This window comes from Bidens hawaiensis, unplaced genomic scaffold, assembly GCF_021521415.1.
Source record: "Bidens hawaiensis isolate Kalapana, Puna unplaced genomic scaffold, B.hawaiensis_p1.1 tig00030765_1, whole genome shotgun sequence".
Classification (NCBI taxonomy): Eukaryota; Viridiplantae; Streptophyta; class Magnoliopsida; order Asterales; family Asteraceae; genus Bidens; species Bidens hawaiensis.
This window is the reverse complement of record NW_027495134.1, coordinates 72,631-144,719: the sequence shown is the minus strand read 5'-3', so window position 1 is coordinate 144,719 and position 72,089 is coordinate 72,631. Positions and strand designations below refer to the sequence as shown.

The window sequence follows — 72,089 nt, the reverse complement described above, 5'->3', positions numbered from 1 at the left end:
CGTCTAATAAACAATAATTAAAAAAGGGTCCAGGCGAAGTTAATGATAACTTCGCCTCACCACAACATCGCCTCAGGCGAAGTTAAACCTCAGGCGAAGTTGCGGATAACTTCGCCTAATCCTTAAGTTCGCCTGAATCTGAAACGGCGACAGTAAGATCGATTCAACTCCGGAGAATCTGGTGTTTCGGTCAATTTTGACGATTGAGGAGTCTAAAACACATGATATTAAAGCAATCTGGACGATCAGTTTGTTCATGACCACGTAAAGACGAGTTTTGAAAACCCGGTTTAAGGATCGAACGTCCGAGGTCACTAACCGGGTGTCGAAACAACCTAGGGTTAACAACAATGAACATCGATTATAAGATATAAGAACCCAAACACACCTTTAATTTGAAAAGAAATCGAAGAAAAGATGAACAGATTAATCTAGATAAGTTCGCTGTGAAATCGGAGAATAAGTTCGCTGATTTTGAAAAAATATGAACAGTTTGACTTTTGAAAATCCTTATATAGGGGCGGAGTTATACAGGCGAAGTTACGGTTAACTTCGCCTAGGCGAAGTTATTCACAAGTTCGCCTGTTTAACAACTTCGCCTATATTTACAAAATCAACCCTTATAATTTGAACATTTTGCAATTAACTTTTAATACTCTCTTTAAAGAATTAAATGACACGATCAAGTCCAAGTAACCAGTTATAAAATCATAAACTACCTAAGTACGAAAAACTTTTTTAAAAATTAAAGTACAAGGGATCAAATTTCAGTCTCGATAGGGACTACTACGTTTTAGAAAAGATCCGAACAGGAATCATACTAACTACGTGACTGTCACATAGATCCGTGTTTAGCTGTAGTATGACATAAAGAAACAGGTTGTAGGCAGGTAAATAACTTAAGATGGTTTTCATCGTTTCTGTGATACGAGTTAAGTTCAATTAAGCTCAAAAATTAAGTGGGCAACAACTCAGAGATTATGATGCCTCCTATCTATTCTCAAAGCGTATTTGGCTTTCCCCAAGTCACCCCGAATTGACTTCGACCCGTAGAGTCTGATTAAGTTTGTAAGTACTCTTCATTTGCTTCCCGTTCTCTTTCTTACTCCATGATTGAGAAGTCTTGACATTGTCAGCTCTAGAATGTTTCAATAACTCATATATATATATATATATATATATATATATATATATATTTAATAAACATTTGCATAGACTTCAGAGTAGTAAACAACTGCAAGTCCCGAATCTGGATCACTGCAGTTTCTTCACACACTATCTTTACGGGAATCAGAACACTTATGGGCTCGTGTATGACTGGGTAATCGCTTTTCTGCCTATCATTCGAAAAGATATATATGAAGACATGCAAAACTCTTAAGGAGTTTCCACGTAAAATCGAGTAGTTTTAGTTTGTATCACATCTACTTTTACGCACCATAAAAAGCTACCATGACATACAATGACTGTCCTAAAGCCTTTTAAGCCTAATAACTTCACTAGTTAAGCACACAGAATCAGTATATCTATCATTTTCCAAGGTTGGATCAATTTTCTGTTAAACATAGCAAACGAATTTCTTACGAAGTAGTAGACTTGAAAAATAATTTCATTTCCCATAAAGAAAAATTTTTGACTTCAATCGCCCCGATCAAGTCAAGTCTTCAGGTTAACGGCTATCCTGCGAATCCAATGGATTAGCTGGACCGACCACATACAAGTATGTGTCCTTCTAACTAAGTATGATCGACTAATTTTCAGCGAAAGAATGAAAACTCATCATAAACCGCCCCGGTCACTTTCAGTCATCTGGTTAATGGCTATCCTCATATTCTACAAGTAGAATTGAGGACCAAACATATCCTAAGACACGTCCTTCAAACTGAGGTAACCGACATAATTTTAAGCGATAGTGACGTTTTTTTTTTTTTTTTTAATATAACTTGAAAAGCATGGTTACTCGGGATTGATCATCCCATTCAGCTCAATAAGGTTTTGAAATCTCGTTTTGTCAAACGCTTTAGTATATAAATCAGCGAAATTATCAAGCGTATCCACCTTTTCAAGCACAATCAGTTTCTTCTCAGCACAATCCCGTATAAAATGATGACGTATGTCAATATGTTTAGTTTTACTGTGCTTCACTGGATTGTTAGTTACTGAGATAGCAGCTATGTTATCAATGCAAATAGGAGTAAGTAAGAAATTCAGACCATAGTCGCGCAACTGTTGTTGAATCCAAAGAACCTGGGAGCAGCAGTTGGATGCTGCCATGTATCTGCTTCACAGGTTGAAATTGCGACTGAAGTCTGCTTCTTGCATTGCCACGACACCAATCTACCACCAAGAAACTGACATCCACCTGTTGTTGATTTCCGACTCTGATTGCACCCTCCATAATCAGAATCTGTGTAAGCGACTAGCTCCAAGTCTCCTCCTCTCGGGTACCACAACCCCAGCTTCGGCTTGCCCTTGAGATACCGCAGTATCCTCTTCGCACCCTTCAAATGAGATTCTTTTGGGTTTGCCTGAAAGCGTGCACAAAGACAAACAGCAAACATTATATCAGGCCTAGAAGCAGTTAAGTACATTAAAGAACCTATAATAGCCCGATATTGAGTTGGGTCCACATCTGCATCGTTGTCTGAATCAGCACCCAATTTGTGATTGACGCAGACTGGAGTATCAAATGGAGAGCTGTCCTCCATCTTGAATCGTTTGAGAACATCATGGACATACTTCGTCTGATGAATGAACATCCCATCCTTCTTCTGATCAACCTGCAATCCTAAAAAGAAAGTTAGTTCACCCATAGCACTCATTTCAAACCTTTTCTTCATGACGGCCTCAAACTCCTGACACATGGAGACTTTTGATGCAGCAAAGATAATGTCATCCACGTAGACTTGCACCAGCAGGAAGTCGCTTCCTTCTCTCTTGAAGAACAACGTGCTATCTATCTTTCCTCTTTCAAACCCATTTTCAAGCAAGTAATCTGATAAAGTTGAGTACCAGGCACGAGGTGCCTGATGTAATCCATACAATGCCTTGCTTAACTTGTACACGTGGTCAGGAAAGTCTGGGTCAGGAAAACCCGGAGGCTGCTCAACATACACAACCTCATCAACTTTCCCATTCAGAAACGCACTCTTCACGTCCAACTGAAATACCTTCATCTTCTTATAAGCAGCGAACGCCAAAAACAATCTAATGGCTTCCAATCTTGCCACAGGAGCGAACACTTCATTATAATCAATTCCCTCTTGTTGATTAAAACCTTTAACGACTAGCCTCGCCTTGTTTCTTATAATAATCCCTTTCTCATCTCTCTTGCACTTAAACACCCATTTTGTGCCTATCGCATGCACATTCTTCGGTTTTTCAACCAAATCCCATACTTCCATTTTTTTGAACTGAGCCAACTCTTCTTGCATGGCTTCGACCCACGAGCTGTCCTTTAGAGCCATTTGATAGTTCTTCGGTTCAATCTGGCTTATAAAGCAGGTGTACAAGCATTCGTTGATTATGCCTGTCTCCTTGATGCTTGTGTAAACACAGGTGTGCTCATTCAAGCTGCGTCTTGTTTGTACACCGGAGGACACATCAACAATCACATTCTCCAAAAGGTGATCTTTATGAATTCTCGTGGTCGGAACAGAACCGACATGCAAATTGTCTTCCAAGTTAGAAGAGAGCTCGTCAATGGTTGTTTCATGCTGAGAGTGAAATGGATTGAAAAATTCTTCTTCAGTCGAGGCAGCAGGGGTATCGATAGCATTTGATGAGGAAGGTTGACATTTATCGATCAGCTGTCTTTGCAATAGATTTTCTTCCTCATCAAGGATCATCTTCGTAGCAACTCTCTCTTCTTCTTCAGCAATATCCAAATACGGTATGTTAAAAGACTTAAAAAGTTTAACATAGTCGAAAAACTCAGCAGGTCCGTTGCTTGGTTTTGGCGGTTGGTAACTTGTGATATCGGTGTTACACACCACCTCAACCTTGCTGGTCGATGTATTAAAGACACGTCTGTTGGGAGTCCCAACAACATAACCGACTAAGATTCCTTCATCGGCTACTTCACCAAATTTAGAATTTGTCTTTAAAATCGAACAAGGGGACCCGAATGGTTCAAGACCACACAAGTTGGGCTTCCTCCCATGCATAAGCTCATAACACGTTTTACCAAGTCTTTTAACAGTTAAGACTCTATTCAGAACATAGCAGGCTGTAGCAACAGCTTCAGCCCAAAACACCACAGGAAGCTTCGAATCAGCCAGCATTGTTCTGGCTCCTTCAATTAACGTTCTGTTCTTCCTTTCAGCCACTCCATTCTGTTGCGGTGTATATGGAGCGCTGTATTGGTGTTCAATCCCTTTCTGAAGGCAGAAGATCTCCATCTCAAAATTCTTGAACTCCGTTTCATTGTCACTCCTGATGAACTTAACCCTTTTATCTATAACGTTCTCAACTTTGGTAATCAACTTCTTCACCATCTGAGCCGTTTCATCTTTTGATTTCAGGAAATATACCCACGAATATCGTGAGTAGTCATCAGTGATCACCAAGCAATAAGAAGTACCTCCTAGACTTTTTGCATTCACGGGACCGAAGAGATCCATATGAAGCGATTCTAGGGTACTGGCAATTGAATTGACTTTCTTGGTGTGATGGGATTTCTTGTGCTGCTTTCCCTTCTTGCACGGTAGACATTTGTCTTCAAAATTGAAACTTTTCAAGGGAACGCCCAGCACAAGTCCATTCTTGACAATGTGGTTCATCTTCCGAAGATGAATGTGTCCCATTCTCCTATGCCACAATTCGGACTCCGATTCGCTTGCTTTTGTCATAATGCATGATTCTTCCGAGGCCATTTCAGTCGATCTCATATCCATAATGTACGTATTCCTCTCACGTGGAGCCTTCATCACAATCCACTCCTCTGGTATCTGAAAACCAGGATGTAACATAATTGCTTCATTCTTTGTGAAGTGTACGGTGTACTCCTTATCACAAATCTGCGACACACTCAGCAGATTGTGCTTCAATTCTTCTACAAAGTTAACTTTCTCCAATGTCATCTTTCCGTTCGACACCATTCCCATTCCTGTAATCTTGCCTCCACATTCACCGGCAAAGCTCACTCTCCCTCCTTGAACAGGTTTCAAATCGTGTAACAAGTATTTGTTACCCGTCATGTGCCGGGAACAGCCGCTATCCACAACCCAAAGATTGTTGGCAGCCCTGTTCAACTGTTCCTGCACGATAAAGCAAAAGATTAGAATCTAGGGACCCAAGACCAATTGGTCTTGGATCTATACATCCCGAACTTCGGCTTTTCAAAGTTAGTACCTTGATGATTCCTGTAAGTCCTACTAGGATACCTCCTTGTAGATTGATTGTGAGGCCTTCCAAACCTTAGTGAATTGAAAGAATTATAGCTTGTGGTTTGGTTATTAGCAGTGTAAAACTGAGATCTGTTTCTATGAAAACCTGAATTAATCACTTTTTTGAATTTTGAATGGTTTTCATTTTTACCATTATTATGATTACCATTAGGCTTATTCTCAGTTTTATTAGGCCTCACACTTCTGAATCGCTGCTTCAGAGGGCAATCTGCAACTAGGTGCCCTAATTGATTACACCTAAAACAACACCTATGCTCAACTTTTTTATCAACCGGTGTTTTAGATGTCGAGGCTTTATTACCGCCCGTTCGTCTCACAAATGGTGGGACAAACGGGTTTAGTGGAGTACTCTTTTTATTCGTCTTTTCTTTCTCTCCAGCATTGGGTAATACCACCTCCTCTTTTGCCTTACCAGACTCGGATGACTTATCCGAATCCGATAAGACTGGACTTGGATCAGAAATTTTAACACTTGAAACAGGCGAACTTGTTTCGCCTCCACTAACATTTGGTTCTTTACAAGTTGCTTTAACTGGTACTGTCTGAGCAACCTCAAAGTCAACAGATTTCTGAACACTAGGGTTAAAAGTGTAATTGTGATTATAAGGTGGTGGAACCTCATGATAACCAATTCCTCCTCTCTTAACAGAGGAACCTTGATCACTAACAAGGTGATCAAGAATAGCAGAGGAATTTCTTAACTGCTCTAGTTTTCTGTTCAGTTCCACCACTTTTACCTGGTGATCAGCAATCTGTTTTTCTCTATCAGCAATTAGTTTGGTTTTTTCTTCCAAAACTTCATAGCTTAAATCAATCACTTCAATTTTTTCAGCAAGTTTTGTTTTTAGACTTTTAACATCTTTTTCATAAGCTTTTATTTTGACTTTATAGCTATTTTCTCTTGCTTTTGTAAAATGATGATCTTCTTTTAGGGTTTTAAATTCAGCATCCAACCTAACATACTGATCGGTTATAGTTGCCAATTGCTCAGACAAGTTTTCACATTTAGAACATGTAGGTTTAGAACATACCTCGGAGAGCTGGTCTTTAACATCTGCCATGAAAGCCTTTTCTTCTCCGGTAACCTTCTCACATTCTTCAGTTTCAACCTTCGCCAAATTTGCCTGCTCAAAAGTTTCTTTAGACTGCAGGTTCCAGTTGTATTCACCAGCTTCTCTGGACATCATGGCACTATAATCTTTAGAACCCCCATTTTGCTGTGTAGACCTGCCCTGACTTCGTTCTACACGCTCATTCCTGCATTCCTTTGCAAAGTGACCGTTTAGCTGACAATTGTAGCATCTTACCTTCGTCTTGTCGAACCCTGGCCTTCCACCGACAAACTTTCTTCCGGTCTTATTCATAAACCTTTTCACTCTTCTCACGATCATGGCCATCTGCCATTGTAGATCCATTTCTCCCATATCATCAGCATCAATCTGGTCATAGTCTTCATCCAACATAGCTGGATCAACAATCTTCCCCTGAATGTAGTTCTCATAGGAAGCAATGAAAGAAGCATAGAGACCAAACTGCTCTTCAGTAGATTTGACACTCATAGGCATCTTAGAGTAGTTGTTGCTGGGAACACTTGGAGAGCAACTACTCTTGCTTACCTGGGGTTGAGAACCACTCGATCCACCTGCTACATAGCAAACATCACCATTTGTGTTGACTGACACATGCCCCTCATGTGATGAGTTTGCTCCCGACTCTCCCTTCGAGTAGTAGGCAGCAGATTCAGTCTTCGATCCTGAGCTAGTGTTGACTTTAGCTCCATATATACCTGGATCTTGAACCTGATCCGTAGGTGTCTCCTTTCTAACCATGTTAAGCTCAAAGGTTCTGAGCTTGTTGACTGCCGTTTCTAGATCATATGTGGGAAAGTCTTTGTCTTCCCTCATCAGCACAGTGTACATCTCCCATTTTGGTGGGAGAGCATCTAGAAGCTTCTCAACTATTTCTTCTTCTCGGTAGGAAATTGAATAGTTGCTCAATTCAGTCATCAGATGGTAATATCGAGTGATAATATCATCTAAAGATTCATTCTTCAAATACTTGAAGACTGAGAACTGGGTTTTGAGCAATTTTATCTTTGAAGCACGGATTCCTACATTCCCTTCAAATCTGTTCTCAAGAGCTTCCCAAAGCTCTCTTGCTGACGTATACTTTCTAAACGTATGAAGGATCTCTTGTGGAAGAGCCATAGTAATAGCAGCATGAGCCTTGCTCTCGGCCTCATACATCTTTTTCTCTTCTTCTTCCATTTTGCTATACTTTTTGATTTGATCACGACCTTCATACTCCATAACTGGTGGAATATAACCATCCTGGATGCATACCCACATCTTCGCATCCTGGTATTTGACGTATTGTATGAACCGATCCTTCCATGCAATGAAATCGGTTCCCTTCAGCAATCTTGGGGCCTTAGTAGCTGACCCTGCTTCAACTTCCATCTTCACTAACTCAGAGATGTTAATCGACGACATCTTTCCCGAAAAGTAAGAAACCCGAAAAATTAAATTTTTTTTTTTTTTTGAAGCACTGTAGGCGAAGTTACGGATAACTTCGCTTTAGTCTTAACTTCGCAAAAGAACTTCGCTGATGATTAACTTCGCTTAAGGTAAGCGAACTTAGGAGGTAGGCGGAGTTGTGGAGAACTTCGCTGAGTTAGGCGAACTTGAGAAGGTAGGCGAAGTTGTGGATAACTTCGCTTAACCTTATATCTTCGCCGAAACCCTACGTATCCTGACGGCAACTTCGCCTGATGAACACGAACGTTTTTCCAGATCTGAAATCTAGATTTTACGAGGTTTTTGACGGTGCAAAGACTTGAATACGATGGTAGGAGGTAAGATTGACTCAAAAACACAGAAAACACGTCCCGCGAATAGTCGAAACGGGACGATTTCTACACCCGCGTGAATATCCCGAACCACACAATCGAGCAAATGCTCTGATACCAATTGTAGGTTCCCTGGACGGATCGCACGAGATATCTCGATCAACTCAGGTGCGGAATCCCTGCGTAGATCGTTACGAGCGTAGAACACGAATCACACGAACACACGATACGATAAACGAACACGTTATATTATAACTCAAACACGTGATACGATATCACTATTACAGACACACGTTACAGCTCTCGTAAAAACTCGAACAAACTAACACCAAAACTGATTCAAACTATTAACCAACTAAGCCGTAACCTCGTACTATTTATACACGACAACTTCGCCTGATATGTTCAGGCGAAGTTGTCCATAACTTCGCTTGTCTAACAAGTTCGCCTAGGCGAACTTGTTAACAACTTCGCTTAAGACATATATAAAACATAATTAACATTACAGACTCGATTACAGACACTAGACTATGAACTACTGACATTATGCACCAACAAGCTCAGCTTGAAGTTGTTCGAATTTTTTAGAAATGGCTTCAAGCTGTGCTGTGACAAGAGTATTGGAATCGACGTGATGTATTCCTTTATGGGTAGGTGTAGATCTTGGTGGGTTGTAAGCGAAACTCTTCTTTCCAGCTTTCTCCAGGACTTAAAATGCTTCGTTAGGAGATTTGGATCCCTGGTCTCCACCGGCGATTTGGTCGATAGCCTGTTTTTTTTACTGGATTGTGCATCAAAGAAAGTTTGTACTTGTAACCATACGCTCAGTCCATGGTGTGGGCATCTTCTCAGAAGACTTTTGTATCTCTTCCATGCTGCGTGTAACGATTCATCATCATCGGTCCTGAATCCGATAATGTTGGCTCGGTATTTTGGCAGTTTTATCAGGCAGAAAATATTTGAGGAGAAACTGTTCAACCATCTAGTCCCAAGTGGTGATGGAACCAGAGGAAATAGATTCTTTTCATTCTAGGGCTTGACCCCTTAGAGAGAAAGGAAAGAGTTTGAGTTTGATTTGATCGTCTGAACAATTTTGTATTTTAAAGGTTCCGCAGATTCGTAGGAATCGAGATATATGAGAAAGAGGGTCTTCATCATGGAGACCATGAAATTGAACTGAATTTTCCACCATATGAATTGTTCTTGATTTGATTTCGAAATTTTTGGTGATTTCGGGTGGAGCCACTCCATTGCCGTAGCCGTCAAGAGTTGGCATGGCATACTGGCTCATGTTCGGCTCATTGTTCAGGGCCGCCGTCATTTCTTCGGTTTGATTTTCTCCTGATGTGGTGTCGTCTACTGATTCTTCTTTGATTGCTTCGGCGGTTTCTGCTGTCCGTTTATGTGCTCGTCGACGAAAGAGTCATTCCGGTTCAGAAATTGGAGAAACAAGCTCAGGCTCAAAAGTAGAGGACATACATGGGACTTAAATCAAAGTTAAAACTAAAGTAAAAGTTAGGTAAAGTTAGGCTAAAGATTAGCTGAAGTAAAAGTTAGTTAGAAGTTAGTTCTGTATCTGCAAATTCAATAGATGGTAAATTAAAAAGACTTAAACAATTTATCATAATCAAAAGCCTCCTTTGGTCCCATGCTAGGCTTTGGTGACTTATAACTGGTAATTTCAGTGTTACAGACCACCTTAACCTTATTGTTCGATAAATTAAAGACTCTTATATTGGGAGACCCAACTACGTAGCCAACAAGAATACCTTCAACGGCTTTCTTACCAAATTTTGAATTAGTCTTTAAGATCGAACATGGGGACCCAAAAGGTTCGAGACCTTTCAGATTAGGCTTTCGACCATGCATTAATTCATTACAAGTTTTGTTTAATCTTTTAATAGTCAAAACACAATTAAGGATATAGCAGGCTGTGGCGACAGCCTCAGCCCATAACACCACGGGAAGTTTTGCATCTGCCAGCATAGTCCTGTCGCCCTCGATTAGTGTTCTATTCTTCCTTTCAGCTACTCCATTCTGTTGCAGAGTATATGGTGCGCTAAACTGATGCTCTATCCCTTTCTGCAGACAAAACATCGCCATTTGATAGTTCTTGAACTCTGTGCCGTTATCGCTTTGATGAACTTGACCTTTCCATCAACAATGTTTTCCACTTTGGTAATCAAATTAATTACCAACTGCACTGTTTCATCCTTATCTTTCAGAAAATACACCCACGAGTATCGTGAGTAGTCATTAGTCACAACTAAGCAATAAGACGTTCCACCCAAACTTTTAACGTTTATGGGACCAAATAGGTCCATGTGCAGCAAATCTAGGTGTCACACCCCAACCTACAGCGGAAATGTCGGGGCGTGGACTGATTGTCACAGCTCGCTAGGTTACTATTATGAAAATATTTAAAATTCAAATATCTATTTATTAAATTCAAATAAAACCATTATTCATTACAAAATCCAAAGTAAACAAAACATCATATATATCAAAATCATGAAAATTCATAGTCTCAATATAAATTCTTCTAGCATAAGTCCTTAAACATATCTTCTAAGTCTACACACTTCACATCAAACGGTAACCTGCATATGCATTGAAAATAATATAGTTTGTCAACGCGAGGTTGAGTGAGCAACACACCTTTTCAGTTACACATATATAATAAAATACGTAGCTGCAACGAGTCATATGAGATTTAACTAATCAACCAATGAGCAAATAAAATGAGATGTCGATAAGCACAACGCTAAATCGACTAGCGTATGGTCATACTATTTTCTAAGATTATGCTTGACCTCTCCGAATGCAGTTCACAATGAGCACATAAACATATAACAAGTATGGCATGAGATTAGTTAACACATAAGACAACAATTGCAGTTTTGTGTATAGACAAAGTACAAAAATATACTAAGTTACGCATATGTCCCCAAAAGTGATCAAACGAGTAAAATGGAGGGGAATGTGGTACTCACCTCAAGGATGAACGAGGATGATTAAGATAGTGAGAATGAGAAGGGAATTACACGCGAACGTTAAAGCCTATGAGAAACTAGAGTAACCGGACATGTTAATTATGAGATTTATTATAACAACTAGTTAACGAAAATGATATAATATTATATTTACATGAGGATTTATTAAATATACTATTATTTTAATTTATGGAAATATACTTAATAAAATATTATTTGTAATTTATATATATATATATATATATAAAAGTTAGTTTACTTGATTTAAAACATTAGTATTTAATTTATAATACACTTTATAAATACATATATATATATATATATATATATATATATATATATATAATTAGACCTTTGAGTTAACACATATACGAATGAAGACGGAAACTGGACGAGTATAAACAAATGTCGGTTTTTAGTGAACTAATTATTATTTAGATATTATCATTAATCTAATTAATTTCATAAAAATAATGATTTAATACACACCCAACCCAACCATCTGATCTGCGAGTCCAGATTGTTAATGACCCAAACTGAAAACGATATAACCAGCAACAATAAACGCAGAAAGAACTCTAGATTCACAATCGCGATATAGGGTCCATGTGTGATCGATTTAGGTTAGGGCTTTTATTCCCCACTAAAAACCGATCTAAATGATATATTTTAATTACCTTGAAGCTTTCGATTCGTTGATGAACGAAACTCAGAAGTTAGCGGCCTAACTTTGAATCAGAAGACTGATGGGTTGATTACGAAATTGAAATTGATAAGATTTTGGAGAATTGATCAATTGGCTGTTAATTCCTAATTGAAATCGTCAGTGGCTAGCATAATACCCAAATATTCCATTTCCATAACCAATTCTTGTTAGAGATTGATGTGTGTGCGAGTGTGCTTTAAAATATGATGGATGGGATGATTTGAGATTTTGCACAAGATCGTGTTTTAAATTTATAAAATTGATTTCTACAAAGACTAAACACACACAAAATAGGCAAGTGTACCTATCGTGTACGTAAAATAGTATTGGTAAGAACCAAGTATCGATCCGTGGACACAAATGCTTCTAATAATAAATCGTTGTTTTACTTTAATCGGATGTTTTAATCATTTTGGGGTTAATTTTTTAACTTTTTATAAAATATAAGTATTTATATATAATATATAGGTGACCAAGACGAGAAATTCTAAACAGGTAGTTCAATTATATGAAGGTTATCATCTAATATCTAGAATCCACTCCATTGTTCGTTGATGATTATTAGTTAAACATGTGGTAGACTTATCCTAATAATATATGATAGACTATGAACCTCATTTTTGAGTGAACACATTCTATGACATGCATATTTTCAAGTCCATCCTATGCTTAATAGCTTGCTACCCCGAGAATGTCAATTTAAGTAGACAAGCAGTTGGTAAAGCAAAATGATTAGAATTGACTTCGATTTCTCAAATACCAATCCTAACAACTTCGAGTGGTTGTCGTTAACTCACACAACCTCCCCTTGGTTGATTAGATTAGGCTATAATTACACATTCCATTAACATATGATTTCTTTAACTAGCATGATAACCTAAGCAGTCATGTTAACAATGTTATTTTAGAATTATCAAAACTAGAGAAATAGATCATAATCTATATCTCATCATTTCTAAGTACAACATAGAGACCCATGTTTTATCTTAAATAAATTACCAAAGTATTCATTTTACTATTTCTAGTTTCCAAGAACATGAATAAACATGAATGACTTTTTAGTCATCAACTTTAGTGTATTGGATAAAGTGATAAAACATTTCTTCATCAATGGATAATTGCAAAATAATCATGTACTTTACCAAACTAAACCACATGTTTTACATAATCATCAAGTAAAACAAAGCTTCTTCATAGGTTTTAGATGGTAAATGGAGTTTAGCTCATAATGAGCATAGTTACGAACATTAGGATGGATGATAATAACAAACACATGATTAAACTAGAACAATCAAACCAAATGTGGATGAATCTTCCTTCTTAATGATGATGATGATAATGGATGATGATGATGGTTGATGATGATGACCTCCAAGCCTTCAAACTCTTCACTAGATCTTCAATGTGAGTGATAGTGGGTGTTTTTATAAGTGAAAACCGGATGGAATTCTTTTCAAGGCACACCAAATGAGTGTAACATGGGCCACTATTTATAGGCAATCTGGAGTGAGAAGCACGGCCCCGTGCTTACGTAGGCACGCCCCCATGCTTTTTAGTGACATGTGCTAATTCTTTTTGTTGTTTCTGAAATGTAAGCACGGTCTCGTGCTTCCTGAAGCACGGCCCCGTGATTTTTAATGACATGTGCTAATTCTTTTTTCGTTTCTGAAAGGTAAGATCGGCCTTCGTGTTTCCAAAAGAACGGCCCTGTGCTTTCAGAAGCACAGCCTCATGCTTTCTGAAGCACAGCCCCATGTTTTTTTGTTTTCTTGGGTTTTCTTTGGTTTTTCATTAGTTTCTTCGTTTGAAGCTTGGATTCACCTGAAAATACATTTTAACATGATATGTAGTTATTTTAACTATATTATACGATAGAAGTTGCAGTTTTTAGAGATTATTTGATGCTAAAAAGATGTATATTTTTATATACGTCAGAGATGTTTCTAGAATCTCGAATTGGAAACGGGTCTTGATTTGGTGCGTTCGGGTCGGGTTTAGAGGGTTGGTTAAACAATTTTTGGATAATATAATTAATAACAATAATCAAATTAAACTAGATAAATGAGGATATTATTAAAGAACGAGCTCGAAACCGTAAATGGGTCAGGTAACGGTTACAAAGTAAATGTGGAAAACTGGAAAGGTTACAGTATCCCCTACTTTTGGGAATTTCATTCCGAAATTAGAGAATCCGTAACAACGAAAAGATGAGGATATTTGAGTTTCATCTGGTCTTCACGCTCCCACATAAACTCGGCGCCTTGCTTGGAATTCCAACAAACTTTAACCAAAGGAATGCAGCTTCGCTTAGTAATTTATCCATATGATCCATAATCTCAACGGGTTTCTCAACGAAATGCATAGTCTCATTGATACTAACTTCATCGAGAGGGATGTGGAGATTACCCTCGGCAAGACACTTCTTGTGGTGAGAAACATGAAACACTGGGTGAATATTAGAAAGCTCAACAGGAAGTTTGAGTCGATACGCAACAGGTTCAACTCTATCAATAATCTCAAAAGGACCAACGAAACGAGGAGCTAGTTTTCCCTTCTTTCCAAAACGAACCACTCCCTTCCAAGGGGAAGCTTTGAGTAAAACAAAATCACCAACACTGAACTCTAGGGGTTTACGTCTCTTATCAGCATAACTATTCTGACGACTACAAGCAGCAAGGAGATTTTGACGGATTTGAGCAATATGATCAGTCGCTTCGTGGACTAATTTAGGACCAGTGATTTGAGATTCACCAACTTCTTTCCAATAGATCGGAGATCGACATTTACGACCATAGAGCGCTTGAAAAAGTGCCATACCAATACTAGAGTGAAAGCTATTATTATAAGAGAACTCGATAAGCGGTAGATGAATACCCCAATTTCCTTTAAAATCGAGGACACAAGAACGGAGCATATCCTCTAAATTTTGGATTGTTCGCTCGGATTGGCCGTAAGATTGCGGGTGATAAGCATACTAAGATCTAATCGAGTACCCAACGCGGATTGAAGTGACTTCCAAAAACAAGAAGTAAAACGACCATCACGATTGGAGATAATAGATAACGGAGTTCCATGATGACAAACAATTTTCTCAACATAAATACGTGCCAATTGATTAACAGAATACGTCTCTTTGATGGAATGAAATGAGCAGACTTGGTCAGACTATCAACGATTACACGAATACTATCATGTTGCTTGCTGGTAGAAGGAAGCTTAGTGATAAAATCCATAGCAATACCTTCCCATTTCCAATCGGGGACGGGAGGTTTCCCGAGTAAACCAAAAGGTCGTTGATGCTCGGCTTTCACTTTGGAACAAGTGAGGCATTTAGAAACAAACAAAAGGATATCTTTCTTCATACAAGGCCACCAATAGACAGAACGAAGGTCAGCGTAAATCTTATCCGCACCAGGATGTATGGAATATCGTGACTTGTGAGTTTCGTCCATAATAAATGTGCGAAGATCATCACAATTGGGGATCCATAAGTGGCTCAGAAAGTAAAGCAAACCATTGGGTTTAGTTTCAAGTTGGGTTCCGGCACCACACGACATCTCGTCATACATATTGCCTTCGGTGACGGATTCATGTTGAGCATCGAGAACACGCTTTTCGAGATCATTTTGAAAAAGAAACAAGTAAAAAGTATATATTTGAATGGCTTCTTACGACTGAGAGCGTCGGCCACGACATTCGCCTTTCCAGGATGATAGAGAACTTCGCATTCGTAGTCTCTAAGCAACTTGGCCCATCGACGTTGTCTCATATTGAGTTCTTTTTGGTAAAAAATGTGTTTGGAGACTCTTTTGATCGGTAAACACCACACACTTCGTACTATAGAGATAATGTCTCCAAATTTTCAAGGCAAATACGACAGCACCAAGTTCGAGATCATGCGTCGTATAACTTTTCTCGTGAACCTTGAGTGGTCTCGAAGCGTAGGCGATAACCTTGCCTAGTTGCATGAGAACGCAACCAAGACCTTGGTTAGAAGTGTCGTAGAAAACGATAAAATCCTTATTTCATTCCGGAAGAGCAAGGATAGGAGCATTGCAAAGCATGTCCTTAAGAGTTTCAAAGGTTTCTTCTTGCTTTGACCCCCATACAAAGGCTTTACCTTTGTGTGTTAAGGCGGTAAGGGGCAATGAAATCTTGGAAAAGTTCTGAATGAAAAGACAGTAATCACCCGCCAAACCGAGAAAAGAACTGTAACATCCCAAAAATTTCGAATAATAATAATATTGTATATTGACTCGTTACGACGTAAACGTTTACTTGAGTTAATAAGTAAATAGTAAAATGGTAAAAGAGAAATATAAGTAGGCTAATTAAAGGGAATTAATCATGGACCAAAAAGGAAAGATGGGATTTAGGTCCATGGGCTTAAGGGAGTATAAATACCCCTTAAACTCTAAATCTTTCCATTTCCATCCATCTTATCCATCTTATTCTCTCTACACCATAAAAACACACACATACATTTCCATAATCGGCCGCAAGAGAGAAAGAGAGATCCAAGATCCTTGATTCTTCCTCGATATTCAAGTTAGTTACATGAACCAAGCGCATAACCAAGCTAACCGCGACCACACCGAACACATAAAGGTATGCCTTTTACCTTTAAAGTTTACGTTTTTCTAAACGGTTTGTTATGAAACTTAACCCTATAGTAGATAGGGTCTAGATGTTTCATAAAGTTGCAAACTTGATGATAAAAGTGGACTTAATCTATTCATTAGCTAAGGATCTAGCTAAAATGGGTTTAAAACCGATAAAGCTTTAAGCTTTAGACCTAAAACGAGTTTTGAAAGTATAAAGGTTTAAGCTTTATGCTAGACACGGGTTAAATCTTGGAAGTGGAATGATATTGGATGATTAAACGGTTATGGAGAGTAGAAATGATGGTTAAAATCATATTATGGATGTTAAAAGCTACCTAAGCCTAGAAAAAGGAAATAAGATAGAAAAATATGAGCTAGCAGCACTAAACCTGAGTTCTCGGCCAACTTGAGATCTCGGTATCGAAGTGTTCTCTGTTCCCACGGGTTCTCGGTGACGGGTGGGTTTTCGGTCAAGCATGGGATCTCAGTCAAACTTGAGATCTCGGTCAAACCTGAGTTCTCGGTCAAAACGCGAGTCTCGGTCAACATGAGGGTGCTCTGCTTGGAGTTCTCGGCCACCCCATTCTGCTGGGTATGGGCCTGAGTCCAGTTGGGCCCAGATAAAGGACAGTAGGCCTGAATTACCTAAGTCCACATGAAGCTAAGCCCTTATCCAATTTAAGATAAACTAGCCCATTGTCACGAACTAAACAAACAAGCCTAACTTAGGAAGCCCGTTGGTAAATATAAAGTATGAAAGTAATAAGGTATGTACGTATGTATGACAGTATGAAATGAAAGTAAATTAGCAAAATAATTATTATGTATCTTCGGATGCATGATTGAAGGTAAGTGTATGTATTGTATGATGTATGATTAATTAGAACTCACTCAGCGTAGCTGACTTTTAGTATGCACGCAGGTGAGTAGGATGCGACAGCTGGCGTGAGCGGGACACATGACAGAAGAATAAAAGCTTGGCATTTGAAGACTTGTTATGTTTTATAATTAATGCTTTAATTTTGAAAGACAAGATGAATGTTTTAAGACATGTTATGAATTATTACGGTAATGTTATGAAAGTTTTTATATTCTGCGTATGTTTTAATTAACTCTGATGATTAGAACTATGTTGATGAGTAAATCCAACGTCCAAATGTGAGGCGCCGGTAACGGGGCCTTACAAGAACGAACTTCGATAGGAGACGTAGGCGGCTTCCAATTCTTAACAGCTTCGATCTTTGCAGTGTGACATTTGTCAATTTTTATTCGTATTCGTATTTGTATTTGTATTCGTTAAACCGACCCGTTATATCGTTTCAATAAATTAGTGTTTGTTGTTTATCATTTAATATTAATTACGATGATTTATAGTTATTATTCGTTCATTTTCTATCCGTTTAGTTCAAATAACGAATCTCCGAGCCTTAAACGTTAATTGAAACAATCAAGTTCAAACTATTTGAGTGTAGAGCGTAAACAATCCAAAGATAATAAAATATATCAAGTTTGATTAAGTTATATATGTTTGTAAAGTTCAAGGGTTAAGCAGTAAATAAACTTTAAAATTAGTTTTTATGTATTTAAGAAGTTAGAGGGCTTAAAGTGTAAATTAGTATTTAAAATTATAACATAACTAGTATTTTCACCCCGCGTTGCCGGGGCGATTGAATTGAGTAGCGGGAGGTAGGCAATGATTGTTAAAGGCACCAACTCTTCGGTTCCAAATCGGTAGGAAACAACGTTCATTGTTATAGGCTCAGAATCATTATCATCATAGCCTTACAAAAGAAACCAAGTAACAGTTATTTCAAAAACAAAGATAACAACAAATGTGGATTATAGTTGACCAACAACTACAACAATATATTCAAAACAGCAATCATAAAATGGTTTTTCTACAACACGTGTTGTGTGACTCACCATCCCACATGTGCCCCCCTACCAAGGGGTCGGCTCAGAAGTTGCCAATAGTAACCGTTAATAATCGTAGGCTCAGACACAAAATCATCATCGCCGTTAGCAAGCATACCGACACCAAGTCGGGTGCAAAGCCGATGGCTAAACACCGACCCAACCGCTACCATGAGTACAAAGTTAGAACCCAGCAGCGATATACAATCATAAAAGCAACCGCAAGTGAGTCGACCTCCGCAAAGGTTTGAAATCAAAACCCGACAGAGGCAATGATGATGTATTAAGTGTAATATCATCATCGTTAATATCATCACCATCATAAACAATTATATAAACATGAAAGAGACCGCCTCCAGCGGCGGAGTAACATACCACAAAGACGAAACCCACCCACGGTGACACACCTACTCTGCCGCCACCAAGGGTTCTGGCTCAGAACCCGGCAACAACAGACGGAGGCCGCTTGAGGGTTCCGACTGACCACCGTTGATGGCTTGCTACAACTACCCCATCACCGCCAAGTTTTCTAGATCGGAACCCGATAACGACTGCGGTCCTCTCTGACCATCAAACCACTGCCTAGGGTTCCGACATATGGAACACGACAATGGTAAAGGTGGTCACCAAATAACCGGTCAGAGGGAGATAAACAGCCTGTAGACAGAGATATATAATAAACATAAACGGAGAATGAATGAATGAGCAGGAGAAGAGAGTATATGAGTGATACAATTAAATGTGTGGCTGAGAATTGTTAGTTTCATGAACAGTATATTTAGTGAGAGGGGCAAAAGATGGTTTTTGATATATACATACATATATATATATATATATATATATATATATATATATATATAATATTATCATTAAACACCCTAGCCGCCCCCACCCCTTCCCTTCCACGTTTTTCCGGCAACGCACGCTCCGGCAGGCGACGAGAAATTCCGGCGACCTTTAAAACCACATTAAAATGCCATTTTAATCAACTTTTAATGTTATAAACTCGTTTCTCCACCATATTAATGCATAATCAAGAACCATTATGCGTAATGACACCCTACAACGTTCGGATTCAACCCTAAAACCGTCGGCTAATAATTAAAATTTTAGGGTTTGATCCATCTAACAAAACCCCCAACCCAAATCAATCAAACCTAGAACGATTATGGAGAATTGAATCTAGGGTTTTATGTGAAGAAGATGATGAATATGAGCTTCTGTTTATATCTAATTGTTTCCATCAGTTTTCAACAAGAATGGTTTGGTCCAGTGGTTGGTCAGGTTTGGTGTGGACGTGGAGACCCGGGTTCGAACCCGAGTCACAGCAGATCCAGTTTATTCTTTTTAAAAACTATTTTATTTGTTATATTAAATCAAATACATATTTATAATTCATACAAAAATAAATAAAATTATTTTTATAGATAAACAAAAGATGTTTTAACTTCCGTTAGCAATTTCGATCTAGAATCAACTTCTACAAACCCTGCAACACTCGTTAAAACTCGTAGAACAATTAAATAAATAATATATATAATAAATCCTAAACCGACAAACGCTTATACTAATAAAACAATACCGGCAACGCTAAATTTCCGTAAATATTATTATAATCAGTATTCACCTTATAAATAATATTATAACTTATTAAAATCCGTTACAATTAATTATTAAAAATACTTTAAAATGGGTAAAAGTATATATAAATAATAATTCATGTACCTTAAAACAAACCCTTTATTTTCCATAAAATTAGTTAGTAATTCTTGTATTTTTATTATGTCTAGCTCGTGAGATTCGATCGTTTGGTTTCATATAACGCGCTTTCGTTTCATTTTCAAGTTTGTCATCCCAATTTAAAGGTGATTTTCTCACACCCCCTTTTAACCATTTTTTTTACTATTTTGGGGGTATATATATCCTATTAAAGATCCAATTTCGATTATTTATTATTTACAAACTACAATTCGCATCATGTACTTGTCTGCTTATTTGCTACTTGCTCAAATATTACGTGCATGGATTTCTTCGATAAGTATGATCATACGTCCCCCTTTGCACTCAGGACCATTGTTTCTAGTGGAAAAGGGACTCCAATCTGCGTACGTTGTCGCACAATCCCAAGTGGAAAAGACCTTCATTTATTCTTTACACTCATGGACCATTATTTCTAGTGTAAAGAACTCTTATGTGTTTTTCACAAGTTTTCATGGAATTGTATGGTTTTTATGTAATATTTAAACTGTGTGAACTCACCAACTATTAATTTAGTTGGCATTATTTTATATATGTGCTACAGGTACTTTCATTAGAGGATGAAACGGGTGAAGTCACTAGAAGATAGGTTATTTTAATAATAAATAAATAAATAAGACATGGGTTTTATTGTTCTCCTTTGTATTTGTTTTTATTGAACAACTTGTGTACTTGGGTTTCGATTGAATTAATGATATTATTGCCACTTAATAGTGTCACATGTGTCTTGGGAAATCTGTACCTCACACCCTGGCGTTTTCCGCTTTAGCCGGGGTGTTACAGATTGGTATCAAAGACGTGACTATAAGATAGGACATTAGACGTAGTGTTATAGTTAGTTATAGTTTATTTGCTTAATTGTTTAGGTTGCATGATTAGAAAATTATGTGGGCCTTATGTGATTGTTCAATGCACTTGCTTAATATTTTATTGTCAATTCATTCACGCCTCATATACACAAAGCACATACAAGTCCAAGGCTTATGCCTAAAAGCAAAGATTTTTCAAACATTTTCATTAATCGATTTTTATTGTGGTGTTCCGATATTTCTTCTTCTTAAAGATGGTTCGTTATGACGGGTATGTAGTAACTGGAAGGGGGCGTGCTTGTTTTCCGAAACTCTTGACACCAAGGTTATTGAAACCTAAGGGCAAGCAATGCGAATAAATCCCAATCAGACGCGGGACCCAGTTGCTTACCTGGAGAGTTAGGAAAGGGCATGAATCCTATTAGGCCAAAGCATACCACTTTCAACGCCATATGAATCACAACTTTAAGTTTTCACCGCGATCATGTTCTCTTTGTGAAAAGAATATGGTTGCACTCCTCTATGTTTTACAATGTGTTTTAACTGGAAGTCTATACATGAATACCCAGCTTTCGGTTCGATTTGATTTCGAGTTTCGTTGATGTTTGGAAAATAAGAGTCCATGGTGGTTCATGAAAACTCGAAAGTTCCACACAAGATTTATTACCATTTTTATGATTTTCATTTATTTATTTATTTTAAAACAAACTTTAACAAGGAATTTCTTTTATACGACACCCTAATCCGAGTCTCACGAATTTCGTTACTATTGTTGGCAGAATGTCTATCCATTTCAACAAGCGTCGTTCTTCCAAAACCTCTAGCCGTAAGTTGACTGCACAATTCACCAAACAACTAGCTGCGGTCATTCCAGATATGATGACCCAAATTCACCATAACCTTTCTGCAAGTATCGCCTCTGCTTCATGCGAGCCTAAACCATCTCACTATTCGTATAAGACTTTCACCAGCACCAAAACCCCGGAGTTTGATGGAACTGAATGTGCCACTGCCCTACTTCAGTGGTACGAATAAATGGAAAGCAAATTCCTCCACATTGAGTGTCTCGGTGATAAGCGAACCCGCTTTGCTACAAGTATCTTTGGAAAAGGGGCACGTACATGGTGGGTGAAGGAAAAGAAAACCCGTGGTGCCGAAGCTGCCATGGCTATGCCATGGGATGAATTGAAAGAACTGATGACCAAACAGTTCTGCCCTCCAAGTGAGCTTATGAACTTGCTGAGTTTTGGAACCTCAAACAAGAGAGTGGTGAGCACGCAGCTTACACTTCTCGTTTCAATAAACTCAGTGTGCTGGTACCTCTCCTTGTTACCCCAACCTCGCGTGCTATCGATAAGTACATTCGGGGAATACCGAGAAAAATTCAAGATAGTGATTTGAGTAGTTCTCCCAAAGAACTTGGTGACGCAATCAACCTTGCTGCAACCTTAACTGATAATCATGTTAAAGACGGGACTTTGACATCGAAGAAATCGTAGAAACCTGCTGATAAACCCTCTACCGAAACCAAAGAGTCGAAGCTCGAGCCATCCAAGCCTTCCAATTCATCAAGCCATAGGAAGCGCAAGAATTACGCGCTAACCCAAAAAACTGCAACCCAACTTTGGCCCACTAATCAGGAAAACCCTATAACGGACCTCGCCCATTGTGTAACAGTTGCCAACGATATAATTCAGCTAGTATGCCGTGCCATAAATGCAGTCGTTGCAACCATTTTGGACACCCTAGTGCCACTTGTCGGGAGGTCACTATTGCACCAATTACTCCTCCTAGGTTTGCTCAACCCAACCCTCGTCCTGCACCGTATACTCAACCCATTAACCAAATGCGAGCTTGCTATAATTGTGGTGACCCTAACCACTTTCGCAACGCGTGTCCATGACTCGCACATGTGAATGCACTTCAGCTTTCTCCAGCTCCGTTGTACCAGGTTCAAACGTATCAAACCCAGCAAGCTTATTAGCCACAGGTTCCACCATTGTTGGCTAACCAAGATCAAGTTCAGCCGCATCCCGCCGTTTTAGCTTCTGCACCACAAGGTGGTCAAAACGTTCAAGCTGCTCAAGCTCCTCAAGAAAATCGTGGACGTGCTTTTATGATTAACGCCAATCAAGCTCAGCAAAATGGCGATGTGGTGAACGATACGTTTCTCGTGAATGACCACTTTGTGTGCCAATTCAAAGATGAGTTTCTCACACCCCCTTTTTACCATTTTTTTTACTATTTTGGGGGTACATATATATCCTATTAAAGATCCAATTTCAATTATTTATTATTTACAAATTACAATTCGCATCATGGACTTGTGTGCTTATTTTCTACTTGCTCAAATATTACGTGCATGGATTTCTTCGATAAGTATGATCATACGCCCCCCTTTGCACTCAGGACCATTGTTTCTAGTGGAAAAGGGACTCCGATCTGAGTACGTTGGTGCACAATCCCAACTGGAAAAGACCTACATTTATTCTTTACACTCATGGACCATTGTTTCTAGTGTAAAGAACTCTTATGTGTTTTTCACAAGTTTTCATGGAACTGTATGGTTTTTATGTAGTATTTAAACTGTGTGAACTCACTAACTATTAATTTAGTTGACATTATTTTATATATATGCTACAGGTACTTTCATTAGAGGATGAAACGGATGAAGTCACTAGAAGATAGGTTATTTTAATAATAAATAAATAAGACATGGGTTTTATTATTCTCCTTTGCATTTGTTTTTATTGAACAACTTGTGTACTTGGGTTTCGAATGAATTAGTGATATTATTGCCACTTAATAGTGTCACTTGTGTTTTGGGCAATTTGTACGTCACACCTAGGTGTTTTCCGCTTTAGCCGGGGTGTTACATGCAGGATCAACATGAATACCCTTGTCGTTAACAATGTGACCAAAAAACTGAATTTCTTTCAACCAAAACTCGCACTTAGAAAACTTGGCATACAATTGCTCCTTTCGAAGCAGATCAAGAATGGCATGGAGATGATTCTTGTGGTCGCTCTCGGATTTAGAATAGATCAAGATGTCATCGATGAAAACAATAACGAACTTGTCCAAATATGTTTTACAAACACGGTTCATGAGGTCCATAAAAATCGCGGGTGCGTTTGTCAACCCAAAAGGCATAACACAAAACTCGTAATGACCATAACGAGTTCGAAAGGTGATCTTGGGGATGTCTTCTTCACTAACTCGGAGTTGATGATAACCCAAACGGAGATCCATCTTCGAGAAGCATGCGGCTCCTTGAAGTTGATCAAAAAGATCGATGCGAGGGAGCGGAAACGATTATTAACGGTAAGCTTGTTGAGTTCACGGTAGTCAATGCACATGTGGAATGAACCGTCTTTCTTCTTAACAAATAGCACATGTGCACCCCATGGAGAAGAACTCGGGCGAATGAAACCCTTGTCCGAAAGTTCTTGGAGTTGGCTCGAAAGTTCTTGCATTTCGGAAGGTAAAAGACGGTAAGGGGCATTAGCTACGGGGTTAGCTCCGGGTATAAGATCAATTTGGAATTCGACTTGATGAACTGGAGGAAGACCGGTGACATCATCGGGAAAAACATCAGGAAAATCGTGAACAACTGGGATATCGGATAATTTCTTCTCTTTCTGCCATTTCTCCACCATGAGAGCTAGGAAGGTGACACATTTCTTGCGCAAATAACGTTGAGCTTGAAAGCACGACATGAGATTAATCTTAAACGTTGGAGTATCATCGAAAACCTTAAGAACACGACCGTTTGCGAGAGGTATATGAATGAACTTTTCGAAACAAACAACTTCCGCACGATTAAAATTAACCAGTCCATCCCTACGATTACATCGAAACTACCCATATGCATCGGAATGAGGTAAATTAAAAACTCGACTTTGTTAAGAACTATGACGCATCCCTGACTACCGAGTCAATCATAATAGAATTTCCATCGGCTAATTCTACGGTAAAAGGTCTAGACAACCTATCCCGAGGCTTATTAATAATATACGTAAACTCTTATCCGCACCCGTATCAAATAAAACCGAAGCATGATGATTATAAATGAGAAACGTACCATTCACCACATCGCTAGAACTCTAAGCTTGATTCACATTCATCATAAACGCACGACCATTGACCCTTTCGGGGTTTGAGCAACTTGGTTCAAAGGAGGAGCTTGAATAGCAGGGGCTTGTGTTGATGCCGAAGGGGGAGCCATGAGTTGAGGCACATGAGGTGCATGGGTTTGAGGTGCATAGGCTTGAGGTTGGTAGGTTTGCAATTGGTAGGCTTGAGCAGTGTAGTACGGTGCATGGTATACTTTGGGCTTGTAGTGGATGGGTAACATAAGGAGGTTCATGCATGACATAGGCTTGGTTAGAATGGGTAAGTAATGGGTAGGCATTAGGGAAATGGTTAGGGTCTCCGCAATGGTAGCAAGCTCGGGTATTAGGAACACCGGGTTGAGCAGGGTTAGTAGCAGGTCTAGCAGTAGGAGGTGCAGACCGGGTTTGGACAACTTGAGAACCAGGCGGTGCATGGCAAGTATTAGCAAGGTGGTCGTAACATTTGCATTGAGTGCACAACCGGCAACGGGATTGGACCGGGTGATGGTGGTTACACTTGGCACAAAGGGGATGTGGACCAAAGTAAGCTTTCTTGTTCGGGGCATTAGGGTCATTTAGGGCTTGGTTGCTGGGTTGGTTGATGGAGTAGTTTTGGTGGTTGGGCTTACATTTTTTGTGGTTCTTGTTGAAGCGGTTGTTGTTGTTGTGGGAAGGTTTGGTCTCAGCTTTGGCATCGGTAGAGGAGTCGGTCTTAGTCTTGTCGGGAGTGGGCTTGGAATCCTTGAGAGACAAGGCTCCATCCCGAACGTGACTATAGGTGAGGGAGGCAGCTAGGTCCATTGCCTCACCGATGGTTGATGGGTTACGACTCATTACGACATCACGGAAAATGATCAGGAGACAGCGAATGTACTTCTGAATGCCGCGGGTCTCGGGGTTACCAGATGTGGCACAATACGGCTAAGCTCGCGAAATCGGTTAGAATAAGTGGATTTATCCCCACCAATCTGCTTGAGATCCCAAAACTCCGCTTCCAATCTTTGCAGTTCATGTTCCCGCCAAATTTCTTCTTCATTGCCTCCTTAAGTTCCTCCCAAGGCATAGCCACGACCAAATCAGACCATTGGTCATTCCTCAGGGCATTCCACCAGATAACAGCTAGATCCACAAAACAGCTAGAAGCAAACTTTATCCGCTTGGCATCCAGACATTCGCATATGTTTTCCATTTCTTCAAACCATTGGAGCAAGGCGGTGGCATTTTCCTCACCACGGAAAGTTGGAGGTTTGGTGCTCAAGAAGTTACGGAAATCATGGTTATTGGGTGCGGCCGAGGTGGCTGAACCGTTAGAGTTGAGACTCTGGATTTGGGTGACATTTTCGGGCATTGCAGCAGCAAACTCCCTTGTGATTCTAACAGCCAGGCGGCGGACGCGTGAGCCAGGTGAACGTTGGTGACGACGGTGATTTCTGAGTGACGACATTCTACGGAAAAATAAGAGTAAAGGTTTATGAGTAGGGGGTCATATATGTAAATATCTATGAGGAGACGAAGTTAGTTAAAAATATTAAGTTTATGTTAGGTTAGTTTCACACAAAAATCTAACGAAATGCATCTCGGGACGTTGGCCTCCCATGAGCTTTCCATGGCAGTTTGAAAGGCCCAACAACAATTAACGAATAAACAATTAAGTTGGACATTCCATGAGCGTTACATGGCAATTTGATTTTCCCAACTAATTAACGAATTATCAATGCAATATAGTTTGTCGGCCCGATGAGCGTCTTTAACCGACCAAACTAAATAACGAACTATCGAAATAAAATATGGGTAGTCGGAGTATCTTGTGAACCACCACGTTGATTACTCTGACAAAAATACAAAACAAGTTAAGAAATGGATAGTCGGGATTCCCGACTAACCACGTTAAATAACGTAAAAACCATAATCGGAAGGTTACCAAATTTAAGCCACGAACCACAATGAATTCGATTTAAAAATATATATGGGAATGCAACCACTAGTGTGGTTACGGTTGACAGCTTAGGGTGTCGGTCATATGGCATTTATGGGTCTCACTCGGGTCCATAGGGTTGAGTATTTTGGTTAGGTTATCACCCAGATAAGTAATAGTGTCTTACCTTTGGTTCTTGGAACCGTTTTTCCAGTGCCCAACTCACAATTTCTCTCCCATTTTTATTTATGATAGGGACATGCCACATAACCTAGCCCTAAGGTGAACGAGCGAAAAAAAATATGTGGGAATTCTTAAGGAATTTTCCACAATTAAAAGCAATCTAATTATTGATTTTAAATTTAAATAAAAATTTGAGTTTTGAGGCATGGCCTCGGAGCAGTGTGTGTGTGCATGACAATAATATAATAAGAAAATTATTAACTAAGGTAAAGCAGTAACAAACAAATAGAACACGTAAGGTAGACAAATAGGGATCCTAAACATGTGTCTAAGGCAATCTCTAACGACCTATCTTAAACCTTCGGCTCTGATACCAATCTGTCACACCTCAACCTACGGAGAAAATGCCAGTGCGTGGACTGATTGCATAGCTCGCAAGGTTACTATTATGCAAATATTTAAAATTCAAATATCTATTTATTAAATTCAAATAACACCATTATTCATTACAAAATCCAAAGTAAACAAAATATCAAATAAATCAAAATCCTGAAAATTACACACGAACGTTAAAGCCTATGAGAAACAAGAGTAACCGGACATGTTAAGTATGAGATTTATTATAACAACTAGTTAACGAAAATGATATAATATTATATTTACATGAGGATTTATTATATATACTATTATTTTAATTTATGGAAACGTACTTAATAAAATATTATTTGTAATTTATATATATATATACATATATATATATATATATATATATATATATAAAAGTTAGTTTACTTGATTTAAAACATTAGTATTTAATTTATAATACACTTTATAAATATATATATATATAGTTATACCTTTGAGTTAACACGTATACGAATGAAGTCGGAAATTGAACGAGTATAAACAAATGTCGGTTTTTAGTGAACTAATTATTATTTTGATATTATCATTAATCTAATTAATTTAATAAAATAATGATTAAATAACCAAAAAAAAACGGGTGCAGGGAGGGTCGAACCGCGACTCGGGTTTAATACACACCCAACCCATCCCAACCATCTGATCTGCGAGTCCAGATTGTTAATAACCCAAACTGAAAACGATATAACCATCAACAATAAACGCAGCAAGAACCCTAGATTCACAATAGCGATATAGGGTCCATGTGTGATCGATTTAGGTTAGGGCTTTTATTCCCCACTAAAAACCGATCTAAATGATATATTTTAATTACCTTGAAGCTTTCGGATCGTTGATGAACAAAACTTAGAAGTTAGCGGCCGAACTTTGAATCAGAAGACTGACGGGTTGATTATGAAAATGAAATTGATTAGAGGGTTTAGTAGGCGCTGGTTTAGTGATGTTGTGGACGAGTTGAATTGAAAAATAACAATCGTTTATATAGATAATAGAAATTAGGGTTTGATTTAGTTATTTTTTGGGAGAATTGATCAATTGGCTGTTAATTCCTAATTGAAATCGTCGGTGGCTAGCATAATACCCGAATATTCCATTTCCATAACCAATTCTTGTTATTCTAGAATTGCGGATTGGAACCGGGTCTTGATTTGGGCCATTCGGGTTGGGTTTAGAGGGTTGGTTGAACCATTTTGTTATAATATAAATAATAATAATAATAATAATCAAATTAAACTCGATAAATGTGGGTATTATTAAAGAACGAGCCCGAAACCGTAAATGGGCCGGGTAACGGTTACAAAGTAAATGTGGAAAACCGGAAAGGTTACACTAGGGGTGTGACAATTGAGTTAATCAGCTTGGAGTTATGTGGTTTCTTGTGCTGCTTTCCTTTCTTGCATGACAGACATTATCTTCAAAGTTGAAATTCTTCAATAGAACCCCTAGCACCCATATTAACAACTTCGCCATAGCGAAGTTACACTATAGTTAACATTTTGACAAAGCATAGATCAAGAATGAGTAACACGTGATTTTAAAAGAATAACTATTTCAAAAACAAAGGAAATTAAGGTTGGCGGGATCAAATTTCAGTCTTTGACAGCAACCAGCGTATTTATGAAAAGATTCGAACATGGAATCATATTGATTAAGGTGTTGTCACAAGGATTCATGTTCAGCGTTATTATGACATAGAGAAACAGGTTGAAGGCTGGTATATGAAACTTAGCAAGATTTTCATTGCTTCCGTGATACGAGGTAGGTTCAATTAGGCACAGAATTTAAATGGACATCACTTATGGACCTGTGATGCCTTCTATCTATTCTCAAGGCATATTTGGCTTTCCCCAGATCACCCCAATTTGACTTCAACCTGTAGTGCTTGATCAATAGATGTACATGAGATTCCGTTTTACATGCCTTTCATTATGTACGTACAAGACTCATTTAAGTGCCTTATCCTTGCAGTATTAGGCTTTTGAACTGCAAAGGCAACAACTTTGTTTTTTTTATAATAATAATAACAAACACATGCAAATCCCGAATCTGGATCACTACAGTAAGATAACACAATATTTTTGGTGATCAAGACACTAGCGGGCCCGTGTATCACTTGGTAATCACTTTTTTGCCTATCATACAGAGAGATATATGTGGAGACAAGCACATTTCTTCAAAATGACTCTCCACAGTAAATCTAGCAGATTTAGTTTGTATCACTTCAACTTTTACGCCCCATGGAAAGCTACCATGCCGAACAATGACTGTTCTAAAGTCTTTTAAGCTTAATAACTTCACCCGTTCGGCACACAAAATCAATATATCTATCATTTTCCAAAGGTTGAATCAATTTTCATTTAAAACCCAACTTTAAAGCTTCTTGAAAAGCTACAGGCAGAAAAATTATATCACTTCCCTAGAAAAAAAGCAGTAAAACATTTTAAATTCAATCGCCCCGGTCACTTCTTAGTTATTAGGTAAATGGCTATCCTGTAAGTCCAGTTGGTTAACAGGACCAAATACATATAAATATGTGTCCCTCAAACTTAGAGCTACCGACGTAGTTTTCAGCGAAGGAACAAAACCAATCACAATCACCCCAGACGCTTTCAGTTTGCAGGTGAATGGCTATCCTATTGAATCTATAAGTAAATCAGAGGACCAAACATATACAAGTATATGTCCTTTAAACTCGAGCAGCTGACATAATTCTCAGTGAGAGTGAAGTTTTTTTTAAACATAAATACAAGAAAATAGGACACTGTTACTCGGGATTGATCATCCCATTTAGCTCAAGAAGGTTTTGAATACGAGACCGGTGAAAAGCTTTTGTAAACAGATCGGCAAAATTATCAAGAGAATCAACCTTCTCAAGCACGATTAATTTCTTCTCAGCACAATCCCGTATAAAATGATGACGAATGTCAATATGTTTAGTTTTACTATGCTTTACGGGATTGTTACTTACTGAGATAGCAACAGTATTATCAATGCAAATAGGAGTATGAGTGAAATTCAGACCATATATCTCATTTGTTGTTGTATCCCCAAAACCTGGGAGCAGCAGTTTGAAGCTGCCATATACTCTGCTTCACATGTGGATATTGCCACTAAGGTCTGCTTTTTGCATTGACACGACACCAATCTCCCTCCAAGAAACTGACAAACCGGTAGTTGACTTCCTGTTCTGGTTACAACTTCCATAGTCAGAATTAGTGTATGCCACTAGATCCAGTTCTCCTCCCTTTGGATACCAGAGGCCCAGCTTGGGTTTTCCCTTGAGATACCGAAGTATCCTCTTTTCACCCTTCATGTGAGACTCCTTTGGATTTGCCTGAAAACGTGCATAAATACAAACTGCAAACATAATGTCAGGTCTAGAGGCAGTTAGATACATTAAAGAACCTATTATTGCACGATATTGAGTGAGATCCACATCTTCATCACTGTCAGAGTCAGCACCCAGTTTGTGGTTGACACAGATTGGAGTATCATATGGAGTACTTTCTTTCATCTTAAATCGTTTGAGCACATCATGAACGTATTTAGTTTGATGAATAAACATGCCATCCTTCTTCTGATCTACCTGTAGACCCAAAAATAAAGTTAGTTCACCCATGGTGCTCATCTCAAATATTTTCTTCATGACCGCTTCAAATTTCTGACACATAGAAATCCTTGAGGCCCCGAAGATGATAATCCATATAGACCTGAACAAGAAGAAAGTCCTTCCTGTTACATTTCACAAACAGTGTACTGTCAATCTTTCCTCTCACAAAGCCATTCTCCAGCAGGTAATCAAATAAAGTTGTGTACCAAGCTCGTGGAGCTTGATGTAGACCATATAATGCTTTACTGAGCTTGTACACATGATCAGGAAAATCTGAATCAAGAAAGCCTAGAGGTTGGTCGACATATACCACTCCGTCGACCTTTACATTTAGAAAAGCATTCTTAACATCTAGCTGAAACACCTTCATCACTTTGTGAGCCGCGAAGGCCAATAAAAATCGAATTGCCTCCAGTCTAGCCAGAGGAACAAACACCTCATTGTAGTCGATCCCTTCTTGTTGATTAAATCCCTTGACTACCAGTCTTGCCTTATTCTGGACGATTACTCCTTTCTTATCTCTTTTGCATTTGAATACCCACTTAGTACCGATTGCATGCACATCTCGTGGCTTCTCAACCAACTGCCATACCTCCATTTTGTTAAACTGAGCCAATTCTTCCTGCATGGCTTCGACCCAAGAGCTATCCTTCAACGCCAACTGATAACTTTTTGGTTCTATTTGACTGATAAAGTAGGCATACAAGCATTCATTCATAATACCAGAGTCTTTAATGCTCACATACACACATGTATTTTCTTCGAAGCTGCTTCTGGTTCGTACTTCGTCGGAAGGATTACCAATCATATTCTCCAAGGGATGATTCTTATGGATTATTGTGGTTTGGACATGAGCAACTTCCAAGTCTTCACCCAGATTAGGAGTAAGCTCATCTGAATTATGTTAGGTGTGAAACGGATTTATGAAGGCATCATCACTTGAGACAGCAGGTGTTTCTACAGTACTGGACGCGTCAAATTTTTTATCTTCAAACTTTGGACGATGCAAGATGGCCTCTTCTTCATCAATTAGCATTTGAGTGTCCATCCTTTCTTCTATATCTGCAAATTCAATAGATGGTAAATTAAAATACTTAAAACAATTTATCATAATCAAAAGCCTCCTTTGGTCTCATGCTAGGCTTTGGTGACGTGTAACTGGTAATGTCAGTGTTACAGACCACCTCAACCTTATTGTTCGATAAATTAAAGACTCTTCTATTGGAAGATCCAACTACGTAGCCAACAAGAGTACCTTCATCGGCTTTCTCACCAAATTTTGAATTAGTCTTTAAGATCGAACATGGGGACCCAAAAGGTTCGAGACCTTTCAGATTAGGCTTTCGACCATGCATTAATTCATAACAAATTTTGTTTAATCTTTTAATAGTCAAAACACGATTAAGGATATAGCAGGCTGTGGCGACAGCCTCAGCCCATAACACCACGGGAAGTTTAGCATATGTCAGCATAGTCCTGCCGCCCTCGATTAGTGTTCTATTCTTCCTTTCAGCTACTCCATTCTGTTGCGGAGTATATGGTGCGCTAAACTGATGCTCTATCCCTTTCTGCAGACAAAACATCACCATTTGATAGTTCTTGAACTCTATGCCGTTATCGTTTCTGATGAACTTGACCTTTCCATCAACAATGTTTTCCACTTTGGTAATCAAATTAATTACCAACTGCACTGTTTCATCCTTAGCTTTCAGAAAATACAACCACGAGTATCGTGAGTAGTCATCATTCACAACTAAGCAATAAGACGTTCCACCCAAACTTTTAACGTTTATGGGACCAAATGATTCCCTGTGCAGCAAATCTAGGTGTCACACCCCAACCTACGGCGGAAATCTCGGGGCGTGAACTGATTGTCACGGCTAGCAAGGTTACTATTATGAATATATTTAAAATTCAAATATTTATTTATTAAATTAAAATAACACCATTATTCATTACAAAATTCAAAGTAAACAAAACATCAAATAAATCAAAATCATGAAAATTCATAGTCTCAATATAAATTCTTCTAGTATAAGTCCTTAAACAAATCTTCTAAGTCCACACACTTCACATCAAACGTGACCTGTATATGCGTTGAAAATAATATAGTTTGTCAACGTGAGGTTGAGTGAGCAACACACCAGTTCAGTTACACATATATAATAAAATACGTAGCTACAACGAGTCATATGAGATTTAACCAATCAACCAATGAGCAAATAAAATGAGATGTCGATAAGCACAAGGCTAAATCGACTAGCGTATGATCATACTATTTTCTGAGATTATGCTGGACCTCTCCGAATGCGGTTCACATTGAACACATAAACATATAACAAGTATGGCATGATATTAGGTAACACATAAGACAACAATTGCAGTTTTGTGTATAGACAGAGTATGAAATATACTAAGTTACGCATTTGTCCCCAAAAGTGATAAAACGAGTAAAATGGAGGGGAATGTGGTACTCACCTCAAGGATGAACGAGGATGATTAAGGTAGTGAGAATGAGATGGGAATTACACGCGAACGTTAAAGCCTATGAGAAATGAGAGTAACCGGACATGTTAAGTATGAGATTTATTATAACAACTAGTTAACGAAAATGATATAATTTTATATTTACATGAGGATTTATTATATATACTATTATTTAATTTACGGAAACGTACTTAATAAAATATTATTTGTAATTTATATATATATATAAAAGTTAGTTTACTTGATTTAAAACATTAGTATTTAATTTATAATACACTTTATAAATATATATATATATATATATATAATTATACCTTTGAGTTAACACGTATACGAATGAAGACGGAAATTGAACGAGTATAAACAAATGTTGGTTTTTAGTGAACTAATTATTATTTAGATATTATCATTAATCTAATTAATTTCATAAAAATAATGATTAAATAACCAAAAAAAAAAGAAAACGGGTGCAGGGAGGGTCGAACCCCCGACCCGGGTTTAATACACACCCAGCCCAACCATCTGATCTGCGAGTCCAGATTGTTAATGACCCAAACTGAAAACGATATAACCAGCAACAATAAACGCAGCAAGAACCCTAGATTCACAATCGCGATATAGGGTCCATGTGTGATCGATCTAGGTTAGGGTATTTTATTCCCCACTAAAAACCGATCTAAATGATATATTTTAATTACCTTGAAGCTTTCGATTCGTTGATGAACAAAACTCAGAAGTTAGCGGCCTAACTTTGAATCAGAAGACTGACGGGTTGATTGCGAAAATGAAACTGATTCGAGGGGTTTAGTAGGCGCTGGTTTAGTGATGTTGTGGACGAGTTGAATTGAAAAATAACAATCGTTTATATAGATAATAGAAATTAGGGTTTGATTTAGTTATTTTTGGGAGAATTGATCAATTGGCTGTTAATTCCTAATTGAAATCGTCGGTGATTAGCATAATACCCGAATATTCCATTTCCATAACCAATTCTTGTTAGAGATGTTTCTAGAATCGCAAATTGGAACTGGGTCTTGATTTAGTGCTTTCGGGTCAGGTTTAGAGTGTTGGTTGAACCATTTTGGTATAATATAATTAATAATAATAATCAAATTAAACTCGATAAATGCGGATATTATTAAAGAACGAGCCAGAAACCGTAAATGGATCAGGTAACGGTTACAAAGTAAATGTGGAAAACCAGAAAAGTTACAATAGGGGTGTGACAATTGAGTTAATCAGCTTGGAGTGATGTGGTTTCTTGTGGCTTTCCTTTCTTGCATGACAGACATTGATCTTCAAAGTTGAAATTCTTCAATGGAACCCCTAGCACCCATATTAACAACTTCACCATAGCGAAGTTACACTATAGTTAACAATTTGACAAAGCATAGATCAAGAACGAGTAACATGTGATTTTAAAAGAAGAACAATTTCAAAAACAAAGGAAATTAAGGTTGGCAGGATCAAATTTCAGTCTTTGACAGCACCCAGCGTATTTATGAAAAGATTTGAACATGGAATCATATTGATTAAGGTGCTGTCACAAGGATTCATCCTTTGTAAAGTGCACTGTGTATTCTCTGTCACAGATCTGAGAAACACTCAGAAGATTGTGTTTCAATTCTTCCACAAAATTAACTTTATCCAACTTTATCCTTCCGTTAGTAACGGTACCGATGCCTGAGATTTTTCCTTCACTTTCCCCCTGCAAAACTAACTCTTCCTCCTTGTACAGCTTTCCAATAACGTAACAATTTCTTGTTACCCGTCATGTGTTGGGAACAGCCACTGTCGACAACCCACATGTTGTTCACAGTCCTTTCCGACTGTTCCCGCACAGTTAAAGAAATGAATTAAAAGCGGGGGAACCAAGACCTCCTGGTCTTGGGCTGTTCAAACCCGTTATCCGGCATCCAACTCGTTGGTTGCCTAAAATTCCTTTGAGGAAATTTGCGATTGGCTCTTACAAGACGATTTCTAAAGAAACGATTATGAGACCAGCCAAACATCCTTGAGTTTCTAGCATTAAAAGTTTCAGATGACTCAATGTTACACATTCTATGATTTACCGAGAAAAAACGAGGTTGATTTCTTTGGAATCTTGGATTTGCCCAATGTTTGCTGTTAGTAGATTTGAGACCAGCCAAACACTGGTTTAGGTTTCGTTTTATTCTTAGTTTTGGTTGGCCTCATACCCTTAGATTTCTTTCTTTTCATGGGACAAGTACTGACAACATGTCCTTTGTTATGACATCGAAAGCAACTTTTTTACGAATTATTTGTGTTCATCTAAGCATTCTTTTAAGAAGTAGTCATAGAAGATGAGGTTCGTTTACTGATGTTTTGTTTCACATAGGGAGGGGGGACAAATGGATTTAAAGAAGATTTATTTTCACAAAATGTATCATTCTCCCCCCCCCCCTTAGTAACACAACTTCATCATCCACTCTACTAGAGTCAACAGACTCCCTAGAGTTTGAATCTTGATTTGTGACTGGAGAAATTGCCTGAACCAATTCATTAATATCCTTATCAACCTTCTCATGATTGGTAATATTAACGTCGGTATTGCTTTCTTGGACCTTAACGGGTAAAGTGTTGAATTTTATGTTGCCCGTTACAGTCTGATCAGTCTCAACACATACAGATGGCTGGTTACAAGGATTATAAGTATAATTATTATTAAAAGGTGGTGGAAATTCTGTAAATCCAATTCCCCCTTTGTTGATAGGAGAAACGTTGAACACTTAGGACATGATTAAGCATCATGGAGGAGTTCCTAAATTGTTCAAGTTTTCTATTTAGTTCCACCACTTTTACTTGATTATCAGCTATCTGTTTATCCTTTTCAGCTATAAGTTTGGTCTTTTCTTCCACTACTTCATAACTTAGATCAATGACTTATATTTTCTCTGCAAGAGTGGCCTTAAGGCATCTTATGTCTTTTTCACCAGCTTTTATTTTACCGAATAACTATTTTCATTTTGTTTAGAATAGTGATGTTCCTCATTTAACATTTTAATTTCTTTTCCAAACTTACATACTGATCAGTTAAAGTATTCAATTGTTCAGACAGTTTCTCACATTGTTCACACTAAGGTTCAGAACATACCTCTAAGAGCTAATCATTCACTTCTGCCATGTACGCTTGATCCTCCACTGGTTCCTTTTCACATCTTCCAGTCATGATATTCACCATATTAGCTTGTTCAATCACCTCCTCCACTTTGATGTTCCAATTATACCCACCATCCTGTTGAGACACCATGGCTTTTGTCTCAGCAGCATTTCCATTCCATTATGATGATTTGGACTATACTGACTCCTTTCAACTCTTTCATTAGTACACTCTCTTGCAAAGTGCCCATTTTGATTACAGTTGTAACAACGAACTTTGGACTTGTAAAATCCCGGTCTCTCTCCCACGAACTTTCTTCTTGTCTTCTTCATAAACCTTTTCACCATTCTTACTATCATAGCCATTTGCCAATGCAGATTCATCTCTTCCATGTCATCAGCATCTATCTGATCATAATTCTCATCCAAGGTTGCAGGGTTAACTATGATTCCTTTGATGTAGTTCTCATAAGAAGTAATGAAAGAGGCATAAAGTGCAAATTGTTATTCAGCAGATTTTACACTCATAGGCATCTTTGAGTAAGTTACATTTGAAGAACTTGCGGAAGAGTTACTAACTAAAGATTGAGGTTTTGAGGAAGTACTTCTACTAGCAATAAAGCATATATCACCATCCATGTTCATCACCACATGACCATCTTGAGTAGAATTTGGTTCGCCGCCTATGTAATAAGCGGTCGATTCTGTTCTAGAGCATGAGTTTGGAGAGCCTTTTGCACCATACATTCCCGGATCCTGATCAGCAGGCGTCTCTTTCCTTATCATATTGAGCTCATAGTTACGTAACTTGTTGACCACCTTTTCCATATCAAAGCTTTCAAACTCTTTATCTTCTCGCATTAAAACTGTATACATCTCCCATTTTGGTGGAAGTACATCCAGAAGTTTTTCTACAATTTCACTCTCAGTATACTTTATGGAGTACATTTTCAACTCGGTCATCAAATGATAGTATCTTGTGATGATGTCATCAACTGACTCATTTTTAAAGTACTTGAACACCGAGAATTGAGTTTTCAACAATTTTGTCTTTGAGTTTCGAATTCTGACATTTCCTTCATAACGGTTTTCCAATGCTTCCCACAATTCTCTAGCAGACTTGTACTTCTTGAACGTATGAAGAATCTCTTGAGGTAGTGCCATGGTTATTGCTGCTAATTCTTTACTTTCTGCTTCATACATTTTCTTCTCATCATCCTCCATCTCATTATACTTCTTTAGTTGCTCACGACCTTCAAACTCAGTTGTTAGAGGAATATAGCCATCCTGAATACATACCCACATCTTTGCATCTTGGTATTTCACGTACTGCTCAAACATGTCTTTCCAAACAACAAAATCAGTGCCTTTAAGTAACTTTGGAGCTTTAGTCGCTGACCAGCTTCTACCTCCATCTTTACTAATTCAGTGATGTTTATTGAAGTCATATTAAACCGAAACGAGAGCTGAAACTTTACCAACTTTATTCCGTGAACAGTATATAGGCGAAGTTAAATTAACTTCGCCAACACAATAAATTCGCTTAGGGCGAAGTTAGATTGTATTAACTAAGTTCGCTGTGTGTTAACTTCACCAATAACTTCGTTGTCTCTTAACTTCGCCAGATTATATATCTTTGCCAAAACCCTAGTTACTATTTACGACAACTTCGCTGGTCAATCTGCTCTGATTATTTAACTGTTTCTTTGATTTCGAAGGGTTTGAGGGTAACAGGGTGTGCGACTTGGGAGGTATAGTAAAGAAATGGACTGAACGAACGGTATTTTACGAAAAACTATTCCGCGAAAAGTCTAACGGAACAATTTTAACACTCGTGTGATAATCCCGAACCACACAATCACGAGCAAATGCTCTGATACCAATTGTAGGTTCCCAGTCGGATCTACATAGGAGTATCTCGTACACGAAGGGTGCGGAATCCCCTAAGTATGAGATTACGAGTGTATAAACGAGATAACGGAATGAACACGTAACAAACACGAACATGTAAAACAAAGGCTTAATTGTTATTAGCTTCAAGAGCTCTTAACCGATAAGCCAGCCATCCACAAATAAATCACTAGAATACCTACAAAACAAAAGGCCGAAGTTAGGTTATATAGACATGCGAAAACTTCGCCAAACACCCTTGGCGAAGTTGTCCTAACTTCGCTTATATACTAAGTTCGCCACTAACATAACCCAAACCATTAAGTTCACCAAAACGTAACAAACAATGTAACGATTACAGACACGATAAACTAAAGACGAATGAACTACTGGCACATTGCACCAACAAATGTATGTAGTCTGCGGACCGCATTTGCAAACATCTGTAGCAGAAGAGGTGGATCAAACCTCTGCAGTATGCAACAAGAAGACTGTTTGTCTTTTAACGTCTGCAGACTGCTAAAATAAACTAAAACTTAAATAAATTGAAATTTAAATAAACTGAAACTTAAATCAAAAGGTCTTCAACATTGAAATTTAAATAGTCAACAACACTGAAATAATATTCATAAGACCACAATAACATTTATTTTAAATCATTTGTTCCGTACTTTGCATTAACTGCTCAACAATTTCATCTTGTAACTAAGTCATATATTCCCGATCTAATGCAGTGCCAAGTGCTTTAACCTCGTCTTCATCAGCATTAATGTGCCCACGACTATTTCCAAGCGACACATCAGGTTGATCGTATTGTGTAAACAACTCATCGTCCAAACCATGTTTTCTAATAAAATTATGTAGCGCGAAAAATGCAACGGTAACGCTCCTTTGTGTTTCTAATGGAAATGGTGACATCCTCTTCAATATATGGAATCTTGCTTTCAAGACACCAAAAACACGCTCAATGACGTTCCGAAGTTTTGCATATGCATGATTAAATTTTTTCTTTATTGGTTAACGCATGTCTCCGACAAAAATCTCCAAGCCAATACCTCACATTACGATATGGAGCCATAAATCCTAGTATGTGTGCATACGCGGCATCACAAAGATAATATTTCTCTGTAAATATTTACAATTAATTACAATATTAAACTAACATAGAAATAATTAACAAACAATAAACATACCTGGTGGTGGAAATGGAATGGCGCATGTGGATATGATAATACCTCTGATAATATTCTAGAATCATGTGCTACCCCTTCCCATCCGGCCACAAGAAACGTAAAATCATGTTGAAATCACAGATTGCTAATACGTTTTGGTAACAATCCCCCTTTCCCCTTCCTCTATATAAATCTTTTTGCCTAGTAGAAACAACATGTATCAAGGTCCCATCTAGTGCACCAACCGCTTCTTTTAAAACCCGTCGTAGCCTCTTGTTATGTCTCGGAATGTTTAGATTCGGATTGAAAGAAGTTGGTACTATCATATCTTTGGCGAAAAACATCATTTTATCCAACACTTCATAAACAAATTTATGAATTGTTTACTTTGAGTGTTAAAATCTATGCTTGACAAACCACGTAACGTTTATTATGACCGATTATCATAAAAAACATAGCCATCTTCTCCTCAATCGAAAAATGTTTACTATCCTTTAACGAATAATTTGTTCTAAAATGTGCACATAGTCGGACAAATGATTCACGGGACATACGCAACAATTCAATGCATTGTTTGGGATTTCTTTGCAATAACTCTAACGTGTATTTATGTCCCGTCATTTCCGAATCATTTTGTCGCTTTCATTTCAAGCCCCTCTTCCAAAAAAAGCGGACATACAAGTACATAAGAACTACTAGAAGTATTTTCTCATCATTATTCATTATGAACATGTTAATAAAACATAAACAACCATTAAACATAGCCATAAAAAACAACCATTAACATAGCAAAGAAAGCATACAACGTGTTCAACATAACCAAAAAGCATGCAATATTTTCAACATAACCAAAAAAACATACAATGTTTTAAAAATAACCAAAAAAGCATACAATGTTTTCAACATAACTAAAAATAAATAATGTTTTCAACAAAAAAAAACACCAAAAGCAAATAATGTTTTCAACAAAACCCATGTTCTTCACTACTTCATAAGTCTTAGATTTTTAGCCGTCATCTCGACCCATCCTTTTAACACGTCAGGAATACTTGGCAATGCCATCCACGACTCCCTCATGTCCGAGTACACTCCAAAAATATGAAAAGCAACTAAAAATAGAGGGTCTCTCGACTCTAACTCAACCAAATTTAACTTCTCAGAACATTCAATAACTGTTGTAACTCTTGGACTTTTTTTGAGGTTTTTCTCTAGTCAAATGTCGCAAAGCATTTTGCATTTCAAGTGCTAAATCTTCAAGAGTGATAGATGATGATGATTTTGAGGTTTTAGCCATTTTGGGGGTATGCTCAGGAGTAGGCTGGGGAGTATGCTCGGTAGTAAGCTCAGTAGTATGATTAGTGCCGACATCATCTTCTATGTCGCGAAAAATGTTGTCCATAATCATAAGTGGTTGGACCGGTTGGAGTCGATGACAAGAGGAGATCCAACCACTGATGTTTGGGTTGAGGTCCACTTGCGATTCCCAGTGGCAGTATTACCATCAAACAGTTGTGCACAACATTTTGGAAATGCTAATGGAACCGTTTTTAATGATGCAACTTTCGGATGCCCCTAAAAAATTAATGGTAGATATTAAAAAATAAAAATATATGAACATACCTTCTTAAATTCTTCTCATTCCTCGTTCGTTAAGGTAAATGTATTTGTTTGAGGATTGTATATGTTGCCGGTTTTCTTTTTCAAATACACCCATCCTACTTATTTGGCTTTAAGATTATCATAAGCGTTTTTCATTTGTTTTTGAGTCAAAAGCAACCCAAACTTTTCCTTAAGAACACTTCCCAACTTAATCCATGAGTCTTTGTGCAAACTCAACCCTTTTCTACCCACGATGTTTATCTCTTCAATGCAAGTTTCTAATAAGCATTTTAGATGCTCATTCGACCATTGTTGTTTCTCCCATTTCTATAATCAACTAACAGGAAACAACAACTATATTAAAACAACAATTCATCAAACCTAAACTTTCTGCAAACTTTTTTCAACTACAAACTAACAATAATAATTCATCAAACCTAAACTTTCTACAAACTAATACAAATCTAACGAAATTAACAAAAAACTTTAACAATTAACAAAAAACTACAAACTTTATTCAACAACAAACTAATAATAATATTCATCGAACCTAAACTTTCTACAAATTTTTTTCAACTACAAACTAATAACAATAATTCATCAAACCTAAACTTTCTACAAACTAATAACAATCTAACAAAATTAACAAAAACTTTAACAATAAGAGTATACCGAAATATGATACTAATGATTTAACACAATTCAACAACATCTAGAATTGCATCCTACAAAAATCAATAACAACAGCAGCATCTCATTATCAAATTTGAGAAATGAACACAATACATCTGTTTCGCATCCGTTAGCAAGCAAATGATAACTCACTCCACACACTCGAACACCGAAAACAAATCCACATCATATTATAACTTCTAAAAAACTTATTATTCAATAAATAGTGGATTGAACACAATACATCATGCTTCAGATATGCTAACTAATAACTAACTCACATTCAAATATCGAAAACAACTCCACGTCATGTTCAGTTATAAGTTGTAACAAACTTAATAATAATATTCTTCAATAGAGTAAATAAATAAGAGAAAGTGAAATTAGGTTTAACAGATGGATGAAGTTGGTGGCTAGGGGAGGTGGCGAATGCGGCGGCTCGGGGAGGTGGAGGAGGCGGCAGTGACAGGTCGGTGGAGGAGGCGGTCGGCTGGGGTAGTTGGAGGAGGCGGTTGCGGCAGGTAGAGGAGAGGCGGTCGGCTGGGGTAGGGGAGGTAGAGGTGGAAGGGTTTGATAGAGGAGAGTAGAGGAGATGAGATTATAGTTTGAGGAGAGGAAATGAGAGGGTCTGATGAATGATGAATAACATGTGTGAGAAGAGGTCAGAAGTGGTTGGACCATGTCTGAACCGGGAAGTGAACGTTTTTTTAATGAAACTTTTTCAAAAAACAAACACTATGCAGAGGGCAATGTTTGCATAGCGTAGACTGAGGAGGGTAGAAAGAGCTTGAGAAAAAATAAAAAAAATAAAAAATAAAAAATAAAATAACAGAAAAAAGGAATATTTGGGTCGAAAACCAAAACCACTGATAAAACCCTTGTGGTTCCCTCTTTCTTTCTGTCAACTCTAGGTTATGTTGAATGAATCGATGGCGTCGTGTTTAGGCGGAATGGAGGTTCCGGTGATCGGCAGCGATTCCGTCAAATGGTTCAACGTCTCCGTCGTCTCTTCTTCTTCTGATTCAATTGTTATTGCTCCTCTTCTTACTGAGGATGCTGCTTCCTCTTGCTGCAACATTGGGGATCCTCCCACTTATTTCATCTGGTAAAACCTAATTCACTCACTTATTATTAACCTATATATATATATATATATAATCTGTACGTTTTTTCTTCTTTCAAATAACGCTGATAACAGGAGGATAAACAAAAGCTGTTCAAATGTTCTGGAGATAGTTCAATTCTGCAGTTTTGCAGATTTTCCAAGGGTCGGTTTAAGGATTCAATTTCCTACTGCACTTTCTCCATACGCGTATATCTGCAAAAACGAGGTTTCTTCTCTTTCATTCAAAATTGCCAGTCTTTTTTATATTATATGTTTCTGCAAATTTATGATATGCATTGCTTTTTATGCAGCTCTCCACTACTTCTAGGAACCCGTACATGCTTTATGCGTTGACCGTTACTGGACTTGCTTATCTTATTAGACTGACTGATATTACTTGTTATGAAACATGTTCTGTCTTGCCACCTAATGAGGTGGTTGAGTTGAATCTTATAGATTATTGTGATTATGGAGCAATTACAGCTATAGCAGCCACCAATGGATGCCTTGTAGTAGGCGGACAGGATGGATCTGTTGGCTGTTTTCGACTTGGCATGCATGATTCTAGTGCTCCCGGTATGGACTACTTTATGCTTTTATTCATTTGCAAATGATATTCATATCCCGCATAAAGTGATATAAGTTATCAACCTTAATTGCCACCTGTAAGCTTGTAGACTTGTATCGTACAACTGTTTCAATGCTACTTTACAGAGGGTTGCAAGGTGTGATATGATAGTACTGCTTGAAATGGGCCATGTCGAGTTGTGTTTGACTCTTAAAACACTTTTTTATCTTGATTTTATTTTTTTGATAAATAAAGTTTGTGTTAACTGTGAATACAGAAACAACACTGGTTTAATGATAAGTATTTGAATACAATGGTTTTGGGGGTTTAAGGCATTAAACACAGACTTTGGGTGACTCGCAACCTGATTGGCTAGTTTGGCTAATTGTTTTTAAGTTGACTCATTTTGACCCATTAATTCATTCATCCAAAACACAACTTAAATTGACCTATTGCATATTAACTGATATAGATTTTTGCCATACTGACCTCGTGAAATCATAGGTTTTCTGCACGAACTACGAGATGATTCAAGTTTTGGTCGCTTGTGGAGTTTAATGTCGAGGTAATCATTTAACATCTGTTGTATACTTTATCGTGGAATATAAGCATTAGAGCTGTGTTATGCAGTTTTCTATCATTTTAGAATGCTTTAGAACTTAATAAAATCTTCATGATGGATCTGAATATTGGAGCATCAAGATCTTATGTATATATATGTGCTGAACTGAAACCAAAAACTTAAATTTTCAAACAAGTGCTGCTATTTGAATTTATATCCGCTTTCTCATTTTATTTTTTTAGCGATTACGGGCGATCTTGATATTTGTCTTACCATGTAAAGTTCGAGCTACAAGCTTGTTTGTTCTTTATCCTTGCTTATGGGTTGTAATATATAAAATGAATTTTTCAATTATCTTACAGGAGGACTGTAGCTGCGGTGAAAGATCTGGTATGTTTAGACATTCATGGAAGAAAACTACTATTTGTGCTTCATTTGGATGGAGTATTACGAGTGTGGGACCTTTTGAGTTGTAGCAAACTTTTGAGTTATACTATGAATGCTTCAACATCCGAAGGCAAGTTTTGTGGACCTTTTCTTCTTGTCAATAACCTTCAATATTTACCAGCAACATTTTTGACCATTTATTTATTAACGGGCCAATTAGGGCTATGCACTCATGACCTATTCGTCTAGTGGTATGGTGCCCCCCTTACAAATGTGAGGCTGTGGGTTCAAATCCTTGCAAGTGCAAGGTAAAGGTGGAATTTTCCTGTTTTTCCTAATATAGGGCCATGCTATATTTCCAACTGGTCAAATGGGTAAATTGTAGGTTGAATGTCTCGCACAGCGGCACAATGTATATGTAATGCGCAATCTACTAATCACAATCATATTATTAAAAGTAGATTATTATTGTAAGAATATTTAACACCAACTAATTATAGAAACACAAATATGAGCACAAAAAGCGTTTGTGGTTTGAATTCAAACTATATTTTATTTTGTTTTGAGACGCTATTCAACCCCGTGTTTCATCCATCCATTTTGCCACATGTGTCAATATTTTCTTTGTTAATGCAATGCCCAATTCATGAAATCTTTAGCTGAAAGAGGTCCCAAGGCTCTAATAAGCACAAGATTATAACTAATTTATTCATCAAGTAGTCTTTTTGACCATGATTGCTCTTCATCAAGGGTTTTTATAGTACACATTTACCATTTATCTGTTGGTAATAATATTAATCTAATTTGATTTTGTCTAAGAACCATTTTTTTCATGTATGGCTGCCACAGACTAACAAGTAAGCTAACAATTAAGCTAAAGCTAAGTGAAACTAAGCAGATATTATTTTATCAAACATCTGTAATCATGAATCTTACCAAACTAAACGTCAGATCAGTTCTGATTAATATCATTAAAAAATACTTGTATTTTTAATCTCATGGTCTGTACCAGATGCTGGTTTAGGGCATCCTTTTTTGCTTTTGGGCATGAGGCAAGCGAAACATGATATCATGTTAATCTTTTTATTAGTCTTTGCAACAAGGACAAATATTGTGGTTCTTATTATTACGTTTGTTATGTATGATTTTAGGAGCTCGATTCACGAACTTATGGGCAGGCGAAACTACCAATGATACAAATTTAGTACCTCTGGCAGTCCTGTTAAAGCCTGATTCGGTACTTTCTAATTTCTGTACTTTCAAACTTTAAGTATTGTATTATTAACATGGGCTTGTACTTATTATATTGCTATTTGCTTAGAAACTACCTCCAGTGTTTTGCAAAACACATTTCTCTGCTTAAAGATGTGGCATCATCCGGCTTTATAGTTGACAATTTTATTTAACATATTTAATTGTGATTAACTGTTGAGTTTGGCATTGTTAAAAATTAAGCTAGATTAATTGCGCATGATCTACCATTTGGTGTAGTATATTAAGTTGCTTGGTTGATGTAATTCAGGCTAGGAAACTAATCCAACTATAAATAATAGTTTTTGCCAGGGTGAACTTTTTGATTGTCCCTTATATATATAATATGTGTCTAAGGACTGATTAATGGCTATGGGTGAACTCTTTTTTTATCCGCCAATAAATTGGAACGTGCAAAAGAAATTGCTACCAACAGTGTTCTCAATACATTTGTGAGGTATCCGGTTTTAATTTTTGACAAAAGAAAATAGGATTTCTGGGCTGTCATTTGATGATCAGGTTATGTATCAATCATTTAGTTATTACCGCCATATGTATAAGCACAAATTTCGAACATTTTAAAGAATGGTTAGTAGAAGCTTGTGATGTTCTCATTTGTGGTCTTTAGTTATAAGCTAGTTCAATTGAAATTATTATAGATTCACTGGTTTTACCGAAAACATACCGGAATATTGTAGGGGTGTAAACGAGTCAAGCTTGTCTAAGCATGAAATCAGCTCGTTTAGAGCTTTATTTTGAGCTTGGCTCGTGAATAGTTTTTCAAGCTTGAACTTGGCCAATTTATATTATATATTTGTTATTTAGCAGTTTTATTTATATGCTTAAGTTTATTTATATGCAATTTATTTTATATATTTTTTATTTAGCAATTTTTTTTATATTTGTTATTGTAATAATATCTAATGTGTACTCGTACTTTATGCAATAGTTTATAGAAAAACGTTTGGTGGACAAAAAGTGTTCTGTGTTTGGATTTCTGAGATCTGCTTCACTTTCTTTTCTGTTAACTTTTTAGGAAGTTGATGGGGAGATGATCTCTTTATACAATTTGCATCTTAATATTGGAGGGAAGACTAATTTTTCTATCGAGCCCTCAACAATGAACATTTCCATTGAGGAGGTGAGTCGGATTATCATAATGTTTATTCTCTAAGGTATATACGAAGTCCTAAGCTTTTTTCATTTGTTTTGTCAGGGTGTAATCATTGATGTCAAAGTTTCTTCAAATAAAATCTGGGTACTTAAAGAAGACGGATTGGTGGTGCACAATGTTTTAGGTCTAAATGAGAGCAGGTAATACTGCAATGTACACACACACACATAGGGGAGGGTTCTACGCATAAGACGTTTTTGTTTTGCGAGAACATAAAGAAAAAAAACTCATATTTTCAGGTTTAGAAAGTTTGAAAATGCCAAAAATGATTAAAATGCAATGTTTGTTCGTCTTTTTTAACATCCTAATAAAATACATAAAAAACTTTATTAATATATAGCACCGACACATGCGTAGATAAACGTTTAAAAGTTAAAAAAAACACATGAATAAGTTAGTTCAATAGTTCTTTTTATGTATATAACATAGACTTATGTATGTAAAGAGTAAAAGTTTTTAAACGCATTATCCATTGTGTGAAAATATAAACGATTTAGGTTTGTTTTTTGTGTTCTAGCAATTATTTAGCCCAAGACATTTGTATGTAAATCCATTGATTGGAAAGTTAAACGATTTAGGTTTGTTCTCTTTGTTCTTGCAATAATTTTGCCTTATGTAATGAAACTCTCGCTATATAAATACACACACACGCATATATAGTTAACGTGCAAATGAAATTAACGTACTAAACGTGAGAATCAAGTAGAGTAATTATATATACAACTAGAGTAATTATGTAATTACATCATAGAGTAATTATCTATGATGTAATTACATAATTAGTCTACTTGTATATATAATTACTCTACTTGATTCTCACGTTTAGCACGTTAATTTAATTTGTATTTGATCCAAACCATATATATAATATATATATATATATATGTATGTATTATTGTTATTTCAGTAATGATTTATATAGTTGGTTTTTTGAATTGGATATACACTTTGGGTGACTTTTGAACTTTTAGTGTAAAATCTTGCTATTTTTGTGCACCTGTAGTGTTTATCTATGACTGACGAGTTTACCCGATTGACCGTTTTCCAGCAAAACTTATTTACACTTTTGATTCACATTTTTATTTTAGTTGACTATATTACACTAGTGAAACATATCTTGGCATGCATTATCTGTTGCTTTTGTTTGTTAATTTGAAATTTTTGTTAGGGAATTCGAACAATGCTTTGGTTTACAAGAATCATTTGTTGCTGAACAACTATTTCAAAGCTCAGAGCATGCTGCCGATGATCTTTTTTGGCTTGCTCATTCACTGTATCCCTCTACAAAGGTGCTTTCAAATATTGTAATAAAGATCATACATCACTTTATAAAAATAAGCCTGTAATAACCGGACGTTTAGTGAACCTTTTGGTGGGAAGTTTGTTTATGCTCGTCTATTTCATAGACAAACGGGCATGGACAAGGCTTTTTTTGTTCATTTAGTTAGACGGACCAATGTACATGAACACATGTATTTTTCGTTCATTTAGAGCATTCATATCAGATTCTCTATCTCTATTTCTATAATCTAACTAAAAAACACATTTATCTCAAAGATTTAATTGTCTTCCAAAAACTTCCCATATCTCATTCTCTCTATCTAACTCTGTTTAATTAGATAGCACTTTAGTTTTTTTTTGTTATTTGTTGTCTTTTTCTCACTCACAAAAAATCTAAAGAAAATAGTGACATATTACATTTAGAGAATCACTGGACCTTCTCTATAATCGTTCTCTATTTTAGAGATCCTGATGTAGTGCTAATTTTACAGATTTTCATAAATATTTCTTTAATATTTAAAGATAGGGTATATACAGAGAACCTGCTGTGAATGCTCTAAGTTTGTGAACATTTGTTTTCATCCGTTCATTTAATTTATTTATGTTGGTTTGTTTACATTCATTGACATTCGTAAGTTTATATTTGTTAGGCAACTCTTTCTATTTACATGTGTAAGTTGACGTTCGTGAACCACTCGTTTATACTGTTACGAGCGAACATAAACGGAAACAAACATATTCATATTTTTAACTAGGAAAATAAGAAAACCCCATTCGTATAATATTTTGGGTTTGATTGTTGGTTTGGCTAAAGTTAAATGAACAAACACGACCATGCTTCGTTTGTGTTTGTTTGGTAGACATGAGTGGTGTTTTAAAAGAGCAATGCATGAAATGCATGCGAGTAACATATGCTTGTAAAGTTTACAATTAATTACATGTTTAAGTTTTTGCAGGAGCAAATTGCACCACGTGTGACCTCAATCTTTCTACGTATGCTATTTCTTCCGGACATTTACCATAATTCTGTTATACGAGCAACACTACAAGATCATAACAAACACTTCACGGATTCTGAGTTTCACTCGTTAACTGCTGATGCAATGAAAAAGGAGATTATTTCTGTAATCGAACATGAGGTTTGAAGTGAAAACGATACTCTTTAGACTTTAGTTGTAACTCATTTCATCTTGTGAATAACTGATGACCACGTTATTTATGACAGGGTGTTTCTAGAAGCCCACTTTCACTTATATACTGCTGGAAAAACTTCTGTTCACACTACATTGACAATTGGTGCAATAAGAATGGGCCATGTGGGTTACTACTTGATTCATCAACTGGTGCTATTGGTATAATAAGAAAATCATCAGTTTCTTTATTGCGTTGTTTGGAAGACATAGAGCTTCTAGCTTTCGGTATGTTCATAATCTGTAAAATTTAGTACGAAAAACAGGGCTGATTTAGGGGTGTAAATAAACGGCTCGTGTTTGCAGGCTCAACGTGAAACGAATCTGAAAATTTGACACAAATTTCAACACGATCTGAATCTGTAAATCATGTCAGACACGTGAACCCAAACAGGACTCGTTTGTCCCAAAAGTTTTTTTCCTTTTATTCTTTTTTTTCCCACACATTAATACTTTAAATTTCATTTTTACAACAACCTACAAATTATAATCAAAGAATTACATTTTAATTAAAAGAGTTATATGTCCAGTTTTTTTTTTTACTTTTAAAGTTTCGGGATAAAATACAACCAATTTGTTTTATTACGTAAACCTCATTAAAAAGTATACTAATAGTAATATGGTTAAACGGATCAACCAGCGAACCTGCTAGGGTGACCTAAACATGACCCATTTAGCTAAACTGGTTTGAGGGTTTGGCCCAATACTGACCCGGATTCGTTTATACCAGACCCAAATCTGCGAATTTCGTGTTAGGTTTGAGCAGTGTCAGAAATTCACAACCTTAGCTGGATTGGCTAACCGGTGAAAAATTATTATTGTTGACTTTTGCAAAAATTAGTATGTAAATTTTAATCACAAAAGCTATATTGCAATACTCTAGGTTTTTGCTAAAGAAATTTGAGAAAGTTGTCACCTTTTGGCATTTTGAATAACCTTTGGAAAACAATTTTCATACATTTGACACATTCAACTCGGTGGACTCTTTTTATTTTAACTCGTTTGACCTGTCAAAGAACATTTATAATCCACATTGAGCCCATAAATGGGTCAAATCACTCAAAAAAATGTTTTGGTGCATCAAGTAAGCATTGTCATGTAAATTTCTTACTAGCATATAGTTGTTCATTATTAATGTGTTGTTAATATTTCGTTTGTTACAGGGTGTTTTGATGAACTTGGTGAAGTTGCAAACTCTAAAATTAACTTATCAAACAATCTTGAACAGGAAGTACTTTTCGAGGTGTTACGTTGCACCAATAGTCTTAGCCAGCAACTTGGGAAAGGTGTACCTGCATTATTTTACCAGTCGTTTTTCAGCCAACCTTCTATATCTCCTGAAGAAGTTGTTGGAAGTTTCTTGAAAGTTCTAGAATCCAGAGGTACTTCTTCTGCAGAAGCAGCTCTTCATGTATCAGAGCTAGGTGTTGATGCTGCTTGGGATAAGGGTATTGGTGACCACAAGTTTCTTAGAAAATTTTCAACAGAAATATTCTTATCTCTTCACGGGTTGTACCGAAAAGCTGTCACTTGGGACAAAGTTGTGGATGTTATATTGAAATACTTGAACTTTTTAGTGCCTCAAAAGCTTGAAAACAAATCGGATTGTAAGGCGGTTTTGGATATTGGAACTTGCATAACAGTCCAAGTGACTTCACAAGTTGCCAAAGTGATGTTTGAATCTGCACTTGACATATTATTGATGCTGAGTTATATGATGAAATTAAGTGGCCAGGTAATGTCTTAATTACGCCTGTAAATTAACTGAACATTCAGTGAACAGTTTGGTAGGAAGTCCGAACGAACATGAACAAAAAGTTTTGTTCATTTAGAAAAATGAATGAACATGATCAAATGTCTTGTTCGTTCATTTGTATTTATTTATGTTCATATAGTTTACATTTTGTTAATGTAGTCATTTAAAATTTTTTGGCCCGCTAAAACTTAGTGTAGGTTTACTAACTTTTTAGGCTCAACATTACTTTTAACTGGTTTAGCTATGTTATATTTGTTCATCTTCATCTATATTCAATTATGTTCGTTCGTTTATGAACCATTCTTTTATACTGTTAACGGACGAGCATAAACATGTTCATTCTCTTCGCAAACAAACACAAACGAGAAAACCCTATTCGTTTAATCTTTCATTTGATTGTTTGTTTTATTAAAGTTAAATAAACGAACGCGAACATGCTTTGTTCGGTTCGTTTACAAGCCTCGGTTTTGTCTAGAAAAGTAATTTTTTTATTAGCCAGGTAATACTTATTTCACATATAATTGTGTATGCATGCATAGATACATACATACATACATTCATGATGGTAGAAAAAGGAAAACATTCAGCTTGAAGCTGATTTCTTTATTTTGGTAAATGCAGATAAATATGACACCTGAAGATGTTTCGAGGGTACAACTGGAGTTATTTCCATTGATTCAAGAAATTATCACGGAGTGGCATATAATACATTTCTTTGGGACCACACCTTGTGAATCACCTACTATGGAAGATTTCAGTTCTCAACTCTCTTTATTACAAATTGGTAGGTGTATCTTAATATTTTACACTTCTCACCCAATCATCTTGCTGTTTTTAAGCTGATTAGTAGCATTGCGTACACTTCTGATGGTAACTTGTTTTTATGCTCATCCTTTTGGAAAATAATATAGTTTCCTCTCTGGGAAGTAGTCATAGTCGAAAGGCACGCACCTATGACATAACAAGTGCAATATCAGGAGAGATAATGTATATATATGTATGTGTGTATATATATGTGTGTGTGTGTGTAGGAAATTGTTGAGTAAGAACCAAGAAATATGTGTAGAATTGTGAGAACCGCATAACACACTTGTACTTCTTGCTTTAGGTGTTATTCAGAAAGCGTTAATAAACTGCCTACCCACTAACTAATCAATACACAAAGTACCAGTGGTTTATGCAAACATAAATATGGTTCTGAAAAGAATATGTCCACACACACACACTAGCTTTTATCCCCGTATTACGGGGGTTGTTTTACATTACTTTGTTTATATTTATATATTTTTTGGATTTTTTATTTAAATTTATTGTAAGAAAATTAATACTCCCTCCGTTCCATTATAAATGTCCTAGTTTGACTTTTCAAGTCTTTCTTTTACAAACTTGACCGTAAATATTTTTGTTCGTGTCATATAATACTTGATGAAAATTATATCAATGTAAAATACATTTAAAACCCAATCCATTCATATATTTTACATCAAGTATTATATAACACAAACAAAAATACTGTCGGTCAAAGTTAAACAAGAAAGACTTGAAAAATCAAACCAGGACACTTAATGGGACGGATGGAGTAATATACTTAGGGTTTGATGATGAAAGGGTTTCACAAGTAAATGAGATGTTATAACTCGGTTTAAAAGCTATTTGGGTTTGGTGAGACCCGTGACCCGCTTATTTTTTTTAATTATAAATAGTATCTTTTAAAAAAACCGGATATTAATTTTTAGTATATTTCTATTTTATAGGATTTTCATATCAAATATTTAGTCAGCTTAATTTTTAATTTAATGAGATATTATGACCCGTTTAGCGGCTATTTGGGTTTGGTGAGATCTATACCCGTGAATTCGGGTCTAATGCATGAGAAACCTCCATTTACAAACAAAGCAATCTGGTGGCTTGAGAGAATGTATGGAGCAACCAGAGAGCTTTTAAAGGTTTTGTTTATATATATACGAGTAGAGTAATTATGTAATTACATCATAGAGTAATTACATAATTACTCTACTTGATTCTCACAACTAGCACGTTCATTTGTACGTTAACTTTCCTCTATATATAGGCTTGGATCAAATGCAAATTAAATTAACATGCTAACTGTGAGAATCAAGCAGTGTAATTACAACACACTGTAATTATAGCGTAGTTTAATTACATAATTACACTAGTAAATATAATAATTACACTACTTGTAAATATAGTTACTCTGCTTGATCCTCACAGTTAGCACGTTAATTTGATCTTTACGTTAACTTTCCTATATATATATATATATATATGTATAATCTCATGTTCTTAGAATTTATATATAAGCCTTGTATATTATGACGTCTTTGTTTTCCATATCCACTTTGAAAAACGTATCATTTTCTTTACCACTATGTTCATGCAATCATACATTTCAAAGTTTGTTTATTTGTATGAGAATTACACATTAATTTTACGTTTTTTGTTTTATGCATGACCAGATAATAGTGCCAATCGAAGATCATGGAACGACAAGCTTGGGAAATGTGACTTCACTTTGGCTTTTATTTTGTTACTTGATCAACAAAATACCTTTGAAGAAGGTGGTGTTGTTTCAAGACATCTTCCAAATCCCAACTCTTTAATTGTTCCAGTACACAACTTCACTAGCTGGATTGTTTGGGGCAGAAGTGATGAGTCATCTTCGTTTTCTACTCACTCAATTAGGCTTGCTTTAATCTTACTTAAACATGGCCAGTTTGATGCTGTTGAGGTATTACTTCACTTCTTTTATTATATCTTTATCCCAATTAGAGGGGTGGGCTTGTTAGTTTTCGCCTGTTTATTTCTAAATGGGCAATTCAGGTTGGATTCTGATTATAACAGGTCAAAGTAGGAGTGTGCATGGGTCAGTTTTGGCTCGGTTAAAACCAAACCAAAACCTGAAATTTTTGGTTATTGAGCTTTTGAAAACCGTTTGGTTTCGGTTTTTTGGTTTGGATTTCAAAAAACAAAACCATTATACCAAGTTTGGATTCGAGTCGGCTTTGGTTTTGTTATTTGGGCTTAAAATATTTTGGTAAACAGTTGTTGAGGGACTTTTGTGAGAAACATAAAAAGTATGTTTTATTTTCCCATAATAGCCCATTTATAAAATGTGTTTCTAAAATTATCCTCACTAATTCAAGTTTCCAACTTTGTCCCTTTGGTATCTCGTCGCCGACGACATAATAGCGACCGCCGACGACATGATAGCGAACACCGGCGATGCATTATTGAAGCAAATAGGATAACGACACGTGGCCGAAATAGGTCGTCGACGATGTGTTCTTCAGCCCATTTAATCACAGACGATGTGTTCTTGTTAACGACGCCAATGACGAGCTGCCATACCTGACACCCATGTTCACATCACTGATGACGACCTGTCGTATCTCATGGCCGGCGACTTGTTGGATATAACATAGGGTTGACGATGCGTTATGTTGCTAATGTAGGGTAGCAGCGATGCGTTATGTTGCTAACGTAGGGTAGCAGTGATGCGTTATCCACTAACGCATCGTCGACGACCTATTCCGACCAGATTCCGGCCACGTGTCGTTATCCTATTTGTTTTAGTAACGCATCGTTGGTGTTCGCTATCATGTCGTCGGCGATGAAATACCAAAGGGACAAAGTTGGAAACTTAAATTAATGGGGATAATCTTGGAAACACATTCTCTAAATGGGCTATTATGGGAATTTCCCCTTTTTATTTTATTTATTTGCCCATTTATTTAATACATTAAATTATATACTTCAACTAAAAGATGCTTTAGTTATTTGATAATTACTTAATGAAATAAAAGAATTTTCATTTTGGCCCGTTATCCAACCAACTATTTTTGCCACTTGTAATTGCACTGCTTTAAACTTACAATTTCTGATATGAAGGATACTGAATGTATATATATTCTTTTGTTTGTTAAGCATCTTCTTACTATGGTGAACCAAAATATACTCAAGGAGAAAATTTCTAGCAGTATTCAGGGCGTGAACAATGAATGGTGCATACTCCTTCACCTTCTTGGCTGTTGTATTCTTGCACAAGCACACCGTAAAGCACCACGGACTTCTACCGAGAAGAAAGTTAGCGAGGCTATTTCCTGCTTTTTCAGGTATTTATACTGTGACAACATTGTTTAGTAACTGTAAAATTCTAGAGCTTAATTATCTTAATTATTAGAGATGTTCTCGTCTTATGTATGTTTGCTACGTCATGTGACGTGAGTAGGTGACCAACATTTTCCATGTCTTCAAACAGACTGAACGAACATGTACAGGGGCATGTTCATGTTCCTTTAATTAAATTTTAACTGAACACAAACATGAACAATTAATCCAACGTATTTGTTTGATCATGTTTGTTCGTTAAAATCTAAATGGACAATTCATGAACGTAAACAAACCCAAATGAACATAATTGAACAAACATAAACAAACAAAAACAAACATTTAATGAACACAAATGGGTTAGTGGGTTACTGACATATTTAATTACTTTTAAAATTATAAAATTACATGGTTATATGGGTTAAACAAACATAAACGAGCATAGATTAACGGATATATACGAACGAACATAAACGAATAAAACATGTGTTCATGTTTATTCATTTAACAAAAAGTTTGCTTCATGCACATTCGTTTATTAACCAAATGAACATAAACGAACTTCTTGTCGAACGGTTTACTGTACGTTTGGTTCGTATACAGGCCACTGCAATCCACAATCCTTTTGATCGTGCTTCTTAAGGGTGTATATTCACATAACCAAGACTTATAGTTATAAACGTATATATATATATTTCTATTTATCTACAAAATGTTAGGTTTATGAGTTTTCAAATGGTTAACTATTTATATAAAAGAAGAAACGAACTGCTATATAACAGACAGTTATAGGTGATTTTTTTCAATTCTTACAGCATTATCTGCTTCGACATCTACAATTTTGGTCCCTTAACACTCAAGACTTTATATATAACCTTATTAATATTGATCTTAATAAATGACTTGATATTGTTATTGTGTCTTTAGAGCTGCATCTTTGCACGAGGCTTCAAAGTCATTGCAAAATTTGTCATCTGAATATGGATTGCCTCACATTGGTTTTCGTAAGTCTATTTGGATGGTTTATATCGGAACATATATATTTTTTTCATTACGTTGTGCTTACAATGCACTTGTCTGCAGCTGATCACGCCTCACCTGGTGCTTGGAAGCTTCATTATTATCAATGGGCAATGCAAATATTTGAACAATATAATATGAGTGCAGGCGCCTGCAGTTTTGCTCTTGCTGCTCTTGAACAAGTTGATGAAGTCTTGGGTCTCAGTGAATCACCGATTACCACTAAAGGACGACTTTGGGCTAATGTATTCAAATTTACACTTGATTTAAATTATTATCATGATGCATATTGTGCCATTATTTCAAATCCAGATGAAGAAAGCAAATACATTTGTTTGAGGCGCTTTATCATTGTTCTTTATGAGCGTGGTGCAATTAAGGTACTTTATTATCATCTCAGCAGTTTATTTTACCCATGTTTAGAAAGAGAATAAAAACATATGTATGCATTTATCTGTTGTAGATACTTTGTGATGGGCAGTTACCATTTATTGGTTTAGCTGAGAAGGTGGAGCAGGAGCTTGCATGGAAGGTAACTGTTTTTTTTAGAGAATTTTGCACAAATGCTTTTTGTGGTTTGACCTTATTGCAAGTTTGGCCCATTGGTTTTAAAAACTGCAAGCTTGGTTCAAACATTTGTGAGAAGGTTGCATGTTTAGTACCACCGTTACTGCTAGTTATTAGTTTATAATGGAAAAGCAATGTTGTGCAATTCCTTAGGGCTTCTATTTACCTTATTTTGGTCACATATATAGTATTAGTATTAGTATTATTATTAGTATTATTCTTCCCATATATATAGTATTAGTATATTCTTTCCATATATAATAATATTATTATTATTTTTATTATTATTATTATTATTATTATTACTGTTGAACTTTGATTTCCTTTATATTGCTTCATACATATGTACTTTAGAGCTGAGGGTCTCTCTGGAAGCCACCTCTTTATCCCTTTGGATAGAGGTACGGTGTGCCTACATCCCACCCTCCCCAGACCCTACCTATAGCTTTGCTGTTGGTGGGACTTCACTAGGTATGATTGATTGATTGATTGATTGATTGATGGGGTTTTTTCAAATTTGGAACCCTAACAAAACTCTTTTGAACATCAAAACTCCTAACGTCGACTTCATCACCTTCGACTGGTGAAAAATCGAGGGTGATGAAGTCAACGTTTCGTTTTGGAATTCGAAAATGTTATATTAGTCATTAGTGTTTAAAATTTGAAAATAAACAATTAGCCTTGCATGATAGGCACATGACAGCACATTTCCATAAAAAAACTAATTGGGTTTAATGGTGAGGGGGACTAAACCTGCAACCCTCTCATAAATGTTTGAATTGAGGGTGTGTTTGGGATTGCTTATTTAAGTGAAAAAGGACTTTTTGTTAAAAGGACTTATAAACTTATGAATTTTTGAAAAGTAGTTTTTAAAAAAATGTTTGGATTAGCTAATGTGTTGGGGAAAACTAAAATGACCAAAAGGGGCGCTCTTTTTGAAAAGGAGTGTAATAAGTTTTGAGGGTTAGAGAGGTGTAATAGGTAAATCAAACCCACTAAGTTAATAAGTTACATATTTCTAACTTTTCAATACCCCTTTATTTTGCCTTCACCATAAGTTAAATCCATAAGGCCTTATGGTTTGCCAAACACCTTACCCACCTTATTAACTTTTTAAAAAGTTTATAAGTTATAAGTTAATGAAAATAAGGAATCCCAAACACCCCCTGAGCTTGCAATTTTTAAAATCAAGGGACCAAATTTGAAAATAAGGAATCTTTTTGTGCAGGCAGAGCGTTCACATGTTTCAATAAAACCGAACCCTTATAAATTATTATATTCGTTTGAAATGCATCAAAATAACTGGAGGAAGGCTGCAAGTTATATGTACCTTCATTCAGCACAACTAAAACATGAAGCAGCTTTGGAAGATTGCCAGCTGAGATCATTGGTTCTACAAGAAAGACTGAATTGTCTTTCTGCCACTATAAACGCTCTGCATCTTGTTCGTCCATCTTCTGCATGGATCAATCCTTTGCTTGAAGGAAAGCCCATTCAGAATCCAAGTAAAAAGGCTAGAATAACTATGCCAGACCAGGGTAATTATCCAAACGCTTTTGCTGAGCTGACAGTTTCTATTCGTACTTTTGTGAATCGGTTCCTGAAAGGGGTTAAAGTGGTAAAGTTTTTAAAAATTAACTGAATGTTATTCAAATTAGTGGTGTTCATGGCCGGTTTTTGGCTAAAAAATTTACCATTTGGGCTTAAAATTTTTTTGCAGAAAAAGCCAGACCCAAAATAATGAATTTTGGCCTAAAACTATGACCGATATCTTTTTGTTAATTAATAATTAGTCGATTATTATACATTTGAATTAAAATACTTTTGTGACACTATTTATTAAGTTCTTATACATTTACTTAAAAATTCAAATTCATAATGAAAATCTCTTAAGTTGGGTTTGGTTTAGTATTTTTTGATTTTAATTACATGCAAAATCGAAACGAGTTTTCTGTTTTTCCCAAAACTTAAAACTAAACCGTCGGTTTTTATTTGGGTTCGGTTTTTTTGGTTTTATGCACACTCCTAATCCAAATCATTTTAAATCTAGATATCTTAATACTATTTGTAATTATATTTAACGTTTCAGAATCCAAGGAAAAATCCTGTTTGTTTTAACATGACCTGTACTACTAACTACATGTTTTGATTTGTTACGCCACATCTACTAATTACTTTCACTATCAGGATGATTATGACATGTATGCCGTCATTTGGGTTTTTCTTTTTTTTTTTGCAGAAGCTGATGATCATCTTTTGAGCCAGAAACTGGATACCTGTATGGATATTGAGAAGCTTGAAAATGAATTTGTTTTAACTTCAGCAGAATATTTTCTCTCACTGGCAAATGTGGAGTGGACGTTTAATGGTACCAATCTGAAAATCTCTTATCTCGTCTTATTGTCTTCTAAAATTGACAACTCTTTTGGAGATAATCTTTCACAAAATGGGTTCGGGTCAACTTGTGTAAAATTTTGTAGGTCAGGCTTTCATGTTCTAAACTTTCTAAGTTTATCATTATTATTAATGTGTCAAATATGATTACAAAAGTTATGTCAATATCAATCTATTTTCTTTGAGTAAAGTGGTTTACAATTCAATGGGCGACTTTCAGCTTGTTTTATATGCTGTTATATTTTGTTTTACGTGTTTGATGAATCTCAGATACGTATATCCTTAATCTACCCATGCATAATCTAACGTATCAAACGTTCCACCTATAAAATAATGGAGAGAAGTTGTACAACAAAGAACTTGAAGTCTTGAGTTATTAATTCATTCGGGATGTGAATTGGCATATTAAATTTGCGATAATGGGGAAACGAGAAGCACACAATTTAATTTTGTATTATTGATATACAGTTATAGACTTTTCAAGCTTAAATATCTTTTTTGGTCTCACAATAATACACAAATCCTGATTGTTTGATTTTGAAGAAGTGTGTTGTAATTTAGTTTTGTATTATTGTTAAATAAATTACCATGACAATTAATGTTGCTCTTAATACTCTGTCAGGGATTGAAAAACCTTCACCAAACCTGGTTGAGTTGTTGGTTCATTTGAATCTGTATGATATGGTTTTCACAGTAATTCTTAAATTTTTCAAGGGTTCAGCATTGAAGAGGTATATATTTATTATATGATTTAAAATTTTTGTTCGTGTTTCATTGTTTTCGACTGCTAATGATCTTATGATTTCTTTTTTCAGAGAACTTGAAAGAGTTTTTATTGCCATGTCACTGAAATGCTGTCCAAACAGGTCTCTCTAAAACTTTGTATTTCTGTTAAAACTGAAACCTGTTTTTTCTCAATAAATAATTCAAATAACAGTATAAATGGCTGGTCTATTAGTAATTGATTTTGCTTGGTATAAACTTTTTAGCTGTTTGGAGGAATAAATATTTTTAATATTAAATTCAGGGAAATTTCTAAAAAGCATAATGCTCTGCTGTTAACATCTTCGAAGGATGAAGTTATTCATGATTCAATTGATACAGCACATCAATCTAAGGGGAATGACCAGTGGGAAGCACTTGAGCAATACATAGTTTGTTTTTCGTTTTTAATCTTTTCTAGTTTATGATTTGTTTGAGTTATCATTGATGGAAGTATCAATTTATTTTAAAAAATGCAGGAAAAATGTAAGTGTTTCCATCCTAGGTTACCAGTAATAGTTGCAGAAACTCTTCTTTGTGCCGATCAGTTGATCGAACTTCCTATTTGGCTTGTTCAAATGTTTAAGGTATTTTCCACATTTTTAATTTCTTTTATTATCTTTTTGGATTATTAATCCTTGTTGTCATTTCTTTTTTCTGATTTTATAAACTTAAGTTATGCGGCAGTTTCTGCTGTTCGCTCTACATGTTTCTGCTGTTCGCTCTACATGTTTTTTAGCTTACCATTGTTCAAAGTTTCTCTTATTTGTTTAGCGGTTAAATCTTTGACCGTAAATGAGTCAAAAAGTATTTAAGCTAAATGTGTTGAAAGCCTCTCAAAAGTCTTTTTTAATGCACACGTTCGTAAGTTTTAAAGCGCTTTGAGCCATACCAAAACAATTGCCAACTAGACAAAACACGGTTTAAGAAAAGCATACAGTTAATAAATAGGGAAACCGAACAAACACGAATGGAGCGTGCTCGTATTTGTTCGTTTAATTTTAACTGAACAAATGATCGAACATGAATGGTTAAATGAATGGGTTTTTGTTCATGTTCGTTTGTTAAGTATACTTGCAAGTTGTAACGTAAATGCATATTAATGTTTATAAGTTTAAATTTAATCTATTTCAGGGTACACTAAACGGAAGATGGGGTATGTCGGGGTCGGAATCAAGCCCTGCATCCTTGTTCCAACTTTATGTTGATTATGGCCGATATCCAGAGGCTACTAATTTGCTGCTTCATTATATTGAATCTCTTGCATCACTGGTACGACTTCTTTTCAATCAAAAAATATTGTATTATACTTTTAGGTGCTATACTCTTACAAACTAGAAATATGATCAGGCATCATGTGGTGGCGTTGATAGCCGAAAGACAAGGGCACATGCACCAATCAGCCGGTGTCCCGATGATTGAGTGCTATGTGCCTTATGTCCAAGGCTTGATGCAAAACTACTATCGAGCCGGGGGTCTCATCGGAAGCAGCCTCTCTATCCCTATGGGGTAGAGGTAAGGTTGTCTACATCTTACCCTCCTCAGACCCTACCATAGCATTGCTATTGGTGGGATATAGTGAGTACGATGATGATGATGATGATGATGACTCTTACAAACTAGAAAAATATCATATATATTAATGCAAAACTAAAAATATCAAATATGCCTGTACAAAGTAGTTAAAATATCAAATATACCTAGTTCATTAAAACAATTTAATATATGATCATTTTACTCTTATTTTTGCAAAACCATTAAAATTTTATATAAGCCCATATTTAACTTTTTTTATTTAATTTTTTAATTATGCATATTTAGTTTAGATATTTTCTTTACCCATTTTTAGTTTAATTTTATTTACCTCTAAACAATGGTTCATCAAAATATTAGATTACTTATTGGTCGATCATCTTGTGATTATACCTGTTTCGATTATCTGAGTCGAATATACAGATGTGATTTTTCAATTATCTATCGTCGAGAGAACAATAGAGGAGTTAAATTGTTTCAGTTTGCTTGCTTATCGTCAATCAAGATCCATATTAAAAATAGGGTTTAAACAATTATAATGGAAAGAGGTAGAATGGTCATTAAGTAAAAATTCATTAAAGTTGGGTATATATGAATATTTTCAAGTTTGTAAGGGTATATGTGAAATTAATCCTAGTTTTGAAATCATATTTGACAATTATGAAGTCAAACTTTTAGACAACCCTTTTAGTGTTATAAAATTAATCCTATAAAGATGTTATGATTGCTGCAGAGGCCAGGTGATGTCATTCGTAGAAAGAAGACATGTGCAGTGTGGTTTCCATACACAACAATTGAACGATTGTGGTGTAAACTTGGAGACTTGATCAGTTCAGGGCATATGGTCGATCAGTGTGAGAAGCTAAGAAGCCTGTTACACGTGGCTCTGGTCAAACATTTTAAGCAGCTAAACATTGACTCAGATGACGTCATGTCTTCAGCAACCTCTTGATTCATCTTGAGCATCATGTAAAAGTTTGATTTTGTTATTGTTTTTGTATCCGTATTTAGCAAGTTGAAGGCGTGCAACATCCATCATATCCAAGTAATTATACGACATCCATGATGGAGTCCAAATGCAAAGTCAAAAAATTATCGTAACAGTAAAAACAATTAGGAACCAAAATTTTCTACTAGGTTTACAAGCTTCAGGTTTAGATGGTAGGGCTTTAGTTGCTTTCTTGATTTATGAGAACATTGCGGTTTACAACCCATATTGACTTTTATTTCTTGCAGTTTTGGTTTTTACCCATTTTGACTTTTATTGACTTGCGGTTTTGGGGTTTAGTATGAGCAGTTTGGGTCGATATGAACTCGGTCAACACGTTTCTTTTTACAGATTTTCAAAAAAGCTGTGGTTTGTCATAAATTGAAATTATTGGGTGCTTTAGGATAATCTTTTAGGTTAATCTTTTATTGGTTTAATGTAATTTATATTTTGAAAGCGTATTGTGTAAATCTTAAATGGGTTTAATTTTCAAAGCAATTTTTGAAGATATAATATTTCAGAGAATTAATTGTTGTACAGGGTGATCAAACACGACAACCAGCTCTAATATTCTGCTAGACCAGCTACTAATCGAAGTACCATGTATTTATATACATTTTTTAAAATAATTTTTATATGTTGAGATAGTCTCTATAATTGGCTCGTTTCAAGTTATTTTTTTAAAAACTCGAGCTTGACTTGAGCTTTTTTATTATTTTTTATTATTTGTATACATTGTTTAAAATTATTTTATATTTTGAGAGTGTAATATTGGCTCTTTTCGAGCGATTTTCTTAAAACCTCAAGGATTTCTCTCCGGAGCCGTACCTGGAACCGGTGGAACCGGAAATACACGATCAAAACCCGACCCTACTCGAAACCCGAAAGTAACCCGGTGGAACCGGTCAAAACCCAGTCAAATACCCGATTGTACCAGACTATACCTGGAACCGTTTTTTACCCGACACGGTTTTGACTTTTGTTGACCCTATCCGGTTCCTACCCGGTTTATGAAAATACCCGGTTTGTGCACCTCTAATTGCTAATAACATATAAAACCTATTTAATAAACATATCTTCCATGCGTTGAGTTAGCTTTAAACTGGGTGACAATCTTGACCCATGGATTGAATGAGTTGTATCAAAATGTATAAGATGAGTCAGAATTGATTAAACTAAAAAAAGAAAAGACAAAATGGCAAAACTTTACACATTTTTTCATTGGACGTCCTTTGGTAAAAGAAATGTTAAAAAACATCCTTTATGCTTAAAAACAATATCAGACACTAACCTCGTTAATTTTCCTCGTTAAATCTAGTCAAATGAACCCCACTTGAGGGCAATAATGTCTTTTCTCATCCTTCATTCATTTCCCCTTAATTAAAAAAAAAGATATATGTTAAATTAACCATTTCTTTTTTTCTTTATATCCAATCTCAATCTCTCTCTCTCTCTCTCAGAAGAACTTACGCCTTGATCTTGAGTTTTTTAACCAAGGAAAGAAAAGGAAAGGAAAGGGAAGGATAAGAAAAGGAAGAGAAGGGAAGGAAATTTTTTAATTAGGTGTGTACTTGAGTTGGAAGGAAATTAGAGGAAATGAAAGGATAATTATGTTCTTAAGTTGGATGGAAAGAAAAGGAAAATAACACTTTTACAATTTTACCTAATGTAGTAATGAAGAAGATGAAAAGAAACATCAATTTAATCCCTCATAACTCCACCTACTCCTTTCATTTTCATCCTAAAAAACTCAAGAACACCCATTTTTTAACTATCCTTAGTTTTCCTTTCCTTTTCCTCCTTTTAAAAAACTCAAGAATAGAGCGTTAATGAGCGAAAACACTACTTTGTAGCCACCACCACCACCACCACTCGGGTTGCCACCGCTACCACCGTCCAAGACAACTGTCTTTTCTCATCCATCAACGTTTGTCTCTCCACCATATTCAACATGTTTCAGATCTAAGAACGAGAATAAGTGGCTAAAAAAGGGGTTTCGGATTTGAGATGAGAGTACAAATCTGAGAGTTCCAGGGGTTGAAAAGGTGAGAAGGGTGATGATAATGGTCGGAGATTGTCATGTAATGCTCTACCCTTCTCTTATCACCGACTACCCCACCACCGCCGTCTCCGACAACACCGTCGTATCCTATTTATTTGCGGCAAACACCACCAACCTCTTTGAAAACAGTCCGACTAATATTGAAGCAAATGTTGAAGGAATGAATGAGCTTGCTAATAATCAATTTCAAATGAACATCAATTTTAGATGAAATTGTAAGATCCAATTTGGGAGAAATCATAAATTTGGGTTTAGTTATTATTGGATATGGGGAGGAGACACGATAGATGTTAGTGGTGTTAGGAGAAGGTTAAGAGAATAAAGTGGTGTTTAGGTTAGGTGGTGGTTAAGGAAACTGGTGGTGGTTTGGTGATGGTGGAGAGAGAGAGAGAGAGAGAGAGAGTGAACCATGCTCGGATTATCACTTAGGAAGACTTCAAGAAGATAACTCTGCCCGAAAGGCAAAATACTTTGCTAGGCTTAAGTAAAAGCTTGCTCAGATGTCCAAGTGTGCCCGATGTCTATACTTAGCCGTTTTCAGGGAAGTTGAGAAGATTCCAATCTTCCTTAAGTCCATTTTCTCATCCCAAGATACTCAACATTTCTCATGATACTTAAAGAAAATAATTTCTTTAAGAATGAAGATCTTACTGCAATGGAATTCATGCAGAAAATTGAAGATCGAGAATATGATTTGAAATGTCAAAAATCATCAAAAGAAACACATGATCAGACTTTATATGGAGGTTGTTTACCTTTAAGTAATTCTGCTGTTCCAATTAATGCATTTCTTACTCAAACTTCACAAGAAGGATCATCTTCCTATAGTTATCCATATGTGTGCTTCATGGCATCTGGTTCTACTGATAATTCTAGTGAATCTACTACTAATGTCTTCATGGCTCCACCGAATGTAAACATAAAAGAAGTTGAACATAATTTTGCTTTTCTTTGTGCTTTCATGACATCTTATGAAAACTTGGTGGGTAGTAAAATTGCTACAAGCGAATTGACTGATGAAGATTATGATCAGATTGATCCTGATGATCTTGAGTTAATGGATCTCAAATGGAACATGGCTTTTGATTGTACGAAAAGTAAAGAAGTTTGTGCAACGAACTGGAAAAGATTTACCATCTTTGAACAAACGGGTTGGTATTGATAAATTGAAGGTCACATGTTACAATTTCCAAGAGTTTGGTCATTTTGCTATGGAATATGATAAGCCAAAGAAGGAATACAATGGTCCCCGTTCTCAAGACAGAAGTTCAGGAAAAACATTTATTGAGGTGAAAGATAAGCCGTTTGGGGGAGATTCTTCAAAGGCTGCGGGATCATATGCTTTACTCACAGTTGAAGGAATTGATTGGAATCAACAGTTGTTGGGAAATAGTAATCAAGCTAATCTTGTAATGTTTGATCAAGTGGAAAATTTTCAAGATGTAAGTGGAGTGGGTTTGACTTCTTTGCAACATGAAACCGACTACCTTTGCTTGCATGACAAATATTAACGAGGTCAGTTCTTCATCTGCTTCTGTTAAATTATCAGATAATGTGTCTTGTTCTAATTATGAAACATTTAAGTCAAAAATTAATTTAATTAATTCTCAAAATGAGTCACTACTTAAAGAAATTGCTTCGATCAAGGATACATATAGACAATCATTAGAGTTATAAAATAAATCTAAGGATAAGATTGAGGGATTGTCTGTAAGTAATCATGATTTAAAAGCAGAACTTTCAGTAAAAATGACCATTAATGAAAAACAGTTTCAAGAAATTCTCAAACAAAGTTCTAAAATAACCGAGCTTGAAAATGAGGTTCTAGAGTTGAAAAGCAAATTAGTTAGACCATCATTAAATTCATCTAGTATTATGAACAAGTATGCATATTAATAAATAATATTTCGTGTTTACATAATAGTGTTAAATTCAAAAGTGGGAGTTGTCACATCGGGGATGACGCGGAAACATTTTCCTTGGCCTCCCTGTCTATTTTGGACCTTCAAAAGTAGATTTAGGAAGTCGGTATCTCCTCCACAATCGCCTAAAAGAGTTATGGGGTTTCACGTCGAAGAGTGTTAAAAGGAGTCTCTCCTAAAATTTGGGGTTTACACGGTCCGTGCATGCTTTAGGCGCATGGACCGTGCAAGTCCATTAATGGCCCAACTGGCGTGACTTGTTCATCAAGAGGTCTCCTTATTAGGCTATGTGTAGTGGAGGTGCTACAAGATGGATCAACTTTCATCATGTGGTGCCGAGTCAGCAAAGGGTTGATTTTTGTTTTTGAGGTGTAATGGTGTTGTAGCCCAACCTTTGTCACATCACCTTTTTTTTATTGTTATCTTTATATAATTAAATTAAACAAAAACAGAAACCATTAATTTATTAAAGTTTATTAAATTAATTAAATAAAAGAAAATTAAATAAAAATAAAAAACACACCAAAAAATTAAATAAAAAATGCATACAAAAATACTAATTTATTCTTCGTCTTCGTTCCCGTCCTCGCCCTCATCTCCGTCCTCGTCTTCGACTTCAATGGGACGATTATCCCAAACGTGTTAAACCAAATCCACCTTAAGTTGGTTATGTATCTCACTTGATGTGAGCTCGTGAATGTTTCGTGTTCGTTGTTCTTTGGTTGGTTCAGGGAATTGTTCTTGAACGCTCCCTGGTATATAGTGTTGGCATATTGCTCTGCCCTTGTATTCTAGAATCATATTAAGCAATATGATACACGTATACATGGCATCGCTCAATTTTTTCATCGATCATACACGACATGGGTTTTTCACATAATGCCAACGGTTTTTTAGAACCCCGAAACACCTCTCAGTATTATTCCACGCGGACTCTTGCTTCATTCCGCGCGGACTCTTGATTCTTCTTAAAGTATTCTCTTTTTTCTTCGATCGGGTTTTGAATTGTTTTAAAGATTATCGAGTACTCCGGATATATCTCATCTCTCAAATAGTATCCGTGACGATAGTAGGTAACGTTTGCATAAAACGGTAAGACCGGTATGCTGTTGTTGGACCCGACTGAGCCGAAGTAGGTCATCGAAATCCAAAGTTTGCGTGAACAACTGGCTTAAAGACTAACTGTTGGTACTCCATGGTCACCACGAGTGTATTGACCTCGTCATGCGGATGGACAGTTGGCCCACTCCCAATACATGCAATCTATACTCCCGATCATGCCGGGAAAAGAATGTTTGCTTTCGTGTACATCTTATATGCGAGTTAGGCCGTTTGAAGTTGGAATTCTCAGATAATGACCACCGTATAATTGTATTATTCATGTAAAAATAAAATATTAAAAAAGGATTAATTAAAAAATAATTAATTTAAACAATTTAACACAATACGTTTAAACAATTTAAATTTTACCGATGCAAAAATTCTCCAACGAGTCTCGCGTCGTTTTCTCAGCCATCTTTAAATACTTGTCGTTGATGTCGGTCGTGTTTCCGTATGAGAGGATGCGTAGCGCCGAAGTACACTTTTGGATGGTGGTGAATCCTAAATATCCTCGTGCGTCGGGTTTTTGTTGAAAATACGTGTGCTCACGCTTCAAATCTCCCGCGGCGCGCAAAAATAAACATCTAGACATCTGAAAACGACGTTCAAACGTAACGTTGTCGAATCTAGGTCTATCGTTGAAGTAGTCTTTCATCAAAAGATCGTTCGCATCCTCACGATCTCGAAAGATATACGATCGCCTACGGCGCGACAGAGAACTAATAGAGCCAGACGTTATCTTATTGGCGACGGCCCGCATTACGCTCATGACCTCTTCTTCCTCCTCCAACGACTGTTGTTTCATTTGATCAATCTTCTTCATACCCTCAATTAGTTGTTCCCAAATGTCAGAAAAGTTCGGGGAATCCATTTTGAGAAAAAAAACTTTGTGAAAATAGGTTTCGTATTGATGAAGAAGTATGAAATGGTACAAATGGTTGAATTGGTTTGGTATTTATATTTGAGTTAGCATATGAAATGGTGAAAATAGTTGAATTGTTTTGGTATTTATATTAAGTTTTTAATATTTTTTTAATTTAATGACCGTTCAACGGTCAAAAAATTTAAATATTATTATTTTTCTTCCATTACGCGGCCACAAATAGTCCTATTGTTGCCGGGGGCGATGTTCACCACAAATATCGCCCAATTTTCTTTGTTTTGTCGCCCCACTACAGGTGGCCTTAAGCTAAACAATTCAAAGTATCAACTAGAATCCTATGGTATACCACTCAAAGTATAACGTTGCTTACTTATATCAAATTTAAAATAAAACATATTCTAATAGCTTTATTATATATAAAAACATGTGTCTTTCCGAATACATCAAATATCTTCACACTTAAACATTGCTCGACCCCAAGCAATCTAAATCCAAGTTCTAAAATCTAACTCCCAAGACTGACATAGGCAGAGATTGACACTCCCTCAAGCTAATGGTGTTACATTTTGTAAACAAGGAATCGCCTAGTTCTGATACAATTAACTTTCTAATCTATATGCCATCCACACCCCTCACAATATACTTTCCTCTCGGTTTTATTTCTGAATCTAGCAAAAGATGTGTTAGGATAATCTACTAAACCTAATAACCAAAATATGATCTAGTCTTTTTTTTTTAAGCTCGAGTGAAATGTGTGGGTTTAAAAGCGACGTGAAAATCAAAATATATAGGAAAGAGCCCCATTTTATTGTAAAAATCAAAATGAGGATTGTATAATGGATAGTATTATAACTCTATGCGTGAAATAGTGTTTGAAAGATGCAATATCCCATCAACTTACACCCTGCATAGCATTTCAAATCATGTTTGCCTAAGTTTTATATCTATCTTTGCGTTTTTCAAAAGAGTACCCTCGTGAATTTGCCAAATTTAAAAATATGGAGTTCAGTCCCTCCATCTGTGATGAGGGTTTCATGTTATGCTTCACGGCGAAACGGAGTTTAAAGGTTTGTATCTGGAAACATTTATAGATCTGGAAATTTAACTTTGAATGTTTGAATATTTGAAGATACATAATCATTTGTTATGATGATTTTGATTATTCGCTACGCGTATAATCTTCATTCGTTATCTGAGCTTAACTGATTATTGCCACATGTCAAGTTTGTTACAACAGGAAAACAACCTTATTTGTTACTGTAGAAGCATGGGAAATACTGAAGAAAGTAAAAAGGTGATGCTAAAGTTTCAGTTTCGAAATTTTGATTTGTTGAAAGGAGAGACTGTGGAGGAAATGCTTACAAGATTCAACAATCATATAGCCGTGATGAATAACTTATATATGGGTCCGAGTGAGAGTGATAAGATTGATACTGTGAAAAATGCTCTTCCAAGTTCATACTCTATCGGTCCCGTTGATCTCTTAATCGATATATGTCGTAACCCACACAAAGAGTGTTGACAAGAAGGTTAACGGCGTGGCTAGATTGGAGAAGAATAATAGTGTATTGAAGGCGAAATCAATGACACACTAATTGTTGCTTGAAGGACACAATAAAGACACGCACACACAGATACTCAAAAGATTTCCATTAATAGTAAGTCGATTACAAAACATAAATCATTAGGGTTCTAAGAAAGGAATGATTTGAGTCTAGGCAGAATATCCGTACGAATATGTCAGCCGTCATATCGTTGTCAATCAATATTCAGGTGTCTCTCTCTCTCACGTCCGTTCTGTATGTTGTAGGAGGCAGGCCTGCCTCCTGACAGATTATTTTTTCTTGGAGTACCAGGTTTAGGGCAAATAAACAAAAAAAAAAAAATAGTTTCTAGGTCACTGACAAGTGAGTGTATGGATTCCATGTAGAGGTGGCAATGTGAGTGGGTTGGGTTGGGTTGGATTTGGGTGATGAGTCAGGATGGGTATGGGTCAGGATGGGTATGAGGTAAGGATGCATTTTTTAAAATAGAGGGTTATGATGGATATGGGTCAAGATGGGTATAGCTAACCCATCTTGACCCAAGTTAAGGTTAACATACAAAGGGATTTAAAAACTCCTCAAAATATATTCAAAAAAATTATTAAAAAATAATAACTCAAAATATAAATAAAAAACGCAAAATGTAAAATAACTAAAATGTTTCCCTCATCATCCTCGTTCATTAAAAAAAAACGTTTTGTATCGGTTCAGGTTTGAGTTTTTCGGGTTTTTTTTCGGTTCGGTTCGGTTTTGTTTTTGTTTTTTTTTTCATTTCGGTCGGTTTCGATATTTGCTCGGTTTCGATTTCTCAGTTTTTTCGCTTTCAGTGTTGTTTTGTTTTAGTCAGTTTTTTCGGTTTCATTTCGTTTTTTTATTCGTTTCGATTCATTTTGTTTTATTTGGTCGGTTACGTTTCAGTTTTTTTGTTTCGTTTTGGTAAGCTTTTTTATTGCATTTCGCTTTTCTTTGTTTCGTTTTGGTCAGTTTTTCGGTGTCATATTGGTTTTTTGCATCGTTTTGGTCGTTTTTCTATTTCGGTTGAGTTTCGTTTAAGTTTTTTTGTTTCGTTTTGGTCAGTTCGGTGTTTTTGATTCGTTTTGATCCGGTTTTTAAATTGCATTTAGTTTTTTTTATGTTTTCTTTTGGTCAGTTTTTCAGTTTCAATTCAGTTTTTTTGTTTCGTTTCGATCGTTTTTCTATTTCAGTTCAGTTTCGTTTCGGTCGTTTTTCTATTTCAGTTCAGTTTCGTTTCGGTTTTTTTGTTTCGTTTTGGTCGGTTCAGTGTTTTTTGTTTTGTTTTGGTCAGCTTTTCAGTTGTATTTCGTTTTTATTGTTTCGTTTTGGTCGTTTTTCTATTTCGGTTTAGTTTCGTTTTGGTTTTTTGTTTCGTTTTGGTCGTTTTTCTATTTCAGTTCAGTTTCGGTTTTTTGTTTCGTTTTGGTCGGTTCGGTGTTTTTGTTTTTGTTTTGGTCAGCTTTTCATTTGCATTTTGCTTTTTGTTGTTTCGTTTTGGTCAACTTTTCGGTTTCATATAGTTTTTTTTCGTTTTGTTCGATTTTTTTGTTTCGATTCATTTTTGTTTTGGTTCGGTCGATTCAGTGTTTTTGTTTAGTTTTGGTTAGCTTAATGTCAAGAATATTCAAGAGGGTTATGTAGCTTTCGCGGGTAATTCTGGGGGAATGATT

General features: G+C 36.3%; 1 protein-coding gene across 1 annotated transcript; it reads left to right on the top strand.

Annotated features, from left to right (window-relative positions):
* Positions 1–43,140: 43,140 nt before the first annotated feature.
* Positions 43,141–63,099, top strand: LOC143580931 (nuclear pore complex protein NUP160-like). The gene is made up of 26 exons (XM_077063837.1): positions 43,141–43,331; positions 43,425–43,557; positions 43,643–43,907; positions 44,404–44,464; positions 44,824–44,978; positions 46,000–46,085; positions 47,136–47,240; positions 47,316–47,413; positions 48,442–48,562; positions 49,511–49,693; positions 49,780–49,972; positions 50,908–51,479; positions 52,122–52,284; positions 53,978–54,249; positions 55,446–55,633; positions 56,556–56,632; positions 56,712–57,028; positions 57,112–57,180; positions 58,444–58,753; positions 59,455–59,583; positions 60,232–60,340; positions 60,425–60,475; positions 60,637–60,763; positions 60,851–60,958; positions 61,506–61,643; positions 62,638–63,099. The coding sequence occupies exons 1-26, from the start codon at positions 43,141–43,143 to the stop codon at positions 62,854–62,856; spliced, it is 4,440 nt and encodes a 1,479-aa protein (XP_076919952.1). The 3' UTR covers positions 62,857–63,099.
* Positions 63,100–72,089: the final 8,990 nt, after the last annotated feature.

Bases quoted from the DNA above. Each gene is read 5' to 3' on its own strand.
- LOC143580931 (XM_077063837.1), top strand. From the start codon at position 43,141: ATGTTGAATGAATCGATGGCGTCGTGTTTAGGCGGAATGGAGGTTCCG. The intron at 43,908-44,403 runs GTATGGACTACT...GTGAAATCATAG, and splicing joins GCATGATTCTAGTGCTCCCG to GTTTTCTGCACGAACTACGA. The intron at 56,633-56,711 runs GTAAGTCTATTT...ACTTGTCTGCAG, and splicing joins ATTGCCTCACATTGGTTTTC to CTGATCACGCCTCACCTGGT.